The sequence below is a fragment of the Budorcas taxicolor genome, chromosome 18 (genome assembly GCF_023091745.1).
Source record: "Budorcas taxicolor isolate Tak-1 chromosome 18, Takin1.1, whole genome shotgun sequence".
NCBI classification, from domain to species: domain Eukaryota; kingdom Metazoa; phylum Chordata; class Mammalia; order Artiodactyla; family Bovidae; genus Budorcas; species Budorcas taxicolor.
This window is the reverse complement of record NC_068927.1, coordinates 67,478,426-67,547,747: the sequence shown is the minus strand read 5'-3', so window position 1 is coordinate 67,547,747 and position 69,322 is coordinate 67,478,426. Positions and strand designations below refer to the sequence as shown.

At 44.1% G+C, this 69,322-nt stretch overlaps 3 protein-coding genes and 1 pseudogene across 3 annotated transcripts in view; all 4 read right to left on the bottom strand.

Annotated features, from left to right (window-relative positions):
* LOC128064117 (zinc finger protein 239-like) overlaps positions 1-1,416 on the bottom strand; it is a 1,551-nt gene extending 135 nt beyond the window's left edge. Inside the window, exons 1-3 of the mRNA XM_052656913.1 lie at positions 1,241-1,416; positions 461-838; positions 1-376 (exon numbers count right to left, since the gene is read on the bottom strand). The exon at positions 1-376 is cut by the window's left edge and continues 135 nt beyond it. Coding sequence (XP_052512873.1) covers positions 1-376; positions 461-838; positions 1,241-1,416 — 930 coding nt within the window. The remainder of the gene's footprint in view (positions 377-460; positions 839-1,240) is intronic.
* An 8,624-nt stretch (positions 1,417-10,040) lies between these two features.
* LOC128064116 (zinc finger protein 418-like) lies at positions 10,041-28,439 on the bottom strand. Its single transcript, XM_052656912.1, is given in 4 exon segments — positions 10,041-10,291; positions 18,485-18,653; positions 18,655-19,460; positions 28,427-28,439. Coding segments are annotated over 4 exon segments (1,239 nt in total).
* Positions 28,440-31,066: 2,627 nt separating this feature from the next.
* On the bottom strand, positions 31,067-45,446 carry LOC128064115 (oocyte zinc finger protein XlCOF6-like). The gene is made up of 5 exons (XM_052656911.1): positions 45,307-45,446; positions 45,075-45,117; positions 41,520-41,633; positions 32,406-33,694; positions 31,067-32,072 (listed from the first exon to the last, which is right to left on the bottom strand). The coding sequence occupies exons 1-5, from the start codon at positions 45,444-45,446 to the stop codon at positions 31,067-31,069; spliced, it is 2,592 nt and encodes an 863-aa protein (XP_052512871.1).
* Positions 45,447-64,233: 18,787 nt separating this feature from the next.
* LOC128064114 (zinc finger protein 671-like) lies at positions 64,234-65,170 on the bottom strand (annotated as a pseudogene).
* Positions 65,171-69,322: the final 4,152 nt, after the last annotated feature.

The following is a 69,322-nucleotide window of genomic DNA, read 5'->3' as shown; positions in this document are numbered from 1 at the left end:
ACAAGTAAAAGATTTACCACATTCACTGCACTCATAAGGCCTTTCTCCTGTGTGAATTCTCTGGTGTATTATGAGGTTATTTCTTTGGATAAAGGATTTCCCACATTCACTACACTCATAAGGCCTTTCTCCAGAATGAACTCTTTGATGATAATGGAGGTCAGACCTCGAGATAAAAGATTTCCCACATTCACTGCACTCATAGGGTCTTTCTCCAGTGTGAGCTCTCTGATGATAACGAAGGCTGGAGCTGAAGGTAAATGATTTCCCGCATTCATTGCACACATAAGGCCTTTCTCCTGTGTGAATTCTCTGGTGTAAGATGAGGTTATTTCTTCGATTAAAGGACTTCCCACATTCACTGCACTCAAAAGGCCTTTCTCCGGTGTGGACTCTCCAGTGTTGAATGAGTGTCCACCTATTGTTAAAAGACTTCCCACATTCAGTGCACTTAAAAGGCTTTTCACCAGTGTGAGCTTTCTGGTGTTGATTCAATTGGGATCCATACTTAAACAATTTCCCACACTCAGTACACTCATAAGGCCTTTCTCCTGTGTGAACTCTCTGATGTTGAATGAGAACCCACCTATTGTTAAAAGACTTTCCACATTCACTACATTCATAAGGCCTTTCTCCAGTGTGAACTCTTTGATGATAATGGAGGTTAGAGCTAGTGGTAAAAGTCTTCCCACACTGACTGCACGCATAAGGTCGTTCTCCTGTGTGAGATCTCTGATGATACCTGAGGGCAGGCCTAGAGACAAAAGATTTCTCACAGTCACTACACTCATAAGGCCTTTCTCCTGTGTGAGATCTCTGATGGTAAGTGAGGGCTGAGCTAGAGGTAAAAGATTTTGAACATTCACCACACACATAACTGTTTTCTCCACTGTGCCACGTGTGGGGAGAAATGAGGACAGATTTGTGGCTTAAGAATTTCCCACATTTGCTGCAATTGTATTGCATTGCCCCAGTCTGAATGCTTTGATGTTGACAGAGAGTTGAGCTTTGCCTGAAGGATTTTCCAGATTCACCACACACATGAATCCATTCTCCAGCGTGGGCTCTCTGGTGTACAACAAATGAGGATTTGTACCTGAATGCTTTCCCACATTCACTGCACACAAAACAAGGTCTTCCAGTGTGGACACCCTGGTCCTGAACAAGTGTATGTGGGGGACTAAGGGCTTTCTTGCATTCTTCCCATGTGTGATGAGTTTTCCTGCCATGTGAGGTTGACTTGCACTGGGTGACTGTGTTTGGCTTCTTCAGAGCCTGTTGCTGCAGGTGAACCATGATGGTCAGGAAGTCCTTTTCAAAATCCCTGCAGGTAAATGGCTTCTGTGACACATGGAAGCTGCAGCTCTTCACAAACGAGGCCTTGTCCACACGGCTTCTGAGGGTTTTCTCTCCCATGTGCTGCTCCAGGTGCTGCTGAAAGTTTGCACTAAAACAGAATTGTTTCACACATGCTGCACACCTCACCAGTTTCTGGATGTGTTGTGTTTCATGGTGCACAGCCAAGCGGAAAACGTTTCTCAAGACTGGACCACAAATCTCACAAGGGTTCATCTTTTGAGTAGACAAAGCTGCCTTTGGAGTCCTAGCCTGTGACACTCCTAGAGAAGTGATCTGTTGAGAAGGTGCCTCTGGATTCTCTGTTCCGCAGCAGCAACCTGAACAGAAAGAAATGCAGGTCAAGTACATATTGACTATAGGGAAGGGTCAAGCTCATCACAAATTTGCATCTGCATCAACAACAAAACAGCCAGAAAACAATAAACAGTGGCTACGATTTCCCTGGAGATCCAGTGGTTAAAACTTCACCTTCCAATACAGGGAGTGTGGGTTCAATCCCTGGTTGGGGAGCTAATATCCCATATGCCTCTGTCAAAAAACCAAAACAGAAAACAGAAACAATACTGTAACAAATTCAATAAACAGTTTAAAAATAGTCCACATCAAAATCTTAAAACAAAAACAGCAACCAAATTAGACTGAATCTTATGTTGTCAAAAAGAGACTCACACATCAGTGCTAAGGACACACAGAGCTCAAAATGAAGGCAACATAAAGATACTCCGTGCAAATGGAAAACTGGAAGTCAGCATAAGTACTGTATAGCTTCAGACAAAACAAATATTAAGTGAAAAACTGCCACAAAAGACAAAGAAGTTCATGATATAATGATAAAACAGTTAATCAAGGGACTATAACAATAGTTAGTGTATATGCATTGAACACTGTAGCATGAAAATGTATGCATCAAATGTTAACCAATCTGAAAGCAGATTTCATAGAACTTTCCTGGTGGTCTGGTGGTTAAGAATTTACCTTGCCATGCAGGGGACAGGGGTTCAATCCCTAGTAAGGTAATTAAGATCTCACATGCTGCAGAGCTACTAAACTGGCATGCTACAATTTCTGAGCCCATGAGTTCCAGAGCCAGCTCACCACGATGGAGGGCCTGTGTGCTGTAAATACTGAAGCCCATGCACCACAACTAGGGAGTCCATGTACCTCAACAAAAGATGCCAAATGGTGAAACAAAGAAGATCCCGTGTATTGCAACTAAGACCTGACACAGTCAAATAAATAAATAAAATCAGGAAAAAAACAAAAAGAGCTAGAGACTTCAATATTTTCCTTTAACAATAGGTAGATCAACCAGACAGAAATTCAGTAAGAAAACTTTGCACTTGAACATATACTTTAGATCAAATGGACATATACAAAATATAACATCCAACTGCAGCAGAATACACATTCTCCTCAACTGCATACAGAACACTGCCCAGAGCAGATCATATGCTATGGGTTATAAAACCAGGTCGAACAAATTTAAGGAGATTGAAATAATATAAAGTATCTTTGCTGACCAAAATGGATTGAAGCAAAAAATCAGTAACAAGGAGGAAACTGGGAAAATTCACAAATATGTGGAAATTAAACAACACAATCATGGAAAAATAATAGATCTCAGAAGAAATCAAAAAATACCTTACCAGTTCAAAGAGGGAAACTTAGAGCAATAAATGCTTACCACAGGCATATATAGGAAAATAAAAATCTTGGCTTCACAGGTGACTTCTACCAAACATTCAAAAAAAATTAAATACCTACCCTTTTCAAACTCTTTCAAAATATTGGAGAAAGGAATGCTTCCTAGCTCATTTTACAGTAGCAACATCACCAGATACCAAAACCAGATGAAGACAACACAGAAAATTATAGGATAGCATCTCTGATAAACACAGATGCAAAAATCCTGAACAAAATATTAACTCTGAATTAAGTGGGTAAAGAAGGAACATACCTGAACATAATAAAAGTCATAGAAGGCAAATCCTTCAGCTGACATCAAGCTCAATGGTGAAATGTCAAAAGCTATGCCTTTAAAATCAGGAATCAGAAAAAGATGTCCACTATCTCCACTCTTATTCGGTGTAATATTGAAAGTCCTAGCAAAGAGCAGTCAGGCAAGGGAAAAAAAAGAAAAAAACCACATCCAAAATGGAAAAGGCAGAAGTAAAACTTTCACTATTTGCAGATATCATGGTTTTACACATAGAAAACTCGAAGGACTCCACCAATAATCTATTAGAAATAACCAACAAAGTTGCAGGGTAAAAAATCAACATACAAAAAACAGTTCAATTTCTAAACTTGAACAGTGAGCTAGCAATCCCAACAAAAAGGATAAAATACCTAGGAATATTTAACCAAGAAGGATGAAGACCTATACATGAAAAACTCTTAAGACATTATTGAAAGATTGAAAAAGATACAAATGGAAAGCAATTACATGCTCACTGACTGGATGAATTAACATTATCAAATTTAAATTAAAAAAAAAAACTTGGAAAAAATAAATAAATAAAATGTCCATACTACCTAAAGCAATCTACAGATTGAATGCAATCTCAATCGAAATCCCAAGGACAATTTTTCACAGAAATAGAACAAAAAATCTGACAATTTATATATAAAACCACAAAACTTAGCAAATAGCCAAAGGATTATTATAAAATAAACAAAAAAACTCAAGAAAACAAAACTAGGGGAATTCCCTAGAGATCTGATGGTTAGGACTCAGCTCTTTTACTGCAATGACCCAGGTTCAATCCCTGGTCAAGGAACTAAGCTGACCTGCTTGCTGCAACTAGAGAAAGTCCAAATGCAGCAATGAAGACAGCACAGCCAAAAATAAACGAATCTTTAAAAAAATTAAAAAAGACATGACCCCCCCCCCCCCCCCCCCCCGCCAAGGGTGGTCCAGTGGTTAAGAATCCAACTGCCAATGCATGGGACACAAGTTTGATCCCTGGTGCAGAAAGATTCCATATGCTGAAGGGTAACTGAGCCCATGCGCCACAACTAGTAAAGCCCACTTGCCCTAGAGCCTGTGCTCCACAACAGAAGATGCTGCAATAAGAAGCCTATGCATCTCTGAATCAGTTCTAATGAGGTGGATGAAAGTGGAGCCTATTATACAGTGAAGTAAGTCAGAAAGAAAAACACCAATGTAGTATATTAACACATATATATGGAATTTAGAAAGATGGTAAAGATGACCCTATATGCGAGACAGCAAAAGAGACACAGATGTAAAGAACAGACTGTTGGACGCTATGGGAGAAGGCAAGGGTGGGATGATTTGAGAGACTAGCATTGAAACATGTATATTATATGTGAAACAGATCGCCAGTCCAGGTTCGATGCATGAGACAGTGTACTCAGGGCTGGTGCACTGGGATGACACTGAGGGATGGGATGGGGAGGGAGGTGGGAGGGGGTTCAGGATGGGGAACACATGTACACCCATGGCTGATTCATGTCAATGTATGGCAAAACCCACTACAATATTGTAAAGTAATTGGCCTCCAATTAAAAAAAAAAAAGCCCATGCACCACAACTAGAGTAGTCGCCACTGATCTCAACTAGAGAAACCTCACACATAGCAACAAAAACTCAGTGCAGCCAAAAGTAAGTTTTTTTTAAAATGAGGGGTAACATGCTAGCAAGGATACACAGAAAAGGGAACCATTGCACATGGTTGCAAAGAATGTAAATTAACGTAGTCATGGAAAATACCACAAATATTCATCAAAATATTGAAAGTAGAACTACCATATGATCAAACACACCAACTTCTGGGTATATATCCCAAGGAACAAAACCAGTTTCATGAAACAGGTGCATGTGCATGTTCACTGCAGCATTATTCAAAAGAGCCAAGATACAGAAACATTTTAAAGTGTTCATTACTGGATGAAGTGATAAAATACGGTACACACACACACGCACCAACTTTCCCATGATTACGTGTGCAGGAATATTCAGACAAGAAAAAGGAAAAAATGCCACTTGCAACAATCATGAGCCTAGAGGACATCATGCTACATGAAATAAGCCACAAAGAGAAGAACAAATAGTTTATTAAATATACAATCTTTAAAAAAGTCAAACTTAGAGAAGCATAAAGTAGAACGCCAAATATTGAGAGCTATAAAAATGGGGAGATGGTCAAAAACACTTCGTTATGAGTAAGTTCTAAGAACCAAACGTGCAGAATAGTGACTATAGTCATTAATATTGTATTGTACACTCGAAATTTGCTAACAAATCCTAAGTATTCTCACACACACGAAAGAAAAATAAGTTACGTCTGGTGATAGGTGTGTTAATAAATTTCATGGTGATAACTGTTTCATAATATATATATAGCAAATCATTACATTATATATACTAAGTACATAACATTTTATCAGTTATACCTCAATAAAGTCGGGACGACAGGATGAAATGGAAACAAGAGGCCTGAACACCATAAAAAGAGCTATATAGGAGAGAGGTGAAGAGTAGGCAATGCTCATGTAAGTAGTCCCCATGACAATGGCTGCAGTTCCATAAACAGGCAGAAACAGAAGTGCCAGCTAAAGGACGGGCCACAGAAACTGCATGGATCTGGACACACTGACCCATTCAGGCAAAGGGCGAGCAAGCTGCACCCAAAGGCCTTACTGCAAGAAGGTATGAACCACAAACCCTTCCCTGTGACTATTCAGTATAACCGGTATTAGGGATGTAGGGGAGAAAAAGGGCAGTGCAAACGCCCCAGCCCGATTACCCACAACTACCCAGGACACTGGGGAAGCAAGCAGTGCCTACCCCATGTGAGGACAGAGCACCTTCTGGGGCGTGAGGCAGGATACAGACAGAGGCCAGCCCAGGTCAGTAGGGAGGCTGAAGGTCTTACCCAGTGAGGATATAAGTGCATAGTTCTCCAGCATCACATCCAGATACAGGCGTCTCTGAGCCTCATCAAGGAGCCTCCATTCCTCCCAGGAGAAGTACACAGCAACATCTGGAAAGGTCACACTACCCTGTGGTGAAGGGGACAAATGAAACCTTGAACATTCTCTAAGAATCCACAACACATCTCTCCAAACACCTATGCCATTCCCATCTTCCACTGGTGCCAGTGATGCCTTCTCTCTCTTCACCTGCTTTACTCACTGTGTTCAGCCCTCAGCAGTAACTGGGCGGGGGGCGGGGGGCGGTACTACAAGGCTTCTCCAGAATTTTGTGCACACAGATGCCATCTAAACTCTGGGTTTGGCCTGCAATGTCCTGTCCCTCCAACCAAGCAATTCCCCTAGAGTCTCCCAAATTATGGGAATCCAGACACAGCCAAAGATAAGAACATGCTTCACTTGTAAATACTCAACATTAGGAACCTGAGGCCATCAGTTCACACTTCCTCTCAATGGGCATATCATTCTGTAGGCAGCACTTCTCTCACAGTTTCAGACTCTACAGTTGCACTTCCACAGCACTGCCATCTCCCTGCACCACACCATAGAATTCTTCCTGAACATACATGTACACTGGTGCTTGGCATCCAGAGAATGCTTGAGAAATTAAAGAAGATTCACTACAACCCCAGTCCTCTGATGGATCTGACACCGGGCTAAGCCACACATGCTGCTTAGAAGATCTTGCCACATGCTGCCAGTCCTTCCTTCAATATTCCCCACCCTAAAACCACACATGATTTTCACATTCCCATAACTCTCTTCAACTTCTTTACTGCCAGCTTTGCCCTTTCAACAACCACAACGTGCTTCTCTCCACTCAATCTTTGTAAAAAAAAATCCAGCCCTAAAAATTTCTCCTCCAGTCATAGTGACTCACAAACGACATCTGCTCCAGACCTTATCCACTAGCAAGACTAAGACATCCCAGACCCTGTCAAAGTTCATTGCAACATTCTGGAGAACTCATATAGTACTAAATGAGAAGCAGCCCCAGCCTTATTGCCTTCTTGTCTCAATTACTCCTGGGTCTCCTCAGCCATATTTCAGACTCCATTCATCCCACTGAAGTTGGCTGCCTGCCAAGCTGACCTCTCTTACACGGGTCCCACTGCCACTTCTCTACTTCACTTGGGTTTGCAATGCCCTACAAACCCTGAGCAAAAGTACTACTCCTTAGCACACACCCTAGTCTTTCTGACCTACTAATATCATGGCCACTATAACCTGCATTCCCCTCCTAAATGTGATCCACAGCTCCACACAATGGTCATCACTTTTGAAAATTTCCATTCTTGAACATGTTCCCCAGTTTTCCAGACCTGCCTAGTCAACTGCCCATGTTGCCTACACTCAGTCTTCTCTGAAACGTTTCAGACTCTTGAGAGAGCCAAACAAACTCATAATATTTCCAAGGAAAATTAACCTGCTGCTAAGGCCCCCATCCAGTTGATGGGGCTTCCACCCCTTTGTCTACTAGGGCCAAAACCCAAGGGTCAGCCCTTACAATTGCCCTTCTCTTGTCATCAACAACACCCATAATTTTATTTGTCCCTTTGTATGAGAGCAGGGTAAGAAAAACCTTTAGCAGGCAGCCATGGCTATGCCTCATTACTCTGTAACTAAACAATAAGTCTTTCTCAGCCACTGGTCAGTGCCTCCGAGGACCCTCCCCACAAGCAACCAAATGTCAATGAGTGCCCTTTAGGGAAGTGATTCAGTCAAGGGTCAGTGGTGTGGTGATTATCAGGTAGAGAGGGAGCTAGGACAGATTCAGGCCTTCTTCTGGAGGCCCTCCAGGGGAACCAGGCTTGGGCCAGAGGGTCACCTGGGGAGTCCAGGAAACAGGCTGGGGATTACGTCCTGCAGGGCTTCAGCACCCTCATAAAGCCCTCTACTAGCTGTGGCCCAGGCCGTGAGGCAGTAGTGAACCTCTCTCCCATTCTTGTCTCTGCGATGTTAACAGCAGTGGCCGTCAGCATGGTCTGCAGTCTGTGAGAACTGGTTCCCCACTTTGGACAGCCTGAGGAGCCTGAGTTGGATTATAAAGAAAGCTGAGCACTGAAGAGTTGATGCTTTTGTACTGTGGTGTTGGGAGAAGATTCTTGAGAGTCCCTTAGATAGCAAGAAGATCAAACCAGTCAATCCTAAAGGAAATCAGTCCTGAATATTCATTGGAAGGACTGATGCTGAAGCTGAAACTCCAGTACTTTGGCCACCTGATGTGAAGAACTGACTCATTGGAAAAGACCCTGAACACAGGAGGGGAAGGGGACAATAGAGGATGAGATGGCATCACCAGCTAAAAGGACATGAATCTGAGTAAGCTCTGGGAGTTGGTGATGGACAGAGAAGCGTGGCATGCTGCAATCCATGCGGTCGCAAAGAGTCAGATACGACTGAGTAACTGAACTGAACTGAGGAGACTGAGGGCCAGTTGGGTTGGGTGCCTGGCTCCCTCAGGGATGACAGCTGGGCAAGTCTGGGGACCTGGCCTTGAAGGAGCTGCCAACTGCAATCTGCCTCCTCTTAGGTAGGGCTGGGACATTGGAGGGTGAAAGTTGTGCCTTGGGACTTTGCCCTTTCTTGTCAGAACAGAGAGTAACATTCATCTGGTACAGACTTATAGGAACATCCTTACCTGACCAGGAACTAATCCCAAGAACAAAGGATCTGACAGGAGAAATCTACAACTAACCACGCCCACACCTCACCTTTTGCTTTTAAAGGGCCATGCTGAAAGTTTCCAGTAACTTTGGGGCTCTTAGGGCATGAGCCACCCATCTCCTTGTACAAATCTGTAACAAACCTCTGTTCCAAACTCTGTTTTAATATTGATGGACCTGACTGTGTGGGGCACAGTTCAGTTCAGTTCAGTCACTCAGTCGTGTCTGACTCTTTGCGACCCCATGAATCGCAGCACGCCAGGCCTCCCTGTCCATCACCATCTCCAGGAGTTCACTCAGACTCACGTCCATCGGGTCAGTGATGCCATCCAGCCATCTCATCCTCTGTCGTCCCCTTCTCCTCCTGCCCCCAATCCCTCCCAGCATCAGAGTCTTTTCCAATGAGTCAACTCTTCACATGAGGTGCCCAAAGTACTGGAGCTTCAGCTTTAGCATCATTCCTTCCAAAGAAATCCCAGGGTTGATCTCCTTCAGAATGGACTGGTTGGATCTCCGTGTGGGGCACAAGGACTTGCGATTTCGGTAACACCTTCTCAAAAAATTGATCCAGAATTCAACCACTTTTCACACATCCAAGGTAGTCACTCTGGTCCATCAATACACACCTAGGCTATTACAATTAATACCTCTGTGCTTCCTATCTCCTTCCTCCCTCTCCTTCTTTTCTTGGCAGTCAGAGGGAGCCTATTTTGGTATGCATGCAATCACTTCCCGCTTGCTATTCCAACCCTCTATTACCTATGAGATTAATGATCTTTTCTTTTTTTCTGGCCGCACGGTGGGACTCGTGAGATCTTAGTTCCCTAACCAGGGGCTGAACCGGAGCCCTCGGCCAAGAGAGGCAGAATCCTAACCACTGGGCTGCCAGGAAATTTCCATAAATGGCCAGCCTTTCTCGCAGCAACACTGCAACCTTGACTGGCCCAGCTGCAACCAGAATTGCTAGACCTTAGTCCCTGGTCAGTACCACCGCCAAATCTCTGCGCCTGCAGGTTCCTCCGCCCGTCACCCTCTCCCAGGCGCATTCCCAGTCTGTCAGACATAGAGCCCCACCCAAGCGGCCTCGCCCGCCTGGATCCCGGGGACTGGGCTGCGGGCACGTGAGCAGGCGCCCCCCACCCCCTCGACGCTCGGGGCTTTAGTGTCCGGTGGGGTGAGGGCGGTGAAGGCCCAGGGGGACCAGCGTTTACCTGAGCCGGGTCCCTTGGTGCCGCCGCCATCGGACTCCGTGGGCGGAGCGGGGCCGGGAGCAGCGGGAGTCCCGCGCCCGGCGGGCCCCTCCCGGTCTTGGCGCGGCGCACCCTGGGCGGCGTCACCGAGCCTCACACCCGCCTCTCTGCCGCGGGTCCCTTCTCAGTCTCATCCCCCTTCCCCGCGAGTAACCGAAGCGCTTGAATTAGGAAAAACCTCTAGCACTTTCAAAACGACGCTCATAGCGTCGCGGCCGGAAGTCCCGCCCAGACAGTATTGCCTCACAGGAAAATGCGGCTTCTCTTTGTCTTAATTGGCTGATCGTCAGCAGCCCCCCCCATCGCACAGCCGCCTGGGTAATGTATTTTCCCACGGATACAGGGGCCAAGGTCCAGTTTTGAGTTATCCCTGGCGTCCAGGAGAAACGGCGAAGCTACACTGTGAGATTTGCTAAAATAACAACCTAAGTCCAGAGACTGAGGTGGGGCGTTCCTTCTTAAAGAGAATGCACTCAGATGTTTGAGGATTACTCTCTGTAACTGATCACCCAAGTGTTTGGAGACATTTTCTTTCAAATTCTTCGAAGCTCAGCGTGTTCCTAGAGTCTAAGAGCACCTTTCCAGATGCTCTCAAATCCACCAATCCAAATGCATCCCGGAACTACCCAGGCGGTCCAGTGATTAAGATTCCTCCCTTCCAAGGAAGGAGGCATGGTTCAATCCCTGATGAGGGAACTAAGATCCCACAAGCATCCCAGCACGGCCAAACAAACAAAAAAACCCAAATGACCTATGCAGAGTCACTTAGACACAGAATGGAGACACTGAAAACTGAAGCTAATAAACAATAGTGCACTGTTCATCTGTGTTTGGTATAGACAAATACACAAAAGTGTAGATAAGGAAAAGGATGCTGCGCCACCTTGAGGAAGGAATACAAAGACAGGTCTCTGACAATGATTCCCAAGACAACAGAAACCCTGCCTTTACAGTTGCTGGGAGAAATATCAATAACCTCAGATACGCAGATGACACCACCCTTATGGCAGAAAGCGAAGAACTAAAGAGCCTCTTGATGAAAGAGGAGAGTGAAAAAGTTGGCTTAAAGCTCAACATTCAGAAAACTAAGATCATGGCATCTGCTCCCATCACTTCATGGCAAACAGATGGGGAAACAGTGGAAACAGAGGCAGACTTTATTTGGGGGAGGGGCCTCCAAAATCACTGCAGATGATGACTGCAGCTATGAAATTAAAAGACGCTTACTCCTTGGAAGAAAAGTTATGACCAACCTAGACAGCATATTAAAAAGCAGAGACATTATTTTGCCAACAAAGGTCCATCTAGTCAAGGCTATGGTTTTTCCAGTAGTCATGTATGGATGTGAGAGTTGAACTATAAAGAAAGCTGAGCGCTGAAGAATTGATGCTTTTGAACTGTGCTGTTGGAGAAGATTCTTGAGAGTCCCTTGGACTGCAAGGTGATCCAACCAGTCCATCCTAAAGGAGATCAGTCGTGAATATTCACTGGAAGGACTGATGTTGAAGCTGAAGTGCCAATACTTTGGCCCCCTGACGTGAACAGCTGACTCATTTGAAAAGACCCTGATGCTGGGAAAGACTGAAGGCAGGAGGAGAAGGAGACGACAGAAGATGAGATGGTTGGATGGCAACACTGACTCAATGGACATGAGTTTGGGTAAACTCCTGGAGTTGGTGATGGACAGGGAAGCCTGGTGTGCTGCAGTTCATGGGGTCACAAAGAGTCAGACACAACTGAGTGACTGAACTGAACTGACTCTGTCCAATTCATTGAGCAATACTTTCATCTATTTAATATATATTACTTCATATCCTCACATATATTCAATTCCTTTCTGAATCTGGTGTCAATCTCAAAAAGAGAAGAACAAAACAAATGCCATTTTGACATGTGGCAATGGCTGCAGTGTTTTGCGATATTCCAGCACTATTTGCTATTTCATGGTTGGTCTTGTTTCATCTACCCCACGCACCTTAGTATATTATTTCACCTGTAAAGGGAATGACAGAGAATGAGATGGTTGGATGGCATCACCGACTCAATGGACATGAGTTTGGGTAAACTCCAGGAGTTGGTGATGGACAGGGAGGCCTGGCGTGCTGCGGTTCATGGGGTCACAAAGAATCAGACACGACTGAGTGACTGAACTGAATCCCAGACAGCATGTATTTTAATGTATAAACTCTTCAGATTGTTTTTAAAATGTAAGGGTTTGGGGGACTTCCCTGGTGGAGCAGTGGTTAAGAATCTACCTACCAATACAGGAGACCCAGCTTCGATCCCTGGTCTGGGAAGATTCCACGTGCCCCGGCGCAGCTAAACTTGTGGCCACAACTACTGAGCTCACATTCTGCAACTACTGCATAATGTCGTTGTACCTCAAGATCTAAGTTGTTGTTGTTTAGTCAGAAAGTTGTGTCCGACTCTTTTGATACCTCGTGGACTGTAGCCCACCAGGGTCCTCTGTCCATGGGATTTCCCAGGCAAGAATAGTGGAATGGGTTGCTATTTCCTTCTCCAGGGGATCTTCCCAGCCCATGTCTCTTGCATCACATTAGGATCCTTTCTCACCGAGCCACCAGGGAAGCCCAAGATGTAAAGTTCTGTTGTTGTTGCTGTTTAGTCACTAAGCCAGATTCCTCTGTCCGTGGGACTTTTTCTGGCAAGAAAACAGAAATAATGACAGATGCCATTCATCATAAGCACAAACTAGGTGTAACACATCGGATGAACTGTGGTCCATTTTGTTTCTCTGGGAAGAAAGCATTGTCCTTACACCCCTTACATAGCTCAGGACAAGGAGAAACAGCCACACCACCACTCCAGTGAATTTTACCTAAAGTCTCTGGGAAAATTCTCTGAAGATATTTTTTTTAATGTTTGCAATGATTATTTTTTGGTGATTTACTAAATGTAGAGTGTTGGGAAGAATACTCCAGAGAAAGAAAAGTACATATGACGGACAAGTATGTAAAGGGGTGTGAGCATTCAAGAAGCTGACATAAAGGGTGGCAAGAGAATGAAGGGTACTTCGTATTAAGATGTTGAACTGAGCAGATACAATTATTTGTGGAAATATTAACAAGTTAGCTGACCCATAGACCCAGTGGAGTATATTCATAAATTCCAAATCTTTAGATACTAAATTTTAGTCTTCTATAAACTACAATAATGTGATAATACTTTTCCATGGCAGAAAATGTAGTTTGTTTTAAAATTAAAATTATGAAGTGTTATTTGTTCAAAAAGTCATCCTGGTACGGCTACTGTAGAAACTTTCAAAAATATAATTTACAAATATCTATATACATTAATCAAATGATTAAAGACACTTCAAATTATGCAAAAGCTCTGAGAGTCTCCTGTTTCTTCTCACCTGGTAACCTATAAGTGGAAAACATTAAAAATTATATTTTTTAAACTTTTCTTTGAGAAAACAACTTTGAGCAAGATTGTGTTTACTAATGTGAAGTGCTGACTCCATCCAAACCATTAGAAGCCTAATGTTTCTTTCCTTTATTAGCTTAGTATAATTTCTTACATTTTCTAGTGTCCTTTAAAAAAACTTTATAAAAGGGGGGGTTGTATTATTTTTAACCTTTTAAGTCTACAAGATTCATTAATCTTCAAATCCATTGCAGGAAAGGTCTAAGAGATTTTTCAACCAATGTTGCTTTTCTTGTCTCAGTCAGAAGTTGCCTGGACTGTGTGCACACAGAAGAGAAATGAATGTTCTAATAAACTTTCTTTTCCAACCTGGGATTTAGGAAGTCTTTGACAATGCCAGAGATTTGAACACAACCATGCTGAATGTACATGGAGGTTTTCCTCTATGTGGAAATTGCCAATTCAGGGGACACTGAGTGGCATTTCCCTGGTGGTCCAGTGGTTAAGACTGTGCTTCCACTGCAGGGGGCACAGGTTTGATCCCTGGTCAAGGAACTACGATCTGGCAAGCCACATGGTTCAGCAGACACACACACACACAAAGGACACCAAGCTACTTCCACCTAAATCCTGCCCCTTTAAGTAACACAAAAGGCGCAGGATTTAGGTGGTTTCACCAGTGAGAAAGCTCTAACTTATTCATAAATTATCTATAGCTAAGTCCCCCAGATGTTCAAACTGGTTTTAGAAAAGGCAGAGAAACCAGACATCAAATAGCCAACATCCAGCTGGATCATCAAAAAAGCAAAACAGTTCCAGAAAAAGCATCTATTTCTGCTTTATTGACTATGCCAAAGCCTTTGACTGTGTGGATCACAATAAACTGTGGAAAATTCTGAAAGAGATAGAAATACCAGACCACCTGACCTGCCTCTTGAGAAACTTATATGCAGGTCAGGAAACAACAGTTAGAACTGGACATGGATCAACAGACTGGGTCCAAATATGAAAAGGAGTATGTCAAGGCTGTATATTGTCACCCTGCTTATTTAACTTATATGCAGAGTACATCATGAGAAACACTGGGCTGGAAGAAGCACAAGCTGGAATCAAGATTGTCGGGAAAAATATCAATAACTGCAGATATGCAGATGACACCACCTTTATGGCAGAAAGTGAAGAGGAACTAAAAAGCCTCTTGATGACAGTGAAAGAGGAGACTGAAAAAGTTGGCTTATAGCTCAACATTCAGAAAATGAAAATCTTGGCATCTGGTCCCATCACTTCATGGGAAATAGATGGGGAAACAATGGAAACAGTGTCCGACTTTATTTTGGGGGGCTCCAAAATCACTGCAGATGGTGACTGCAGCCATGGAATTAAAAGACGCTTACCCCTTGGAAGGAAAGTTATGACCAACCTAGAGAGCATATTCAAAAGCAGAGCCATTACTTTGCCAACAAAGGTCCGTCTAGTCAAGTCTATGCCCTTTCCAGTGATCATGTATGAATGTGAGAGTTGGACTGTGAAGAAGGCTGAGCGCCAAAGAATTGATGCTTTTGAACTGTGGTGTTGGAGAAGACTCTTGAGACTCCCTTGGACAGCAGAGATCCAACCAGTCCATTTTAAAGGAGATCAGTCCTAGGTGTTCTTCGGAAGGAATGACGCTCAAGCTGAAACTCCAGTACTTTGGCCACCTCATGCGAAGAGTTGACTCATTGGAAAAGAGACTGATGCTAGGAGGGATTGGGGGCAGCAGAAGGGGACGACAGAGGATGAGATGGCTGGATGGCGTCACCGACTCGATGGACGTGAGTTTGAGTGAACTCCTGGAGTTGGTGATGGACAGGGAGGACTGGTGTGCTGCGATTCATGTGGTTGCAAAGAGTCTGACACTGAACTTATCTGAACTGAAGTCGGATTGAGTGACTGAACTGAACTGAACTGAAGTCCCCCTAAGTGGATCCTACAGTATTGTTTACTCACAAGCAAAAGAAAATTCTGATTAACCAATGGACCATGTATAACCACATAATCAAAAACTATTTCAAATCGATTTATAACATAGAATTTTGACTACATTTACTTAGATTTGTGGAAATAAATATGGCCAACCAAATGAGAACACTCAAAGCCTATGTATTCAGAGCTGCCAATCGTGGCTTGAAAATGTTGAGTTTCTAGATTTAAGAATTAATCAAGAAACAAGGTCAGGGAACTATATTGAAAACTGTGTGATAAATCATAGTGGAAAAGAATATTTTAAAAAAAGAATGTCTATATGCATATAAGTGAGTCACTGTGCTGTACAGCATAGATTGGCACATACTATAATAAAAATTTTTAAGTGATCAAGAATATTAATGATTAAACTTTAAAAGTATGTGCTGCACATGGCTATTGCATTGTGTACAGTACACAAAGTGTTTATGAAATACTCCCACATTAAAAAAACAATTAGTTTTATACCAGAGAGGTCACATCACTGAAAAAATAAATAAAATTCCAACATAGGTTTGTGCTGTTTCACTATCTTTTTTGTTAGGGAAAAAACAGAAACTTCAAAAAATAATTTAATATTTAATTTTTTTTGGTTGCAGCTTGTAGCAGAGACTGAACCTGAGCCCTCAGCAGTGAAAGTGCCAAGCCCTAACTACTGAACTGCTAGGAAATCTTCCCCCCCAAATTCAACAGGAATGCAGGGTTTACATTGCATTCAGTGGGGACAGCACATCCTCACTATCTTCATTTTCCTGCACAGCAACACATCTGAAGTGAAATCACATAGATACTACAAAACCACTGATAATTTTTTCATCTCACAACAGCTTCCCTATACAAGATACATAGTTCTGGATGCCATGACGATTGCTGCACTGGCTCATCCTTCACAGGTAGTACCTGGAATATTGTGGAGACCCCTTCAATACAGACACATTTCCACACACTTGTGGTAGCCTTTCCCCCTCCCTACAAATCCAGTGTTCCTGTAACAGATGATTCCGCCTGCCTATACGAGTGTATAATCTAACCTATGCCGCCACTATCTGGAATTCTATGTATGTGGATACATGGCCCCACTGCAGGACCTAGGGAACAGACTTCTCTTACTAAGTGGACACAATCCATGATCCCCGTGAACAGGAAAATTTTCTTGATTTAGGAAGCAGCAAAGGTATCACAACTGCCCATCTAAAGACTGACATCTGAACCAACAAAATACCAATGCATCCAGGCTGCAAATAAGAGCCACAAATCCCTGCAGTCTTTCCTTGGAGGCCCTGGGCAGCAATGGCAACTAGGACAAACCTAGAGAGAGGTACTGTCACAGCATAGCGTTCCCTCTGAGGTAGAGTGTGCAATTCCACAAAAAAACCTTTCAACCCTGATTGCTGCTAGAACCCAGCTGTTTTCAAGTCACCGCAGTGAATAAAATCCCAAGATTGAAGAGGAAGGTCTTGCTTTCTCCTCCTCTGCTGTTGAGGTGCTTGGGTCTTCCGAGGAAGCTAAGGCCATTTTGGGATGAGGCCCTCACTTCATCCGGTGACTAGCACCGCACCTGGCAGCCCCCACCTAGCATTTGCCCTCACCGTGGCCTCAATCTCAGAGCTCACCTGCATCTCCTCTGCCCTCATTCTGTATGGTCACGGAGGATAAAATCAGTGCCGTCATTAAAAGCAGCCAGGGTAAATGTTGAGCCGTTCTGGCCAGGCTTGTTTGCAAAGGCTTTGGCCAATGTCAACGTCAGGAGCCTCATCTGCAATGTGGGGGCTGGTGGACCTGCCCCAGCAGCTGGTGCTGCGCCAGCAGGAGGTCTTGCCCCATCCATCACTGCTGCCCCAGCTGAGAAGGAAGGAGAAGCAAAGAAAGAAGAATCTGAAGAATCTGATGATGACATGGGCTTTGGTCTTTTTGACTAAACCTCTTTAGTAACATATTCAATAAAAAGCTGAGCTGTTAAAAAAGAAAAAAAAAAAAAGAGTAAGGTCTTCATTTTTCACACAAACCAGTACAATGGGACGCAGACTATTCCTGGGCTTGAGGCATGAAGGGGAGGAAAATCTCATCACAGGAGTCACAACAGACACTGAGAAAAGTAGGCTCAGTTTGCAAGTCACCAGCAGAGTAGTCTAAGACAAAAACTGGTCAACTCAGAGATGTAACCCATCAAAGGAATTAGAAAGGAATGAGAGCTCAGATTTATTACAAAGGCTCCCATAAGTGGGACAACATCAAAATGTTCTTCCTTGGACTCAGGGTGGTTCAAAAGTGTACATCATGAACACCTGCCACACAACAGTGGTGAAATGGCTTTTGCTATGGAACTGGCAATGACATGAGTCTGGTAAGGGCTCTGAGCAGCTTAAGAAATGCACTGAAGCTCCCATCAACCTGGAATATTAGTGGTTCATCGCATGTATGAGGTCAACAGAGGCAGACAACACCCTCATAAGGGATCTCCCTAGTGCTACACTGACCAAAAATTCATCCCTGCACAACACTTTTTTCTGAACTTTGTGGTATTCAATGACATAAAAGTGAAGACTGTGAACTCCCCAGTATGTAATGAGGCTAGAGTTTTGGCTAAAAAAAAATTTCCCACATTAGTCACATCCACAAGGCTATTATCCAGTGTGAACATTACAGTGTTCTATGAGACTAGAGTTGTAGGTAAAGGAATTCAAACAATTCCTACAATATAATGTCTTTCTGCAGTATGAACACACCTGTGTTTAATGAACCTGAAGCTTTTTGCAAAATATTTCTGACATTCATGGCACTTACATGGCTTTGATCCAATGTGAGTTCTCTGATTTTGAAAAACAGCTTGGGCTAACCAGCTTCTCAAATTTCCTTTACTTGTAAGATTTTTTTTCCAGTGAACTCTCTGATGTCGAAGGAGTGAAGAACTTTGGGAAAATGCTTTTCCACATTTGCTGCACTCATAAGGCCTTTCTCCAGTGTGAATTCTCCTGTGTTTAATGAAGGTGGAATTATCAGCAAAGGATTTCCCACAATCAGTGCACTTACAAAGGCCTTGAACCAGTGTGAAGTCTCTCATGCTGATGAAGAACAAAACATTGATTAAAAGTTTTTCCACATTCACTGCACTCATAAGGTCTTTCTCCAGTGTGGATTCTCTGGTGTTGAAGGAGCGTAGAGTTTTGACTAAATGATTTCCCGGATTCATTGCATTTATATGGCCTTTCCCCGGTGTGAACTCTCTGGTGTATAATGAGGTGGGACTTCTTGCTAAAGAATTTCTTACATTCCCCACACTCATATGGCCTTTCTCTAGTGTGAACTCTTTGGAGGTCAATGAAATGGGACTTGTTGCTAAATAATTTCCCACACTTATAAGGTCTTTCTCTAGTGTGACTTCTCCAATGTTGTATAAGGTTGGGCTTTTGCCTAAATGATTTTCCACACTCTCCACATTCATAAGGCCTTTCTCCAGCGTGAACTCTCCAATGTCGAAGGAGTGAAGACCTTTGGGAAAACGCTTTCCCACATTTACTGCAATCATAAGGCCTTTCTCCAGTGTGAATTCTCCTGTGTTTAATGAAGGTGGAATTATCGGCAAAGGATTTCCCACAATCAGTGCACTTATAAGGCCTTGAACCAGTGTGACGTCTCTGATGCTAACGAAGGGCAGAACGTTGATTAAAAGTTTTCCCGCATTCACTGCACTCATAAGGTCTTTCTCCAGTGTGGATTTTCTGATGTTGAAAGAGCACAGAGTTTCGGCTAAATGACTTCCCACATTCACTGCATTTATATGGCCTTTCCCTGGTGTGAACTCTCTGGTGTACAATGAGATGTGACTTCTTGCTAACTTCTCCCCAGTTAGGATAAGTTTTTCCCCTCTGAAAGGCTGTCTCACACTCAGTTCTGTTTGACCTCTTCCAGGTGTTAGTAGCCCATTGCTGGAGAAATTGAGACCTGGTCAAGAAGTCCTTCTCAACCACCCTGAAGACTAATGACTTTCCTGACACATGGAATTTGCAGTTCTTCACAAATGAAGTTCTATCCACATCTCTTCTGAAGAGTTTCTCCCCGATGCATTGCTTGTGATGCTGATGAAGTTTTGTGCTGACATACAACTGTTTCCTAGACATATATAATTTCAGCTTTGAATGTATTGCTTGACATTCATCCAAGTGCAGAAAGTCTGTCAATATTTGGACACATAGTTCACAGGGGTGGGCCGTTTTGGAGGATAGATCTGCCTTGGGAGTCCTGACATTCTTTGAAAAGAAACATTTTGCTCAAAAGAAGTCTTGTTCTCCACTTCATGGCAGCAACCTAAAAGCAAGAAATGTTGGTGAAGCACATGTTGACTTTAGTGGGGCAGGGGGGAGCCCACACACCAGTGTGTGTCTGACAAACTCATGAATGAGTCCGTGTGATTATTTACAAGAACAGGGAGTTGGCTTCTTGATGACATTATCATGAGCAATACTGGGCTATAAAGGCCACAGGATGGGGGAAGACCACATGAGAAAAAAGATAACCATGTGATGTGTCAAGAGAAGAAAAGCAGGGTGAAAAATTACTTAACTGATGACAGTTAAAAAATCAGTTACAGGGACTTCCCTGGTGGTCAAGTGGTAAATAATCTGCGTTCCAACGCAGAGGACATGGGTTTGATCCCTAGTTGGGAAACTAAGATCCCACAAGCCACAGGCAACCAAGCACATGAGCTGCAACCTAGAGAAGCCCATGTCTCACAATGAAGACCCAGCGCAGCCATTAACCAAAGAAAAAAAAAAAGGAAAAAAATTAGTTACAAACAACTGTCAGCAGGACTGTATCTGCTGGTAACACATGACTGCAATGTAGATGAGTATTTCCAGGTCTGAGAAAAAAGGACTGCAAAAGTAGATTTTGGTCAGGAACATTTTAAGAATGGGTATATATTTGATTATAGAAAATATATGGGCCAATGTTACAAAATGAACAGATAAAGCAGGGAGGAAAATGGGTGATACAGGGAATTCACAGATATAAGGATTAGATACAGGTTGGACTACAAGTAGAAGAACCACAATGCAGAATTAAGTCAGCACTATTAAGAATGGAGGGAAAAAGTTGTGGTCACTGGAAATAGCCATCAGAATTCAAGTCAAACGGAACAAATTCCTGGTATCACTTGAACTAGCATCATGTACTCCCATAGGGTGCTACTGTACAGCAGCCCTTTGAGCCTACTTGGTTGAGTTGGAATTCATATCCAGCTTGTGGACAAATAAGAGCTCCCCACTCCACTTCCAAAATGAACAAGTGTATGGGACCTGGATGATGCAAATACAAAGGGAAAGACATCACATAGGAGCAGTTGACCCATACTCATCACATCATAAACCAGAGGAAAACATTTAAATACTATTAAGAGAACTTTGGAAAGGTTCTTGCAAGAAGTGCATGGTCTACACCAGAGAATTAATTCCCAGCAAAGGCAGTTACAAGGAAATGTTTATGAGAAGAAAGAAGTAGAACCCGAGGAGCACAGATTACTTGCATCTGGATGTCACCCAGTAAGAAGAGGGAAGTATGGTGGGATATATTAGGCTGAATGGAAGATTCCTGACCCTGGATCCTTCCAGGGGAGGCTGCAGGGTAGCAGATGTGGGGACTCTTCAAGGAAAATGGATGGCAGTGCAAATACCTCAGCCCAACCAACCACAGCACCAACCTAGAGTACTGGGGAAAAAAAGCAGTGACCGTGGTCCTGACACAAGAAGGACAAGCTTGTCTCTGGGGAAAAGGAAAGTGCAGAGACTAGCTCAGGTCAAGAGGAAAGGTTTGAAGTTCTTACCCAGGGAGGTTATAAGTGCCAAGTTCTCCAGCATCACATCACGGTACACGCATTTTGAGTCTCATCAGGGAGACCCCATTCCTCCCAGGAAAAGGTCACAGCTACATCTTCAACTCAAACCATACTCACAGAAAACTAGTCAATCTAATCACACTAGGATCACAGCCTTGTCTAACTCAATGAAACCAAGCCATGCCTACAGGGCAACAGAAGATGGGCGGGTCATGGTGGACAGGCCTGAATGAATGTGGTCCACTGGAGAAGGGGATGGCAAGCCACTTCAGTATTCTTGCCTTGGAACCCCATGAACAGTATGAAAAGGCAAAATGATAGGATACTGAAAGAGGAACTCCCCAGGTCATTAGGTGCCCAATATGCTACTGGAGATCAGTGGAGAAATAACTCCAGAAAGAATGAAGGGATGGAGCCAAAGCAAAAACAATACCCAGTTGTGGATGTGACTGGTGATAGAAGCAAGATCCGATGCTGTAAAGAGCAATATTGCATAGGAACCTGGAATGTCAGGTCCATGAATCAAGGCAAATTGGAAGTGGTCAAACAAGAGATGGCAAGAGTGAACGTCGACATTCTAGGAATCAGCAAACTAAAACGGACTGGAATGGGTGAATTTAACCCAGATGACCATTATATCTACTACTGCGGGCAGGAATCCCTCAGAAGAAATGGAGTAGCCATCATGGTCAACAAAAGAGTCCAAAATGCAGTACTTGGATGCAATCTCAAAAACGACAGAATGATCTCTGTTCGTCTCCAAGGCAAACCATTCAATATCACAGTTATCTAAGTCTATGCCCCAGCCAGTAACGCTGAAGAAGCTGAAGTTGAACGGTTTTATGAAGACCTACAAGATCTTTTAGAACTAACACCCCAAAAAGATGTCCTTTTCATTCTAGGGGACAGGAATGCAAAAGTAGGAAGTCAAGAAACACCTGGAGTAACAGGCAAATTTGGCCTTGGAATGCAGCATGTAGCAGGGCAAAGACTAATAGAGTTTTGCCAAGAAAATGCACTGGTCATAGCAAACAGCCTCTTCCAACAACACAAGAGAAGACTCTACACATGGACATCACCAGATGGTCAACACTGAAATCAGATTGATTATATTCTTTGCAGCCAAAGATGGAGAAGCTCTATATAGTCAACAAAAACAAGACCGAGGGCTGACTGGGGCTCAGATCATGAACTCCTTATTGCCAAATTCAGACTTAAATTGAAGAAAGTAGGGAAAACCACTAGACCATTCAGGTATGACCTAAATCAAATCCCTTATGATTATACAGTGGAAGTCAGAAATAGATTTAAGGGTCTAGATCTGATAGACAGAGTGCCTGATGAACTAAGGAATGAGGTTCATGACATTGTACAGGAGACAGGCATCAAGACCATCCCCATGGAAAAGAAATGCAAAAAAGCAAAATGGCTGTCTAGGGAGGCCTTACAAATAGCTGTGAAAAGAAGAGAGGCAAAAAGCAAAGGAGAAAAGGAAAGATAAAAGCATCTGAATGCAGAGTTCCAAAGAATAGCAAGGAGAGATAAGAAAGCCTTCTTCAGCGATCAGTACAAAGAAATAGAGGAAAACAACAGAATGGGAAAGACTAGAGATCTCTTCAAGAAAATTAGAGATACCAAGGGAACATTTCATGCAAAGATGGGCTCGATAAAGGACAGAAATGGTATGGACCTAACAGAAGCAGAAGATATTAAGAACAGGTGGCAAGAATACACGGAAGAACTGTACAAAAAAGATCTTCACGACCCAGATAATCACGATGATGTGATCACTCATCTAGAGCCAGACATCTTGGAATGTGAAGTCAGGTGGGCCTTAGAAAGCATCACTCGAACAAAGCTAGTGGAGTTGATGGAATTCCAGTGGAGCTGTTTCAAATCCCGAAAGATGATGCTGTGAAAGTGCTGCACTCAATATGCCAGCACATTTGGAAAACTCAGCAGTGGCCACAGGACTGGAAAAGATCAGTTTTCATTCCAATCCCAAAGAAAGGCAATGCCAAAGGATGCTCAAACTACCGCACAATTGCACTCATCTCACATTCTAGTAAAGTAATGCTCAAAATTCTCCAAGCCAGACTTCAGCAATATGTGAACTGTGAACTCCCTGATGTTCAAGGTGGTTTTCGAAAAGGCAGAGGAACCAGAGATCAAATTGCCAACATCCGCTGGATCATGGAAAAAGCAAAAGAGTTCCAGAAAAACATCTATTTCTGCTCTATTGAGTATGCCAAAGCCTTTGACTGTGTGGATCACAATAAACTGTGGAAAATTCTGAAAGAGATGGGAATATCAGGCCACCTAACCTGCCTCTTGAGAAATCTGTATGCAGGTGAGAGAGCAACTGTTAGAAGTGGACATGGAACAACAGACTGGTTCCAAATAGGAAAAGGAGTACGTCAAGGCTGTATATTGTCACCCTGCTTATTTCACTTCTATGCAGAGTACATCACGAGAAACGCTGGACTGGAAGAAACACAAGCTGGAATCAAGATTGCCGGGAGAAATATCAATAACCTCAGATATGCAGATGACACCACCCTTATGGCAGAAAGTGAAGAGGAGCTAAAAAGCCTCTTGATGACAGTGAAAGAGGAGAGTGAAAAAGTTGGCTTATAGCTCAACTTTCAGAAAACAAAGATCATAGCATCTGTTCCCATCATTTAATGGGAAATAGATGGAGAAACAGTAGAAACAGTGTCAGACTTTATTTTTTTAGGCTCTAAAATCACTGCAGATGGTGATTGCAGCCATGAAATTAAAAGGCGCTTACTCCTTGGAAGAAAAGTTATGACCAACCTAGATAGCATATTCAAAAGCAGAGACACCACTTTGCTGACTAAGGTCCATCTAGTCAAGGCTACGGTTTTTCCTGCGGTTATGTATGAATGTGAGAGTTGGACTGTGAAGAAGGCTGAGCGCCGAAGAATTGATGTGTTTGAACTGTGGTGTTGGAGAAGACTCTTGAGAGTCCCTTAGAGCTGACTCATTGGAAAAGACTCTGATGCTGGGAGGGATTGGGGGCAGGAGAAGGGGACGACAGAGGATGAGATGGCTGGATGGCATCACGGACTCAATGGACGTGAGTCTGAGTGAACTCCAGGAGTTGGTGATGGACAGGGAGGCATGGCATGCTGCGATTCGTGGGGTTGCAAAGAGTCAGACACGACTGAGTGACTGAACTGAACTGAACTGAACTGAGTGGCAAGCAGAGGCTACTTTCTGGTTGCAGTGAGTGGACTTCTCACTGAAGTGGCTTCTCTTGCTGTGGTGCACAGGCTCTAGGTTGCACAGGCTTAAGTAGTTGAAGTGCATAGGGTCAGTAGTTGTGGTTCCCGGGCTCTACAGCACAGGCTCAAGAGTTGTGGCACACAGGTTAGTTGCTCTGTGGCATGCGGGATCCTCCTGGACCCGTGATCTCCAGCATTGGCAGACAGATTCTTTACCACTGAGCTACCAAGAAGTCCCTTTATTCCAATTTTTGTTTTCTACGCTTTTCCTGCTTTTGTAGTTTTCATTATTTTATGATTCCATTCTATCTTGTTAGCATATCAGGTTATACTTCTTTGTACTAGTGATAAAGAACCTGCCTGCCAATTCAGGAGATATAAAAGACATGAGTTTGACCCCTGGGTCAGGAAGATCCCCTGGAGGAGGGCATGGCAATACATTCCAGTCTTCTTGCCTGAGAAATCCCATGGACAGAGGAGCCTGGTGGGCCTGCTCTGGTGGGCCTCCTCTGTCCATAGGGTTGCAAAGTCAGACACGACTGAAGCATCTTAGCACATGGACACTAGAGTTTGAAGTAAACCAAGTCCACTTTCAAATAATATTCTCCATTTCACAGATAGTGTACCTCATAACACAACAATCCCAGTTCTTCCCTCTAGTCCCTTGAATTATTAATGTCATTTATTCTACTTATAATCAAATCCTTTGTGATTATACAGTGTAAGTGACAAATAGATTGAAGGGATTAGATCTGATAGAGTGCCTGAAGAACTATGGAGGGAGGTTTGTAACACTGTATAGGAGGCAGTGATCAAAACCATACCCAAGAAAAAGAAATGCAAAAAGGCAAAATGGTTGTCTGAGGAGGCCTTAAAAATAGCTGAGAAAAGAAGAGATGTGAAAGGCAAACGAGTAAAGGAAAGATATACCCATCTGAATGCAGAGTTCCAAAGAATAGCAAGGAGAGATAAGAAAATCTTAAGTGAACGATGCAAAGAAATAGAGGAAAACAACAGAATGGGAAAGAATAGAGAGCTACCAGGGGAAAATTTCATGCAGAGATGGGCACAATAATGGACAGAAATGGTATGGACCTAACAGAAGAAGATATTAAGAAGAGGTAGCAAGAATACACCGAAGAACCATACAAAAAAGATCTTAATGACCCAGATAACCATGATGGTGTGATCACTAACCTAGAGCAAGAGATCTTGGAATGTGAAGTCAAGGAGGCCTTACCAAGAATCACTACGAACAAAGCTAGTGGAGATGAAGGAATTCCAGCTGAGCTATTTCAAGTCCTTAAACATGATGCTGTGAAAGTGCTGCACTCAATATGCCAATAAATATGGAAAACTCACCAGTGGCCACAGGGCTGGAAAAGGTCAGTTTTTATCCCCACTCCCAGAGAAAGACAGTGCCAAAGAATGTTCAACTACTGAACAATTGTATTCATTTCTCATGCTAGCAAAGTAATGATGAAAATTCTCCAAGCCAGGCTTCAACACTGTGTGAACCAAGAACTTCCAGATGTTCAAGCTGGATTTAGAAAAGGCAGAGGAACCAGAGATCAAATTGCCAACATCCGTTGGATCATAGAAAAAGCAAGAGAATTCCAGAAAAACATCTACTTCTGCTTCATTGACTACACGAAAGGCTTTGGCAGTATGGATCACAACAAATTGTGGAAAATTCTTAAAGAGATGGGAATACTAGACCACCTTACCTGCCTCCTGAGAAATCTGTATGCAGGTCAAGAAGCAACAGTTAGAACCAGACATGGAACAGACTGGTTCAAAATCGGGAAAGGAGCACATCAAGGCTGAATATTGTCACCCTGCTTATTTAATTTCCATGCAGAGTACATCATGGAAAATGCTGGGCTGGATTGAAGCACAAGCTGGAATCAAGATTGCAAGGAGAAATATCAATAACCTCAGCTATGCAGATGACACCACCCTTATGGCAGAAAGCAAAGAGGAACTAAAGAGCTTTTTAACATAGGTGAAAGTTCAGTTCAATTCAGTCGCTCAGTCGTGTCCGACTCTCTGCGACCCCATGAACTGCAGCACACCAGGCCTCCCTGTTCATCACCATCTCCCGGAGTTCACTCAGACTCACGTCCATCGAGTCTGGAAAGAGGAGATTGAAAAAGCTGGCCTAAAACTCAACATTCAAAAAACAAAGATCATGGCATCAGGTCCCATCACTTCATGGCAAATAGATGGGGAAACAATGGAAACAGTGACAGATTTTATTTTCTTGGACTCCACAAAGTCACTGTAGATGGTGACTGCAGCTGTGAAATTAAATGCTTACTCCTTAGAAGAAGATATGACCAACCTAGACAGCATATTAAAAAGCAGAGACATTACTTTGCCAAGAAAGGTCCATCTAGTCAAAGCAATGGTTTTTCCAGTAGTCATGTATGGATGTCAGAGTTGGAGTATAAGGAAAGCCTAGTGCCAAAGAATGGATGCTTTTGAACTGTGGTGTTGGAGAACTCTTGAGAGCCCCTTGGACGGCAGAGATCCAACCAGTCCACCCGAAAGGAAATCAGTCCTGAATATTCACTGGAAGGACTGGTGCTGAAGCTGAAACTCCAATAGTTTGGCCACCTGATACAGAAAGCTGACTCATTAGAAAAGACCCTGATGATAGAAAAGATTGATAGCAGGAGGAGAAAGGGACGACAGAGGATGAGATGATTGGATAGCATCACCAACTCAATGGACAAGTTTGAGCAAGCTCTGGTGAACATGGTAAAGGACAGGGAAGCTTGGCGTATTGCAGTCCGACCAGTGAGTCGGACACAGTGAGCGACTACACAATTCTACTTACATAGAAGCATACATATACAGGATATGCATACACATAAGCATACATAATAGAATGTGTTGTTGGTATTACTATTTCAAATTGTTATCAGATCAATTAAGAACGAGAAAAATAACTTTACCTGTATTCCTTCCTCAGTGCTCTTCTTTAATTGTACTTTTTGACCTATAGAATTTTGCTCATCTCTAATGAAATTTACACATTTCTTGCAAGGCAGATGCTATGGTCTGAATGTTTGAGTTTTTCCTCCAAAAGTGGTGTGTTGAAAGAACAGTCCCAAAGGTGCTAGTATTAGGAGTGGGGTCTTTAAGAGATGTTTCAGTTATAGGGTGATGGAGTCCTCGGAAGTGGTATTAATGCCTTTATAAGAAGCTCCAGAGAGACCCCTAACTCTTTCTATCGCATGTGGACACAGCAAGAAAGCACCAACTAAGATCCAGGAAGTGGGTTACCATCAGAAAACTCATCCATTCTGGTATGTTGATCTGGTACTTCACAGCCTCCAACTTAATGAGAAAGAAATGTTCATTAAAAAAAAAAAATAAGGCTGTGGTATTTTGTTGTAACACCCCAAATGAACCAAGATGGTAGTCTTACTGGAAAAAAAAATTCCCTTAGTTTTTATTTCTCTTTATTTTTGTAAACTCTTTATTTTACATTGGAGTATAGTTGATTGTCTTTAAAAGGCTTTACTTTCCCTGAACAATTTTTGAAGATTATTTTTTATTGGTTACAGTTACTGTACAGAGGCTTTCTCTAGTTAAAGCCAGTCGAGGCTACTCTCTAGTTGCTGCGGGAGGGGTTCTCATTATGGCAGCTTCTTGTGTTGCAGAGCACAAGCTCTAAAGCGTTCAGGCTTCAGTAGTTGTGGCCCGTGGACTTACCTGCCCCTGGCATGTGTAATCTTCCCGGACCAGGGATAGAACCCATGTCCCCTGCATTGACAGGCAGATTCCCAAACACTGGACCACCAGGGAAGTCCCCCTGAACTTTTTTTTTGAGGTGGTGGCTGCGGTGACGGTCTTTGTTGCTTCGTGCTTTCTCTAAGTTGCAGCAAGCAGGGACTGATCTCTACTTGTGGTGAGAGAACTTCTCATTAGTTTCTCTTGTTCTGGAAAACAGGCTTAGTCGCCCCGTGGCATATGGGATCTTCCAGGACCAGGGAATCCACCCCATGCCACCTGCATTGTAAGACCAATTTCACCCAATCTGAAATTGGTGAATTGTTAACCACTGTACCACATCAGGTTCCATTGGGGAACTTCCTGGGCTCTAGTTTTCCTGAGAAGTCTCACCAGGGATGGAGAGACCCACAGTGGCCCCATCTGGAGTCTCTGAAAAAGCACCCCAAGTGGTGGTGAACTTCACAGAGGGGAAATACCTGATGCCATGAGTCAATAATTACAAACAGAGAAAGATGACAAGAACCTTGAAGAAAGCGTTCAGAACGTAAGAAGCCCGTATCAGGAGATGGTGAGACAGGGAAGCCTAGCGTGCTGCACTTCATGGGGTTTCAGAGTCAGACACGACTGAGTGACTGAACAACGTAAGGAACTGGATGCTAAGTTTAGTTTTCCACTGAACACCCAGAGGACCCAAGCAGAATTTATCAGTTCCTTCCCTGAGTACATCCCACTTTCACAACCTGAGAATTTTAAAAATTGTGAAAGCTACAAAGCAGGGCTAGGTTTATTGTTTCGCTGAATGCCTAGACTTCAGTGATGGGAACAGGGGTGATGCATATTTTAAAAGGCAAATGATATGATCAGCAATTATACAGAAGATATACAGCTGGTAAACAGCACATTAAAAATGCTCAAAGATCATGAATCTCTAGGGAAATGTAGTAAAACCAATTGAAAGCTCAGAGACAGCTCAACTCACTTATTAAAAGGACTGATATTAATGATTGGTACAGATGTTGAGAAACTGGAACTCCTACAATGCAGATGGAAACGCAAAGGGGAACAGTCATTTTAAATGAGTTTCTTAGTTTCATCAGGTGTTAAAATTCATCTACCAAAGTGACTCAGACACACCCCTGAGTTATCAATAAAAGGAACATACATCCACATAAAGAAATAACACAAATGTTTACAGCAGTTTTATTTTCAAGAATGAAAACCTAGAAATAACCTAAACGCTCAGAAAAAGATGAACGGATAAACAGTTGTACATCTAAATATAAGAATGCTACTCATCAAAAACTAAAGAGATGAGATACTTGTATATATCATGGATGAATCTGAAAGAATTATGAAACAAAGGAAAACAAAAATAGTAAGCCATTTATGACTCCAATCAGATAAATTCAAGAAAATGCACATGTTATCTATTCTAAGGGAAAGTACATCAATGGTTATTGGAGAGGTGGGAAGGGCAAGGAGAGGTAAACATACCATTAATAGATATCAGCATTATCAGGACTCAAGAGGTTCATACCTAGGTGAAAACTTGCTTCAGCATCAGTCCTTCCAGTGAATATTCAAGGTTGGATCTCCTTGCTGTGAAAAGGACTTTCAGGAGTCTTCTCTAGCACCACATTTTGAAGTCATCAATTCCTTGCCATTCTGCCTTCTTTATGGTCCAGCTCTCACAACCGTAAGTGACCACTGGGGACACCATAGCCTTGGCCACACACATCTTTGTGGGCAGAGTAATGTCTCTGCTTTTCAGGACACCGTTTAGATTTGTCATTGGTTTCCCGCCAAGAAGCAGTGGTCTGACTTCATGGCTGCAGTTTGGTGAATGTAAATTATACTTTGATATAGCTTTAAAGATTGGCTCAAAATGAAAAAAAAAAAAAAAAACACAAAACACCTGTATGTCCTACTCTTTTTGGAAAAAAAGGTTCTGCAACTGTATGCTGAACCCACCAACACACTCCTCATGTCCTCTGGAGATACTCTTCTATCAGTGGTAGCGAAGACGGGGACAATGAAGTACATTTCTGCCTGAGTCAGCAGGAATGCTGCCTAGATCGCAAGAGTCACATCCCCTTTTCCTTTCCTGCCTCTGCAGTAAGGTCCTTGAGTGAAATTCACTAGAATCAGCACATAAACTGATACTGTAAAGTCAATGTCATATAAACATTAGGGTGCACTTTTAGGAGAGGCACATTCCATCAAGTTGCCTGCAATTTCCCCCACTCCCTATTAAACCAGAGTTTCTGTACCAATTGTGGTTTCCCTTGGAGCCAGTGGTCATACAAATAATGAGATTAGCTCAAAGATTTGTGGACATCAGGAAACACGGTTCTTTTAGGCTTGGAGAATACATACCTTTCAACAGTGCCTCAATACCCTATAATCACTAATCTGAATAAGGAATAAAGATTCATGCTGCTCTCAGAAACACTTGAAATGAGATTCAATTCAGACCAATGGCCCCTCAATTTCCTCCAGTGTCCCCATACTCAACAAGGAAATTGCACATTCCCTGTACATTTATGCCTTCCTCTAGGGTAAACTCTCAAATGTTCAAAGTGATTTGTTCATAAAAGATTTCCTATAGTTAGTGCATTCCTAAGGCCTTTCTCCAGTGTGAGCTTTCTTATGAGAGTGCAGTTTAGTGGTGTTAATAAAAGATTTCCCACATTCACTACATTTAAAAGGCCTTTCTCCACGGTGAACTCTCTGATGATAATAGAGGCTGCTGCCATGAGTGAAAGATTTCCCACATTCAGTGCACTCATAAGGCCTTTCTCCAGTGTGAGCTCTCTGGTGTATAATGAGATGATATCTCTGGACAAAGGTTTTCCCACAGTCACCACACTCATAAGGCCTTTCTCCAGTGTGAGCACTCTGATGATAATGAAGGCCAGATTTGCTGCTAAAGGATCTTCCACATTCACTGCACTCATAAGGCTTTTCTCCAGTGTGACTTCTCAGATGTATACGGAGCTGGTAACCAGTGGTAAAAGATTTCCCACATTTGGTGCATTTGTAAGGCCTTTCCCCAGTATGAATTCTAAGATGACAACGAAGGTGGTAACTAAGGGTATAAGATTTCCCACATTCACTGCACTCAAAAGGCTTTTCTCCAGTGTGGGCTCTCTGATGTATACGGAGGAGGTAATTAGTAATAAAAGATTTTCCACATTCAATGCATTTGTAAGGCTTTTCTCCAGTGTGAGTTTTCTTATGATAGTACAAGGCAGAGTTAAAGTTAAAAGATTTTCCACATTCCCTGCATTCATAACGCCTTTCACCTTTGTGAATACTCTGGTGTTCAATAAGCCTATACTTACTAATGTAAGATTTCCCACACTCAGTACACATGTAAGCACTTTCCCCTGTGTGAACTCTCTGGTGTTTAATTAAGGTACTTCTAAAGATAAAGGATTTCCCACATTCACTACACTCAAAAGGCCTTTCACTTGCATGTGATTTCTGATGACGCTTGAGGGCTGACCTAGACATGAAAGATTTCCCACATTCACTGCACTCATGAGGTCTTTCTCCAGAATGAACTCTCTGATGATTACGGAGAGAACTGATAGTAGTAAAGGTTTTCTTGCATTCATTGCACCTTACATAAAACCTGTCTCCAGAATGAATCCCCTGATGATAACGAAAGTTGAATTTCGAGGTAAAAGATTTCCCACACTCACTGCACCTATACGGCCATTCACTAGAATGAATTTTTTGATGGCAATGAAAAACAGCAGGAGTAATAAAAGATTTCCCACACTCACCACATGCATAAGGCCTTTCTTCAGTGTGAATTCTCTGATGACGATGGAGATGGGAACTAGTAATAAAAGATTTCCCACATTCATTGCACTTATAAGGCCTTTGGTGAGATCTCTGATGATATCTGAGGGAAGGCCTAGAGATAAAAGATCTCTCACATTCACTGCACTCATAAGGTCTTTCTCCTGTGTGAGTTCTATTATGACAAATAAATGAGGATCTAGACATAAAAGATTTCCCACATTCACTGCATTTGTAAGGCCTTTCTCCAGTGTGAGATCTCTGATGATATTGGAGAGCGCTGGTAGAGGTGAAAGATTTCCCACATTCACTGCATTTATAAGGCTTTTCTCCTGTGTGAGATATCCGATGATACTGGAAACCATTGTTAGAGGTATAAGATTTCCCACATTCATAGCATTTATAAGGCTTTTCTCCTGTGTGAGATCTCTGATGATTACGGAGGTTCAAGTTAGAGGTGAAGCATTTTCCACATTCACTGCATTTGTAAGGCTTTTCTCCAGTGTGAGATCTCTGATGATATTGGAGAGCGCTGGTAGAGGTGAAAGATTTCCCACATTCACTGCATTTATAAGGCTTTTCTCCTGTGTGAGATATCCGATGATATTGGAAACCATTGCTAGAGGTATAAGATTTCCCACATTCATAGCATTTATAAGGCTTTTCTCCTGTGTGAGATCTCTGATGATCATGGAGGTTGAAGTTAGAGGTGAAGCATTTTCCACATTCACTGCATTTATAAGGCTTTTCTTCAGTGTGAGATATCTGATGATACTGGAAAGCATTGATAGAGGTAAAAGATTTCTCACATTCATAGCATTTATAAGGCTTTTCTTCAGTGTGAGATATCTGATGATCATGGAGGTTGAAGTTAGAGGTGAAGCATTTTCCACATTCACTGCATTTATAAGGCTTTTCTTCAGTGTGAGATATCTGATGATACTGGAAAGCATTGATAGAGGTAAAAGATTTCTCACATTCATAGCATTTATAAGGCTTTTCTTCAGTGTGAGATATCTGATGATACTGGAAAGCATTGATAGAGGTAAAAGATTTCTCACATTCATAGCATTTATAAGGCTTTTCTCCTGTGTGAGATCTCTGATGATTATGGAGGTTGAAGTTAGAGGTGAAGCATTTTCCACATTCACTGCATTTATAAGGCTTTTCTCCAGTGTGAGATCTCTGATGAGATCGGAGGATGCAGTTAGTGGTAAAGGATTTCCCACATTCACTGCACTCATAAGGCCTTTCTCCTGTGTGAGAGCTCGTATGATAAATGAGGGCAGATCTACATGTAAAAGATTTCACACAGTCACTACACCTATAAGGACGCTCTCCAGAAAATACTCTCTTATGTCCAATGAACACAAAGCTGTGGTAAAAAGACTCTGCACAGTCACTGCACACAGAACTATTCTCTCCATTGTGCAATCTCTGGGGAGAAACGAGGACTGATTTGTGGCTTAAGGATTTTCCACATCTGCTACACTTCTCTGATCCTGAATGAGTATAAATTTTTTTATCCTGATTGACAGTTGAGTTTTGTCTAAAAGATTTGCCACTTTTGATAAACAAATGAAGTCTTTCCCCAGGATGAACTCTCTGGTGCATAATAAACGTTGATTTGTACCTGAATGTTTTCCCACATTCCCTGCACACAAAACATGGCCTTTCAGTGTAGACACTCCAGTCCTGAACAAGTGTATGTTTAGGGCTGAAGACTTTCTCGCACTTTCCGGAGGTATGATGACTTCTGCTTGGTGAAGTTGATCTGCACTGGGTGGCTGTATTCAGCTTCTCCACAGTATAAGTGGCCTGCAGATGTCCCATGCTGGCCAGGATTTTCCCAGAAGTAAGAGGCTTCCCTGACACATGGACTCTGGGGCTCTTAAAAGATAAAGCCTCATGTACACAGCTTCTCAAAGGCATATAAAATTTTTTTGCACACGCCCCACACCTCAACAGTTTTTGGCTGCATTGTGTTCCCTGCTGCTCCACCAAGTGGAAAACGTATCTCAAGACTGTACTACACTTCTCACAGGGATGGGTCTTCTGAGAAAATGGAGCTGCTGTGGGAGATCCAGTCCATGACACTCCTACAGGAACAGTTTTTTCACAGGGTGTCTTCTCACCTTCTGCTCCACAGCAGCAACCTGAATGCAAAGAAACACTAGTGAAGTGCACGTTGACTTCATAGGGAGGGAGCTAGTTCACCATAAATGTATGGCCATTTCATGTAAGAATGACCTTCAAAGAAATGGGATACTTTTTAAGACTAGGGAGTTGGAAATCAGTTTAAGCAGCAGCTGCTGTGCATTACTGGGTCTGAAACTGGTGGAGAGCTCAGCAAGAAAAGGACACAAAAGTAGAGTGTGACACAAGGAAAAGCAGCGGGTCTAGTGCTTGTTTCTCTGTCCACAGCTTCCTGTAGGACCTTTTCTACGACTGATGTGAAGCTCAGTAGAAGGGTGTGATCACGGCCACAAAAACACAATCACAAACCATTTGCTTTTCAAGGTCAATTTAAGCATATATTCACACCTCACAGCATGATGCATGATGGGCAAAGTTCAGAGAGTAACAGAGAAAGCGTGGTAGGAGAAACAGGTAAGATGTTGAGTCCAGAGAGGTGGAGATGATCCCTCTGCTGGAAGTCATAGCAGAAATGACAAAGTAACAGAAATGACAGGTCAGCAAAAAGTCAACAGTGGAGGAGTAAAGGTAGAAATGGGGTGTGGTCACTGGCAATAGTACCAAAGTTTTCACTGAACAAAGACAGTTTCCTGGTATATTTTAAACAATGCCCTGATGTCACAGTCTCCCCGGCTATAATTCAGCAGGACCAGGCCCACTGAGCTCACCGTGCCATGGCTAGAGTCATGTCCATCCCATTATGCACAAAGGATTCCTTTCCCTAAGAAAGCCATAACCGCAATTACTGGGTACATGGAGCACTGAAGGAAAAAAAAAGAAAAAGGGAAAGACTGGTGGTGTTCCAGAGCAACTCAGCACTACAGCAGACCCAGGAAAGAGCACAAGTAGAGTGACATCAATAAAATAGTAGAATAGGGGATACCACCCTTCACCACCAGTGAAAAATAAACAGCTGTCCATGAAGGACATTAATCAGCCTTGGAAGACACAAGAGTCCAGTTAAGAACTGACTATTATATTCATGTATGGAAGTGAGAGTTGAGCCATAAAGAAGGCTGAGTGCCAAAGAACTGATGCTTTTGAATTGTGTTGGAGAATACTCTTGAGAATACTGTGGACTGCAAGAAGACCCAACTAGTCAACCCTAAAGGAAATCAACCCTAGATACTCATTGGAAGGACTGATGCTAAAGCTGAAGTTCTAATACTCTGGCCACCTGATACGAAGAGCCAACTCACTGGAAAAGACCCTGATGATGGGGAAAATTGAAGGCAAAAGGAGAAAGGGGCAGCAGAAGATAAGATGGTTAGAAAGCATCACTGGCTCAATGGACATGAATCTGAGCAAACTCCAGAAGACAGTGAAAGACACGAGCTTGCAGTGCTGCAGTCCACAACCTAACTGTTGAACACCACCACCACCGCCACCACAGTGAAACATAATAAAAGGAAGAAGCACACAGAATGGATCACTGGAAAGTGTCTTAAAAGCGACATCTGGAAATGACTAGGAAATGAGGGCTGGGCTGCCACTGGGCTATTTCTCTCAGCTACAGGTCAGGGGCCACTGCAGTCCCAGTGGCCTCCGCTGCAGAAGACACGGCTGCCTGCTCTAGAGGACACTGGGACTTTTGCCACTGAGTTATCTGACACTCATGGTCACAGTGGATGCCCTGGTGAGTATGAAGGAACTGGGCAACACCCTCAGCAGGAGCTGTTGTGCTGACCCAGAAGCAGGGCTGCCACACCTCCTAAACCTGTGCCAGCATTCCAGACCCTGACTCCATCACTACACCATGTACTCCTGTGTCTCAGGCACTAGAAAAAACTTTGCTATAGACATGCCACTTTGACAGAACCACAGCCACTGTCTACATGTGCAGCCAGGCAGATTCCATGGCTGCTCCCTGCACAGCCACATATCTCAAACCAAAGCCAAGGTTGCTGTGGCTATCCAATCACCCAGACCCCAGAACTACTGTCCCTCCAAAAGTGCCTGTATACAACACCCCAGGTCTGTGGATCCTCAACAGATGCACACACCTCAGACACCAGTGCTACTACAACCAATCAGGTACCCAACAGTCGATAGTGCACCAAGAAGGATCCCCTTGGTGACAAAGTCCTCTAGGAGAAAAAGAGATCAGGAGTTCCCTAGCAGCCCTCTCCACTTCAGACACACGCAACCTTGCTGATTGAGGAATCTTGATTATCTTTATTGACACTGACTTCAGGTGAAGAAGCTGCACAGAAAACAACATAGCTGGGCCTTCCACAGAGCCAGAATGGCCACAGCCCAAACTTGAACCCACCACAGATTGAGATCTTCCCACATCAAAAACTGTAATGCGAAGCCTAGAAGAAATGACTACACCATCAAATAAGCATAAAGAAATGCAAGGCTACAGGAAACACGCAAAAAATCAAAGAAACATGAAACCAATGCAGAAATATACCATAATTTATCAGAAACCACACCCAAGGAAATGGAGACCTACAAAGGGTCAAAGAGTTCAAAATAATTGTTTGACCACAGTTCAGTGAAGCAACAACAAAGCAACAATTCAACAAACTAAGGTAAACAATACATAAACAAAACAAGTTGTTTAACAAAGAGACAAAAATGAAAAGACGGGTCTTCCCTGGTGGCTCGGTCAGTAAAGATTCTGCCTCCAATGTGAGACACCTGGGTTCAGTGCCTGGGTTGGGAAGACCCCATGGAGAAGGAAACAGCAACCCACTCCAGTATTCTTGCCTGGAGAATTCCATGGACAGAGGAGCTTGGTGGGCTACAGTTCATGGGATCGTAAAGAATCGGACATGACTAAGTGACTAACGATACCAGCACTCACTGAACTCGTGAAGGTTGGCTGACAGGAACAGGACGGAAGAATCACCCCACACTTTCAACCAGTGATACTGGAGGTTCTGGTATGCCCACTCTCCAAAAAGGCACTCAGATGTGAAGAATCAATTGATAAATGAACATGTCGGAAATCCCTATCACATCACTGATGGGATTCTTAATACGATATAACAGGGAGCTAAGAAGACATATTAAAATAAGAAATGGAACAATACAAGATCATTACACATATTTATAATCAAACACTTTCATGCAGACACAGAACAACTATATCCTCTTAATATCAGTAGAGTGTCAGCTAATACATGGGAAAGGCTGTTTCTACATTGACTGTCTTTATTGCACTGATCTTTTAGCAGAATTATTCTACTTGGTCTCCAAAAGAAGACATTCTACTACGCTGAAATAGCACAAACAACTTACGCTTTTAACAGTCTGCTCTTACCTATTACCAGAACAGTTTATGTATTCTTACACCTGTGGACTTCTATGGGTATTAAAAACTTGAATAACGAAAGTTATGAGAACCAAGGTGGTATATATATGAAGTATACACCTTCAGTTCAGTTCAGTTCAGCTCAGTCACTCAGTCGTGTCTGACTCTGTGACCCCATAGGCTGCAGCATGTCAGGCTTCCCTGTCCATCATGAACTCCGGAGCCTGTTCAAACTCGTGTCTATTGAGTCGGTGATGCCATCCAACTATCCCATCCTCTGTCATCCCCTTCTCCTCCTGCCTTCAAACTTTTCCAGAATCAGGGTCTTTTCCAGTGAGTCAGTTCTTTGCACCAGGTGGCCAAAGTATTGGAGCTTCAGCTTCAGCATCAGTCCTTCCAACGAATATTCAGGACTGATTTCCCTTAGGATTGACTGGTTTGATCCCCTTGCAGCCCAAGGGACTCTCAAGAGTCTTCTTCAAAACCACAGTTTAAAAGCATCCATTCTTCAGTGCTCAGCTTTTCTTATGGTCCAACTCTCACATCCACACGTGACTACTGGAAAAGCCATAGCTTTGACTAGATGCACTTTTGTTGGCAAAGTAAGGTCTCTGCTTTTTAATATGCTGTCTAGGCTGGTCACAGCTTTGCAAGCGTCTTTTAATTTCATGGCTGCAGTTACCATCTGCAGTGATTTTGGAGCCCCCCAAAATAAACTCTGTCACTGTTTCTAGTTTCCCCATTTATTTACCATAAAGTGATGGGACCTGATGCTATGATCTTTGTTTTTTGAATGCTGAGTTTTAAGCCAGCCTTTTCACTTTCCTCTTTACTTTTATAAAGAGGCTCCTCAGTTCCTCTTCGCTTTCTGCCATAATGGTGGTATCATCTGCATATCTGAAGTTACTGATATTTCTCCTGGCAATCTTGATTCCAGCTTGTATTTCATCCATCCTGGCCTTTTGCATGATGTACTCTGCATAGAAGTTAAATAAGCAGAGTGACAGAATACAGCCTTGATGTGCTCCTTTTCCAATTTGGAATCAGTCTGTTGTTCCATGTCCAGTTTTAACTGTTGCTTCTTGACCTGCGTACAGATTTCTCAGGAGGCAGGTAACGTGGTCTGGGTTCCCATCTCTTGAAGAATTTTCCAGTTTGTTGTGATCCACACAGTTAAAGGCTTTGGCATAGTCAATAAAGCAAAAGTAGATGTTTTTTCTGGAATTCTCTAGCTTTTTCTAAGATCCAACAGATGTTGGCAATTTGATCTATGGTTCCTCTGCCTTTCCTAAGTCCAGCTTGAACATCTGGAAGTCCATCTACTGCTGAAGCCTTGCTTGGAGAATTTTGAGCATTACTTTGCTAGCCTGTGACGTGAGTGCAATTGTGCAGTAATTTGAACATTCTTGGCATTGCCTTTCTTTGGGATTGGAATGAAAACGGACTTTCCAGTCCTGTGGCCATTGCTGTTTTCCAGATTTGTTGGCATATTGAATGCAGCACTTTCACAGCATCATCTTTCAAGATTTGAAATAGCTGAACTGGAATTCCATTACCTCCATTAGCTTTGTTCATAGTGATGCTTCCTAAGGCCTACTGGACTTCACATTCCAGGATGTCTGGCTCTAGGTGAGTGATCACACCATCGTGGTTATCTGGGTCATGAAGATCTTTCTTGTATAGTTCTTCCGTGTATTCTTGCCACCTGTTCTTAATATCTTCTGCTTCTGTTAGGTCCGTATCATTTCTGTCCTTTATTGAGCCCATCTTTGCATGAAATATTCCCTTAATTTTCCTGAAGAGATCTCTAGTCTTTCCCATTCTATTGTTTTCCTCTGTTTCTTTGCAATGAATATCCCTTAGACATCTATTTTTAACTAATGAAAACTAGATGGAAATATGGGAGACCCAGGTGATTTGCAGGAAAGATACTTAAGTTTCTGTCAAAAAATTATGACTATGGGCTTAAGCTTTTATTGTTTTTTTGTGCTGTCTTTGTGTTTTGAATGTCTGTTGAAAAAGGATAGTATCAATAATCTGATGATATTATCAGTCTTTTTGGGGGGAATAATTGTTTCACAATGTTGTGTTAATTTCTGCTGTACAACAAAGTAAATTAGCCATATGTATACAAATATCCCCTCCCTGTTGAGCCTCCATATTTCTTACCTCATTTAACTAAAAATCAGTCACTTGGAATTCTGTTTAGATTGAAAGTCCTTGGTACATTCTTATGTTATGGCTATTGAAAATCATTCCAAAGCAGTTACACTGGAATATACATAAGAAATGGTCTGATTAGTCTGAGAAAACCATACAATAAAAATGGAAATTTCATGTACTTGCAAAAATTCCGAGTTGGTAAAATTACCTTCATCTGTTGGGCGTAATGTTTACCTTAGTAATACAATGATGACACTCATTTAAAACAAACAAGAGCTTCCCTGGTGGTCCAGTCTTTTAAGAGTCCACCTGTCAAAGATCCCTGGTCCAGGAAGATTCTACATGGCCCGTAGCAACTGAGCCCCTGCACAACTACTGAGCCCATGCTCCTAGAGTCTGTGCTCCACAAGAAAAGAAACCACTGCAATGAGAAACCTACATACCACAAGGAAGAGCAGCCGCTCACTGCAACAAAGACCCACAGAGCCAAAACTAACCAAATAAAAATGTGTTTTAAAAAAGAAAGCAAATGAACAAATGGACCCAAACAGAAATTCTGCTGAAGAATACAATGAAATACAGCACAATGAGGACAGTATCAACAGGCAAATTTTATTAAGCAAAAGTAAAAATCTAGGAACTTGAAAACAGGTGTTTTAATTATCCAGTGAGGAGAAAAAAGAGAAAGATGAAGTGAAGAAAGCATACATGGATTATGAAACATAAAGCAAAACATTACTTGTATTTTCAGAGTCCTGGAAAGAGCAGACAGAGAGAAAGGGGTAGCAAGCACATTTAAAGAAACAATGATTGAAAATTTTCTAACTAGAGAAAAAAAGAGTACACATCCAGATACACGAGGCTCACAGGTTCAATCAAAAACTTCATTGAAGCATATTATAATAAAATGATCAAAAAGTAATTACAGCCAATTCCCTGGAGGTCCAGTAGTTAGGACTGGGCACTTTCACTGCTGGGGCCTAAGTTCAATCCCTGGTCACGGAACTAAGATCCCGAAGCCTCAAGGTGTGAGGTGTGTCTGGGAGTGGGGTGGGGGAGAGTGGGGGGTGGGGGGGTGAGGATTACATACTAGTCATGAAAAGAATGAAATAATGCTATTTGCAGCAACATGGATGAACCTAGAAGTTATCAAACTAAGTGAAGTAAGTCAGAGAAAAACATATATATGCGATATCACTTATATGAAGAATCTAAAAAAAACAGTACGAATGAACTTTATATACAAAATAGACACAGACTCAGATAAAACAAACTCATAGTTACCAAAGCAGAAGTGAGGGAGGGATAAACTGGGAGTATGGGATTAACAGATGCACACTACCATGTACACAATAAACAATGATTTACTGTATAGCACAGGGAACATTCAATAAACTTATAGTAAATGATTTAATGGAAAAGAACTGAAAACACATGGATGTATACATACATATGTATAACCAAATCGCTTGCCCTATTAGAGTTCAGTACAGCAAGGATTGGGGTTGGAGAGAAAAGAGGGCAGTGCCAACACCTATACCACGTGAGGACAGAGCACCTCCTTCAGAAAGGTGAGATGAGGCAGGATACAGAGCTCAGCCCAGGTCACTGGGGAGGCTCAGTCTTACCCAGTGAGGATACAAGTGTGTAGTTCTCCAGCATCACGTCCAGATACAGGCGTCTCTGAGTCTCATCAAGCAGCCTCCATTCCCTCTGGGAGAAGCGCACAGCAACATCTGGGAAGGTCACACCGCCCTGTCATGAAGGGGACAGATGAAAGCTTGAACATTATCCCTCTGAGAACCCACAATCCATGTCCATACAAATCCATTTCAGATATTCGCCACCAGAGCTCCCAACATGAGAGAAGATGCCAGGCCCTGGTGCAACAGATGCCACTGTCTCCTCACAGCCCATTAACCAATGTGTTCAGCCCTCAGCAGCCACTAGGTGGAAGGGGTGGTGGTGCACACAAACGCCATCTAAACTTTGGGCTTGGCCTGCAATCTTGCCACCTGTCACCAGTCCTTCCTTCCATATTTGCCACCCTAAAACCAGACATGAATTTCACATTCCCACAACTCTCTTCAACTTCTTTACTGCCAGCTTTGCCTTTCAACCACAACACTTGTCTCTCCACTCAACCTTTGTAAAAACCCCAGCCCTAAAAATCTCCCCACAAGACATCACTTCAGTTCAGTCCAGTCGTTCAGTCGTGTCCAGCTCTTCACGACCTCATGGACTACAGCACGCCAGGCTTTACTGTCCATCACCAACTCCCAGAGTGGACTCAAACTCCTGTCCTTTGAGTTGGTGATGCCATTCAACCATCTCATCCTGTCATCCCCTTCTCCTCCCACCTTCAATCTTTTCCAGCATCAGGGTCTTTTCCAGTCAGTCAGTTCTTCGCATCAGGTGGCCAAAGTATTGGAATTTCAGTATCAGTCCTTCCAATGAATAGTCAGGACTGATTTATTTCAGGATTGACTGGTTTGATCTCCTTGCAGTCCAGGGGACTCTCAAGAGTCTTCTCCAACACCACAGTTCAAAAGCATCAGTTCATCACTGCTCAGCTTTCTTTATAGTCCAACTCTCACATCCATACATGACTACTGGAAAAACCATAGGCTTGACTAGATTGACCTTTGTTGGCGAAGTAATGGCTCTGCTTTTTAATATGCTGTCTAGGTAGGTCATAGCTCTTCTTCCAAGGAGCAAGCATCTTTTAATTTCATGGCGGCAGTCACCATCTGCAGTGATTTTGGAGTCCAAGAAAATAAAGTCTGTCACTGTTTCCATCGTTTCCCCATCTATTTGGCATGAAGTGATGGGACTGGATGCCATGATCTTAGTTTTCTGAATGTTGAGTTTTAAGCCAGACATAGTGACTCATAAATGACATCTGCCCCAGACCTTATCCACTAGCAAGACTAAAACATCCCAGATCTCATAAAAATTCATCACAAAATCCTGAAGAAGCCATATAGTACTAAACAAGCAGTAGCCCCAGCCTCACTGCCTTCTTGTCTCAATTACTCCTGGGTCTCCTCAGCCATTTTTCCTCCATTCATCTCACACAAGCCTTGGCCACCTGCCAGGTTGACCTCTCTTACACGGTTCCCACTGCCACTTCTCTACCTCACTTGGGTTTGCAATCCCCACAAACATATCCAGGCCCTGAGCAAAAGAATCACTCCTCAGGGCACACACATCTTTCTGACCTACTAATATGCCTACTATAACCTGCATTCCCCTCCTAACTGTGATCCACGGCTCCACGCTGCTCCACACAACAGTCATCACTTTTGAAGATTTCCATTCCTGAACACCTTCCCAGTTTTCCAGACCTGCTCAGTCAATTGCCCACTCGTTGCCTACACTTAGTCTTCTCTGAAACATCTCAGACTCTTAACAGAGCAAAAACAAACATAATATTTCCAAGGAAAATTAATCTGCTCCTAAGGTCCCCATCCAGTTGACGGGCCTTCTTCCATCCCTTCATCTACTAGGGCCAAAACCCTAAGGGTCATCACTCGCTACTTCCTTTCTGTCACTGAGACCCACAATTTGGCTTGGCCCATCTCCAAAAATGGATCCAGAATTCCTGAGACATCGAGCGCAGTCCCTCTGGTCCACGAATAATCAATTAGGCTACCACAATTAATCATCCCATGCCTCCTGCTGCCCCTCCCCCCGTTTACTTCTATTAGTCTGTTCTCTTCTCTGCAACTAGTTGGAGCGTCTTTAGATTTCGGTAAAACTACCTCCTACCTGCGATTCAAACATCTCATTACTTGTATAACAAATTGCCAACAAATTTAGTCCTGCTGCCAACTTCTCAGGCAGCCACATTGCAGGCCTGACTCTGGACCCACCGCATCTGGCTTCTAAAGGAAAACAGAGAAGTTGTACCGGGGTTCCGGCTAGTCCAACCTACAAGCCTCTGCATTTCACGGTCCCTCCGTCTGTCATGCTCTCCCACTCTCCACCACGCGGTCAGAAACGACCTGACGACCGCCTCACCATCCTGAATCCCGGGGCCTGAGCTGCGGGCAAGTGAGCATGGGCCCCTGACTTAAGTGTCTGGTGCAGCGTGGGCTTCCCAAGGTGGCGACAGTGGTAAAGAATCCCCCTGCTCAGGGCTGGTGCACTGGGATGACCTGAGGGATAGGATGGGGAGGGAGGTGGGTGGGGGGTACACCCTGGCTGATTCATGTGAATGTATGGCAAAAACCGTTACAATATTATAAAGTAATTAGCCTCCGATTAAAATAAATAAATAAAATTAAATGTGTTATAATTCAGAAAGCCTTTTCTATGTCTGAAGCTTGGAACTGAAAAAAAAATGTATTAAATATAGCCTCTTGCTTTCGTTCCTTAGAGCATCATGGAGTAAGAGTCAAACTGCTTGAGATTAAATTCTAGGGTACTGTACACCAGCTATGAGTCTCTACAACGTGCTTAATACCTCTGTGCTAGTTTCCTTCTCTATAAAAGAATTCTCACCTACTTCACATGATTACTATTAAGATTAAATAACATGTACCGAGGGTTTCAAACAGTTCTTGGTAGGCACTGTGTGTTTACTGTTATTTTTGTGACCGTTATTACTATCATTGCTGTTTACATATTCTAGTCCCTCTGCTCAGGACGTATTTTCTCTCTTACTTCACTCGGCAAAACACTTCTTATTTTTCAAAACCTGACTCAAAACAACTGCCCTGAACTTTTAAAACAATGTCCTTTTTCAGTGCTATCATAACAATCTTTATATCTGTAGTTATTAACAAAATTACCCTGAAATTATCTATTTGAATGGCATACGCCTGTACACACTTGCCTCCTTCCCCCCCCACTAAATTCCTGAAGAACAAGTGTCCCTTCTCCATTTGTTCCCTAGAACTGATGCACGACTTATGTATCAGGGAACCACCACCCCACTTCCCCCCCCCACCCCCCAAAAAAGAACCTGCCTGCCAGTGCAAGAGACACAGGAGACGCGGGTTCGATCCCTGAGTCGGGTCCCGAGAGTAGGGGCATGACAACCCCCTCCAGTAGTACTGCTTGGAGAATCCCGTGGACCGAGGACATGGACGGCTACGGTCCATATGGTCGCAAAGAGTCGGACACGACTGAAGAGACTTAGCACGCACGCACGGGGCGAGGGCGGTGAGGGCCGGGAGGACGAGCGTTTACCTGAGGTGGGTCCCGCAGCACCGCCGCAGCCATCGGATTCTGCCTGCAGAGGGACGCGAGTGTCGGTACTTATCCCGGGTCTGGCGAGTGCAGCGGGGACAGAGCCTCCTCTTGGACCCTTCCGTCGCCGACCAGCGAGCCAACAGGAGAGACGCCAAAAAAAAGGGGGGCAACCAGGCTGGCGAGGCGGGTGTCCCCTTCTCGCCTCACCATTCCATGAGGACCACCATACCCGACGGAGCACAGCGTTTCCCGGGTAGCGTACTCTGCTCCAACGGACGCGCTAAGCAAATGGAGCGCTAGGCGATGAGACCGGAAATCCCTCCCCTGGCGCACACTCACTGGGGGAAAGTCTTCATCCTCATCCCTCATTGGCTCAACGCTGGTGTCGCTCTGCCTAGGCGCTTCCAGGTAGTGTGGTCGGGGTGCTCCGGAGACCCCATGAAAGGGTGTTTGCCATCCTTAACTTCCAGAGCATTTCCTGTCAGCTAGCCGGAAGAATGCGAGGAAATGGTTCTCCTCCCCAGAGGGAGGAGCTTTACTCCTTAAAGACGTGAGTAGACAGTAATTTAGACTCCTCCCAAGCTCATCCTGCTCTCAGAGGACAAGTCTATTATTTTAGACTTTTCCAAACTGTTACTGTGGGCAGACAACGTTGCCCACATTCCTGATCCCATCCCAGTTCTAAAAGAAACAAAGCCGCAGCCACTGCTGCTGTTCCCCAAAGGTGTTCCCGGAGGGGAAATCAGGATGCAGACAGGCAGGAAGCATCCTGTGCCTGGGACAATGACCCTTAATAGTTAAGATGCATATCTAAGGACTACTGTTAAGAAGCCCAGATTCTTGCATCCTCTCAAACACTGAAGAAAAGCACTAAAATCATCAACTTGAGTTGCCTGTTCTTTGTGATTATCAGTGATCCTTTAATGGTCAACTGCCTGTTTTTTCCAGCAAAAAAAAAAAAAAAACACCGCCTTCTCTGTATCCCAGCTTTTCCCTTAACTCTATGGAGCAGTTCCTCAAAGCTGTGTGAGAGATTGTTACTAGAGTTAAAATTCTGAGTAACATCCCTGAGTAGAACAACTTGCAACTTTTAGGTTGTGTCTTCTGCTTCAATCCACAACTGAGGTATGAGGGACATGATTCAATAGAGCCATTCAGGCATAAATGAGTCTATGGGTTGCTAGAAAATTGGTTATTGCTCTCAAATGTTTGTAGCCTGAAGCATTAGAGTCACTTTTGTGAGTTTCAGTGTGAATCACTAGGAACAATAGAAAAGATCCCTTTCAGGTCCCAACTGGCAAGAAAAAGAAAAAAAATCAACTGGATAAATTTAAAAAGTTTAATTGTCTTTATTGATTGATTCACAAATTAAGCATCAACCCTTCTAGCGAGCAACGGGGAATTCTGAAGGCTACAGAGAGGAAAAAGTTTTTTAAAGTAGGAAAAGGAATTCGTTAATAAATAGGATGCTTTCAGGCTTAGATAACCTACCTATGGAGAATGGAAGTGGTCTAGGGAGGGGGATGGAGAGGGCCTCATGTGACATACTACCTCATTGGTAACAACCAGAAAATTATTTCTTTTTGCAAACTTTAAACTTTTTATTTTGTTTTAGGGTGTAACTGATTAACAATGTTGTGGTAGTTTCAGGTGAACAGTGAAGGGACTCAGCCATACATATGTCAGGGGAAGCACACTGATCGAAACCGCCCACCCTGGCCAGGCACCATAGTAACCATGTGCATGAGTTGTTTTATGACTGGAGACCCTGATAAGGAATACGGAACTAATAAGCCACCACCAACCGGAAGAGTTCGGGAAAGGTCTAAAGGAGACACCGTGTGTCTGTCCACTTCCCAGAATCCCTCTCGCTAGCATCCATCTTGGCTGAGCAATGCGTGCACCACCAGGAGAGACTCTGAATTAGGGTGATTGGCCAAAGACCACCCGGAAACGAATCCCATCACCATAAAACCTGAGACTGCAAGCCACGCGGCAGAGCAGTTCTCCTGGGTTCCCTTATCCTACTGCTCTCCACCCGGGTGCCCCTTCCCAATAAAATCTCTTGCTTTGTCAGCACATGTGTCTCCTCGGACAATTCATTTCTGAATGTTAGACAAGAGCCCAGTTTCGGGCCCTGGAAGGGGTCCGCCTTCCTGCAACAAATGGTGACCCTGGCGGGGATTCTTTTTCGCTGAGACTGACATCCTAACTACTTGGGGCACTCGGGGGCCAACTTGCCTGTCAATGGACCAGACCCAGTGGCCGCAACTGGGACCCTTTAGTCTTTGGTCTCCTCCTGATATGGACAACTGGCCAGAGTGCCCTGACAGGTAAAGAACAAGAGACTTTATTGACCTCCCTCCCCTTCCCTCTCTCTTTCCTCTCCTTAACCCTTCCTATCCTTCCCCATTTTTCTAGTCTCCTGGTCCTGGACACAGGAATCTGGTTGAAGGGCCCTTAGCCTGAGCTGAGGATTGGAGACTGATCACCTCCTCTTGGCAGAGAACTCGAATTCTGGTTCTGGTCTGGTCTGATTTCTGGTAGGGCCAAGTTCCAGTCCTCCCTTCTCTGGAGGCCCAGGGTAAAGTCCCATAATGCCTGGGTATCTGTAGGGGGCAGGAGACATCTGTAAGGCCACCCCTTTTGCCCCTGTCTCCCGCCTCCTCCCCCTTCTTCTTTCATCCTGGTTTCCTTTCCTCCCTTTGAAATCTTTGATGTTAGTACTTGGATCTGAAGTTCTGTGTCTCTATAGGAGTTTTTCTGAGAGACTGTATTCTTGTATGTAAGGGAGTGTCTGATGAGGACTGCCAGGTTTATGTGTGTGTCTTTTAACTCTGTGTTCTGTGTTGTGATTTTTGATGGCCATTTTGCTTTGTCTGGCCACCATGTGGTTTAGACCTGCCACCATTTTGTTAGAACTTGATTTTCTTTCCCTGTGCCTTGAGACCAGGGCTCTCAGGAACCCTTATCTAGACCATCTCTAACTCCTGAGCCTGAGGGAAAAGGGGAAAAAGACTTTAAATTTTTTATTTATTTCAACTTTTTAAAAATAAACTAGTACATTTTATATTGTAATATCTAATTCATGACTAAACTTAGAAAATGAAGCTAGATCTTGCACTGTGTGTGTCTAAATATGTCTTGGTATGTCTTTGTCTCTGGGTAATATTCTTGAGGTTAATTTGTAAATGAGCTCTATTTATGTGGCTTAAAAAAAGGTAAGCGCTTACAAATAAAATAATTCTAAATTAAACAATAAATTCCAGGTTCATGTGAACTGGGAAATAGTCAGTATTAAATACCTGATATTAATGTTTGTTTGTTGACCTATCTAATATAGACATGTCTTAGAGTAATTAACATTAAGTAGAATATTTTCATTGTACCTAGGTTTCAGTTCAGTTCAGTTCAGTTCAGTCGCTCAGTCGTGTCCGACTCTTTGCAACCCCATGAATCACAGCACGCCAGGCCTCCCTGTCCATCACCATCTCCCAGAGTTCACTCAGACTCACATCCATCGAGTCCGTGATGCCATCCAGCCATATTATATTATATCTGTTACAAGTTTGTCAACAAGGAAATTACCTCGAGTGAAGAAACTTCTAAAAAATGTTAATGAGTTATGAGCTTTTATATAAACTCTATTAAGAATAATTATTCTTTAGAAATACCTGTCTAAAATAGTCTCTCCAGATTGGTGTAACTTAAATTTCTAAGGGTTGTGCCAAGTGTGCAAAGTGTTGGAAGTCTATTGAATAGTTAGGTCATTTCCAAATAAAATAAGATTTTGAAACATTTACTACTAAACACTAATTTCCTTTTACAGTGAAACTAAAGAGATTTGGGACTATACATGAATAATGTTTGGTGCCTTCCTAAAATATTCTAAGAAAGCAAGGGTTTTAGAAATTATCGCTGGTATTTATGCTCACCCATCTATAAAATGCTAATATAAAAGTTAGTTCCTGGTTGCTAAAGGAAAGTAGGAAGTGTGTTTTCAGCAAAAAAAAAAAAAAAAAAAAAAAAGAAAGAAAGAAAGAAAGAAAAAGGTATGAAAAAATACTAAAAAGAGTTATGCGTGATCAGGATTTTCTAAAATTGGATTACAATTAGTTAGATAAATGGATTTTGTTAGAAATGATACAGCCATAAGAAAACTGGTTAGAGCCAACTAGGTCCAAGACGGTGGAGCTGACTTTCACTAGACCTTCAGCCTTGGTATTCAGGCCTATTGTGACATATCAACAGGCTAAGTGATACACCCATCAACATTGACTAAATGTGACCAAATGTTCTAAACCCTTTTAATTGATCATTTTGATAAAACTTCCTAAATAGAATTCTTTTGAAGTTTTTTTGACCTCTAGCTAACTTTTGGGTGCTTCAGAGGACCCCTGAAACATCCCAAAGAGAGATATTAAACTGTGTTTATTTGGTTGGTTAAATTACATGGAAAAGATTATCAAATGAGTAATACATCCGCTCATGTTATAATGTATGGTAAAATTACTAATACAGATATCCTAGAAATTATATGGAGTTCTTAACATTCTGATATGTCCTGGTATTCTAATGGAAAACCTGACTTCACAGAAGTTAACAGAAGGACTCAATGAACCAGCGAATAAGCTTACAACTTTTATGGTTTCTATCTGAAAAATTATGGGTTTGAATCTTATGTTTTCAGGGAGTAGGGAAAACCTTCCTCTCAAACTAATTATGGCAATACTTTGGTAAAATTAAACGTTATAAACAAAACAATTATATTTTCTCTCTGACTCCTCCAAAAATTGGAAATTCTTAGGTTTCTAGTAAGTTTATCAAATGAGTTAGGAAGGTTATCTCACAGGTACAAAAATCTCAAGAAATGTTTGAGACCTTAAAAAGGGAAGAATTCACCTAGATTTGTTAGGCAAAATCTGTGATAAGCCTTTGGTGTGAGTTTCCCAGCCCTGGTTTATTTTAAAAGTTCAGTGAGACTCTATAAATGTTTCAACAAAATAAAAATTCTATAATCAGTCATGGTTATATAAATCATCAGACCAAAATAAGTGAGAACAGACTTATTTTGCGAACAAACTAGCCTTAATATGGTTACATTTGATAAAAATGAGGGTAACTTTAGGGAGAAAAAGATATTTCAAAAAATGTTAAATCCTAATTTGTTAATGGAGGTCTGCATCTAGTAAGACTCATCTCTTAGATATGTGATATTAATGTAAAATTTAATTGAATTCTTAAAGTTTGTTTCTGAAGCTTATCTCAGTAATCTATCTTTGGATGAAGATCAGATGCCTCATGACCTGCAACCAGGACTAGAATAAGACATAATTTAAGGGACTGCCTCCAACCTGGATGGAAGGACTTTTTTATCAGGTACTCTTAACTAGCTCATGCACAATGAAACTGAAGGGAAATTAACTCTTAGATTAATTCCCACTTCCAAAGGCCCCTACACTGGATTGGTCTATAGAGAAGACAGCTGACCCGATCTCACCTTAAAATAATGCTCAAGCAGGAGAAACTACACTACACCAGGATGAGAAGATGACGACATCGGAGGGAGACAGCTTGCCCAAGATGCTGGGCCTGATTTGTATGATCATTTATGTTTTCTTGACTTCTTAGACCTTTGCATATAAATCAAATGCTTTTCTATCATAGGCCTGATTCTATGCTAGTTTTAGAAATCAATTCAGTTGTTGGGTTTGTGGCCAATTACCTGTGTCTAGTTCTGGGTTACTTTGGTAAATTTCTCTACTACAAGACTCTAACTGGTTGGCCCTGAGAAAATTTACTTAAAAAAAAAAAAAGATATATATATAGTCATATTCAGGTCACTGTGATATTACTAGATGGGATCCCCTCATCGGGCCAATTAATAATGCCTGCTCTGACTCTGGCCATAAATTCGAGCTTTTTTCTATTACTCAAGCTCAATCAGAGCAAAAAGAAAGGTTTCAGCAAAAGAGGAAAAAATCTCCCACAATTATGGGATGGATTTATATAGATAACACCAGGCTATGGGAATTTAGGTTTAAAGTCTCCTCTGTGTTGGAAACAATTAAATCATACTAAGAACAATCAGTCTAGTAACATTAGAAAACTGGGCTATGTGCCTTATAGACGGTGCCAATATATAATTTCCCTGGAAGATAAAGATTCTATAGAGCCGACTAAGTCAGATGACCTGAGATATACTGGGCTACATCTAATGGAAGCTCTTAACTGAAGTCTTACTTGTGACTTTGCCAATACTGCTAGCTATGTTATTTGTATTTCACCTGTTTTACAAAATTCCTGTTTCTTACACTGTCAAATGTGTGTGTGAGGCCTCTAATAGAATAATATATAGTCCCATATGAGATCGATGATGGTAACAGTGTAACTCTAGATATGGGAAGAAGCAACAAGAGGGAATGTTTTCCTGGACCAAGAGGCTGGTAAGACAGGTGGTCCAGAGAATTTTGGATGCTGTTTTATGGCCTAGTCCAGTAACAGCACATTGAGTGGCCTGTCAACAAAATCTTTGCCAAACCTGAGAATGGACATTCTCAGCACCATGGGATAAAATGGTCATGAAATGCCCTCCTCAAAATCATGGTCAAGTTTATGAGCAAAAAAGGGCTCTGCCAACTGAAGACTGACACTTGCCATCTACATCTACATAGATTAAATCATGGCCACTGCAACTGCTGACTTTCAGCGCCCCTGAAAGGAGTTCAGGGTGAAAATCAGGAATAAGGCACTCTGTGCTCCGGGAAAAACTGGCAGAATAGGCCTTCAGATAGATCTTTTCAGGAGAAGGTTCAATTAAAAGTCAAAATGGAGTAGCTATGGTTCAGACATCCTGGGAAATAACTAGGTGATACTATGGGTGTAATTTCAAATTAGACGTTGTATTGCTAAACACTTGAGTTTTCTGAGTTGTGTCAGGCTTAAATGCCACCATTCTCAAAACAATGTCTGCTGGAAGCTAGTAACTGCAACCTTACTTTTTATAAAACTAGGTAACTGGCTACCTGGCTACGAGTCTCCCCAGAGTGCCAGGTCCAGACTGGGTTTCAGGCCTATTCTTCTAAAAAGAAATGAGATTTATTTTGTCTACTAAATTCCAGTTATCACTCCTCCAACTACTTCTAATTGGGTCTGTTACACCAAAATGGCAGACCAAGGGATTGAGATTTTAATCCTACAAGACTCAGATCTAGAACTTGGAACTCAGAGATACTTCCAATTCAGTGTCTATACTCCAAGCTGGGGCAGTCCTATGCTCCATTTTGACAGGAAGTTATGACAGTCATAGTTGCTGGTTCCCTAAATTAAAACTGAGTAGAACTCAGTTGGAGAAGGCAATGGCACCCCACTCCAGTACTCTTGCCTGGAAAATCCCATGGACGGAGGAGCCTGGTTGGCTGCAGTCCATGGGGTCGCTAAGAGTCAAACACGACTGAGCGACTTCACTTTCACTTTCATGCATTGGAGAAGGAAATGGCAACCCACTCCAGTGTTCTTGCCTGGAGAATCCCAGGGACGGAGGAGCCTGGTGGGCTGCCGTCTATGGGGTCGCACAGAGTCGGACAGGACTGAAGCGACTTAGCAGCAGCAGCAGCAGCAGAACTCTGTGGGACTCTGGAGTAGAGATCTGTTCTGTGTTCTCCACTGCTTATCTGTAGGATATAGGCTTCATTCAGCATCCTTGACCTTCCCTGAGTTCCAAAGTTGTAGATTCAAACAATTGCTAATCAGGGAAGGGAGGGGATACAGAAACAGGAGAAACAATCAAAGGTTGGTTCGGCCTCCTGGTTCCAACTCAAAAAAATATGCATAACAATGTCTTTGAGCCCCCACCCGTGTGGAGGATGGTAACTTCAGACTGAACACAAGATTCCTGGAGCAGAGCTCTGTTGCCTCACCACCAACCAATCAAAAAGGGTCACAAACCCTGCAACCCTCACCCCAAATGTTGCCTTCTGATTCCAGGGACCAGAGACGACCATCCTGTTAGGTCTCCTGTTTGGCCCCTGTCTATTCCATCTCTGAGAGGAGCCCACAGTTTCAAACTAAATTGCTGTTATTACAAGGGTGAATGCTGGTTTCAGGCAAAACAAAACAAAACAAAACCTTGACTTAGATCTTGTAGAGAGAGACTTCTGCTCTGCTAGGCAGGTGTACACCCATGCACAGCAGCAAGAAATTACCGAAGAAAGAGACCTCCACCCCAATTCCCAAGAAGTATCTTGAGTATGAAGTCTCTCAGGGAGGAGTTGTTAGGGGAAGCACACTGATTGAAACCTCCCACCCTGGCCAGGCACCTTAGTAACCATTTGCATGAGTTGTTTTATAACAGGAGATCCTGATCAGGAATACGGAACTAATAAGCCACCACCAATCGGAAGAGTTCAGGAAAGGGCTAAAGGAGACACCGCGTGTCCGTCCACTTCCCAGAATCCCTCTCGCTAGCGTCCATCTTGGCTGAGCGATAAGTGCACCGCCAGGAAAGACTCTGAATTATAATGATTGGCCAAAGACTACCCGGAAACGAATGCCATCACCATAAAACCCGAGACTGCGAGCCACGCAGCAGAGCAGTTCTCCTGGGTTCCCTTACCCTACTGCTCTCCACCCGGGTGCCCTATCCCAATAAAATCTCTTGCTTGGTCAGCACGTGTCTCCTCGGACAATTCTTTTCCGAGTGTTAGGCAAGAGCCCGCTCTTGGGGCCCTGTAGGGGGGCCTCCTCCTTCCTACAACTCCGTTCTCATGCTGTTTCCTGTGGCCAGGGTGCCTGAGCTTGCTGTCAGTAGCGTGAATCCACTCTGTACTTACTCCCTCAGTCTTGTCCGACTCTGCAACCCTTTGGACTGTAGCCTGCCAGCTCCCTCTGTCCATGGGGTTTTTCAAGCAAGAATACTGGAGTGAGTTACCATTTCCTCTTCCAAGGGATCTTCTCCACCACGGATCGAACCTGGGTCTTCTGGGTCTTTTGCATTGCAGGTATATTTTTTAACCGCTGAGCCATCAGGGAAGCGCAAACCTCTTCTATAGCTGCAGAATTTTAGAACTGTGGTTGCAAAAGTTTATTAGTGCACATTTGTTATCTTAATTTAAAAAGCTTAATTTGAAGAAAAAATGGAAGGACCTTGAACTTACCTCCTCTCAGGAACACACCAAAATCACAACTAACTGCTGAACAACTATGGATTAAAAGAACTGCAACCCACCGAAAAAGATCTAGAGCTAAAGGCATACAGAAGAAACCACAATGAGATGTCATTATATTCCAATTAAAATTTAAAACTTAACGTGTAGCGATTTCCCTGGCAGTGGTTAAGACTCTGTGCTTTCATTCCCAGGAGACAAGAGGTTGATCGCTGGCTGGGAACCTAGGATCCTGAATGCCCAGCTGCACAATTAAAAAAATAAAATAAAATGTAGAATGTCGAGTTTGGATTATTACTCCTTTATAACCATAGAAAGTGAAAAACCTCTAATCATTATACTTGGTACAGGAAAACAATGTTTGCAAAAAATATCTTTTGTCCTGCACTAAAGGCAGAGGAACCAGAGATCCACGGGATCATGGAAAAAGCAAGAGAGTTCCAGAAAAACATCTACTTCTGCTTTATTGACTATGCCAAAGCCTTTGACTGTGTGGATCACAACAAACTGTGGAAAATTCTGAAAGAGATGGGAATACCAGACCACCTGACCTGCCTCTTGAGAAACCTGTCTGCAGATCAGGAAGCAACAGTTAGAACTGGACATGGAACAACAGACTGGTTCCAATAGGAAAAGGAGTACGTCAAGGCTGTATATTGTCACCCTGCTTATTTAACTTATATGCAGAGTACATCATGAGAAACGCTGGGCTGGAAGAAGCACAAGCTGGAATCAAGATTGTCAGGAGAAATATCAATCACCTCAGATATGCAGATGACACCACCCTTATGGCAGAAAGTGAAGAGGAACTGAAAAGTCTCTTGATGAAAGTGAAAGAGGAGAGTGAAAAAGTTGGCTTAAAGCTCAACATTCAGAAAACGAAGATCATGGCATCTGGTCCCATCACTTCATGGGAATTAGATGGGGAAACAGCGGTAACAGTGTTAGACTTTATTTTTTTTTTGGCTCCAAAATCACTGCAGATGGTGATTGCAGCCATGAAATTAAGACGCTTACTCCTTGGTAGGAAAGCTATGACCAACCTAGGCAGCATATTCGAAAGCAGAGACATTTCTTTGCCAACGAAGGTCCGTCTAGTCAAGGCTATGGTTTTTCCTGTGGTCATGTATGGATGTGAGAGTTGGACTGTGAAGAAAGCTGAGCGCCGAAGAATTGATGCTTTTGAACTGTGGTGTTGGAGAAGACTCGAGAGTCCCTTGGACTGCAAGGAGATCCAATCAGTCCATCCTAAAGATCAGTCTTGAGTGTTCATTGGAAGGACTGATGTTGAAGCTGAAACTCCAATGCTTTGACCACCTGATGCGGAGAACTGACTCATTTGAAAAGACTCTATTTATGCTGGGAAAGATTGAAGGCAGGAGGAGAAGGGGACGACAGAGGATGAGATGGTTGAATGGCATCACCGACTCAATGGACATGGGTCTGGGTGGACTCTGGGAGTTAGTGATGGACAGGGAGGCCTGGCGTGCTGCAATTCATGGGGTCCTAAAGAGTCGGACATGACTGAGCGACTGAACTGAACTGAACTGAATGGCTGTATGTGTGTCTGTGTGTTCAACCTGTCCCTACACACAGTATTTTTCTTAGTACAGGAAAGTCATTCGTTACCCAACTGCACTGTAATTTTCTCCATTAACCATGAATCATGGATTACCCACTTGCGGCGGCGCTTGGCCCTGACTTGCAGAGACCGCAGCCTAGAGGCGCCCAAGCTGGGAGCGACGTGGGCTGGTCCAGAGTTCTTGGCGCGCGGGTGGGCGGAGGGCGGAGGAGGAGTCAGCAGACGGCGAGGACGGGGCTGAGACTCTCGAGGGAGTCCCCAGACAAGAGTGAGCCCGAACTCTGGGCAGGGCATTGCCTTTGTGCTGTGCTGTAGAAAATTCGACCCAGAAGAAGGGAGAACTTAGCTTGGAAGGTCCTACCTATTAATAATCACCTTGGCAGTGCCCGGACCCTCCTGTGTGTCGCCCGGGTCCCCACGCCACCCCTGTTCTCCCACCCAGCAAAAGACTCAACCTGACTCTGCGCGCCGCCTGCCTAGCCCCTTCCTCCTGCATATCCCCTCTGAGACGCGATCTCCAGTCAGATGTGGTCCAGGGGCTGGGAGCAGGAGGGCCTCAGAGGAAAAGCCCTCATCACGTTCCCCTGGGAACCTTCTCCTTGGGCTCCTGCAGGACCTTCCACCGGGTGTCTCTGGGTGCCGGCCCTCCTGAGAAACCTCACCATGGACCAGGAGGCCCACAGGGACCCCGCCCAGCAATTGGGTTGTCTGGGAAAGCAGCCCCAAATGGTGGTGAGGTCCATGGAGGGTAGCTACCTGTTAGAGACCATCAGTCAGTAATTACAGAAAGGGGTAGATGAAAAGAACGCTGAAGAAAGCTGTTCAGAGGGTGAGAAGCCCTTACAATGAACCTGGTAAATGCAGGGACTGTGGCTGTGTTGGAGGGGTCTTTGCAGCCCTCCAGTCTCTCCCGACCCTCTTCCCACTGTCCCTTTGGGGAGGTTGCATATGTGTTCCAGCAACAGATGGCTGCTAATGTGAGGCCGCTCTGGGTTTCTGCTGATCCTCAAACCTGTTCAGGGAGGGCTCTCGCCTCTGGCTGGTCAGGATTTTCTTTCCAGCTGGTGAGGCTTCTGGAACCTCCAAACAGCTCGCAGCCCCAGATGCTATCTGCCCAGCCTTGTAAAGTCTCCTCCTGCACATGCTAAACTTAGTTTTCTAAACATCCACGGGACCCCAAATAGAATTTTTCAGCTCCTTCTTTGAACACAGCCCATTTTTCTGGTGAGAGAAATTATACCTTGGAAACGTGCTAGATTTATGGTATTACTGAATACTTGGATGGAAGATGGTGATGGTTAATAATGCAGACTGAACGTTCACATGTAACCTTCTCTGGTGGCTCAGTGGTAAAGAATCTGCTTGCCAATGCAGGAGAGCCGGGTTTGATCCCTGGGGTAGGAAGACCCCCTGGAGAAAGAAACGACCCATTCATGTATCCTTGCCTAGGAAATCTCATGGACAGAGGAACCTGACGGGCTGCAGTCCATGGGGTTGCAAAGAGTTCGACACGACTGAGCATGCACGCGTATCCAGAAAATGAAACAGTTCTCAGCAATAAAAAAATGAACTGCTGCTGCTGCTAAGTCGCTTCAGTCGTGTCCGACTCTGTGCAACCCCACAGATGGCAGCCCACTGGGCTCCGCTGTCCCTAGGAGTCTCCAGGCAAGAACACTGGAGTGGGTTGCCATTTCCTTCTCGAATGTATGAAAGTGAAAAGTGAAAGTGAAGTCGCTCAGTCGAGTCCGACTCTTAGTGACTCCATGGACTGCAGCCTACCAGGCTCCTCCGTCCATGGGAGTTTCCAGGCAAGAGTACTGGAGTGGGGTGCCATTGCCTTCTCCAAGTGAACTACTAGTATAAGGCTTATTGATGACTCTCAAAACAAGACAGCATCATGATGAACTCACGGGAAAAAAGAGGAAACACTTTATGATTCCAATCAAATAAAAATCTAGAAAATGCAAGCTAATCTGCTGTAGAGAAAGTAAGTTGATGGTTGCTGGGAGGGTCAGAAAATGCAGGGAGAGAGGTTATAAAAGTCCATGAGGTAGGGCTTCCCTGGTGGTTCAAGGGTCAAGAACCTGCCTCCCAATGCAGGGGACACAGGTTTGATCTCTGGTCTGCGAAGACACCACATGCTGTAGCACAACTAAGCCCGTGCACCACAACTACCGAAGCCCACATGCCTAGATGCTGGGCTCCCCAATAAGAAACACTCCTGCAATGAGAAGTCTGTGCACAACTAGAGAGTAGCCCCCACTCTCTGAAACTGAAGAAGGCCCTCCTGTGGCAACAGGGATCCAGCACAGCCGAAAGTAAAATAAGTCTTTCTTAAAAAGTGCATGAGGTAAACGCGCAAGCGACAGGCATTATGATCACAGTTCTACGGGTTCGTAAGTGTGGTAAAACTTCTCAAACTGGACACTTTAGACATGCACACTTTCATTCCTATCAATTATATTTTAACAGTCCTTTAAAAGTAGTTCAAAATAGAAACCTAAGTCTCCCACTCTTTTCAGAAAATGAGCTTTGGTAACCCAAGATTGACTCTATATAACCTCTCCTCCTAGCCAGGTCAGTCTCATGTCCTTTGCTGGAAGCAATGAAGGGTGCTTTCACTTGTATCAACACGAATGCCGGCTGGACTGGGCCACGGACTCCACACACCTGGACCATGAGATCTCCCTTCTCTTTATTCTTGTTTTCCTGCCTGCACAGCAAGAGCCTAACGGAAATCCAGAAGTTTTTAGATTATTTTATCTCAGAGGGACTTCTGTCACACTTTCCATGGATCTGAAGGTTGAAGAATTTCTGTGCACAATCATCTTGCACAGCCATAGTCACCAGAACATCTGTGGACGCGTTTTAATCTTTTTAAATTTATTTTAAAGTGGTACTTATTTTCAGCTGTGCTGGGCCTTCAGGGCTGTGTGGTCTCCGCTCTGTTTCGGTGTGCATGTGCCGGTTTCTCACTGCAGTGGCTTCCCTTGTCGTGGACCGAGGGCTCTAAGGTGTGGGGTCAGTAGCTGCAGCTCCTGGGCTCGAGAACAGAGGCTCAGTAGTCGTCGCACCTGGACTTAATTGCTCCAAGGCACGTGAGATCTTCCCAGACCAGGGATCAAACCTATGTCTCCTGCACTGGGGGCAGATTCTTTACCACTGAGCCACCAGGGACGCCCTGTGGACACATTTTTAGAAGCGGTACACTCCATTTGGATGGCTGAAGCCTCCTCTACTCTCTATTAATCCAGCCTTCTGGATTACTAATTATGGTCCCCCCACCCGTTAGTGTTACCAGTGAATTCTGTATTTCAGGGCAGGTGATTCCTTTGCAGGATCAGGGGGAGATTCCACTCAGTAGCCTGAGCACGATGTGATGTCAACAGAACAAGCAAAACATTCATGGTGCTTCCGAAAGCATTGGAGGTTGTGGCAACTGCTCCCTCTTCTGCGTGATTTTTAAAGTAACTTATTCATTTTTGGCTGGGCCAGGTCTTCCTGGATGCTTGGGCGTTTCTCCAGTTGTAGAGAGCAGAGGCTACTCTCTAGCTGCTGTGTGTGAGCTTCTTATTACAGTGGCCTCTCTTGTTGCGGAGCACGGGCTCTAGAGCCCAGGCTCAGTAGCTGTGGCACAGGGTTTAGCTGCTCTGAGGAGGGTGGGATCTTCCTGGATCAGGAATCGAACCCGCATTTCCTGCACTGGCCACGGGTTCTTTACCATTGAGCCACCAGTGAAGTCACAGGGTGACTTCTGAACCCACAAAATATTCTGGTACTGAGACCACAAATTAGGACCATGAAGCCCAGACATGTGTCCTACTGGTTGTATTTATCTGCAAGAGCAGCTATAACAAAGCACCATAGACTGGGTGGCTTCAACAAAAGAAATTTCTTTTCCCACAAATTTAGAGTCAAGAAATCTGAACTTGTTTCAGCTTCAGTTCCTTCTGAGCCTTTTCTCTTTGGCTGGTAGACAGTGGTCTTCTCCTTAGCTTGATTCTGTGCACATCTGTATCGAGATTTTCAATAACTTTCAGATCATGCCACTGAACTTGGTAAGAAATTAAATTCTAGTGGAAGCCCTAAAGGCTTTATAAAACTGTTACCAAAAGGTCAAGAATTAGTTACATGAGACCCAGTGAACTGATGAATACAGATATAATCTTATGGGTTTGTCTGAAGTATTACTGGCTTTTAATCTGTATTTCCCAGATAAAAGGAAATGTTTACCTTTAAGCTAACAGTGATTTAAAGCAACTTGATAAATCTTTTCCCTCTAGCTGATCCCGCCAGAATTTGGAAACTCTTAGTGAATCTTCTTATTCTCGTGGCATTATGGTTACTGCCTTGGTGGGTCAGATGCTGAAGAATCCACCTGCAATGCAGAAGACTCAGGTTCAATCCCTGGGTTAGGAAGATCCCCTGGAGATGGGAATGGCTACCCACTCTACTATTCTTGCCTGGGAAATCCCATGGACTGAGGAGCCTGGCGGGCTACAGTCCATACAAAGAGACATGACTTAGCGACAGAGCACACGCCTATGCACGCGGCCTACAGGATTCACAGGTAAGTGTCGCCACCTTCTAGCAAGTTCAGGAATCACATGATATTGGTTACCTTGACAAGAGAGGAGTTCCCCCTTCGTGAGTCACAGCCTTGTTGCGGTGAAGGGCTTGCATAACTCAACGAAGCTCAAGCCATGTAGTGCAGGGTCACCCAAGACAGAGGGGTCATAGTGAAGAGTTCTGACAAAATCTGGTCAACTGGAGGAGGAAGATTAACGCCCCCCACCCCCGGCCAGGTTGGAAAGTGTCCAATATGCTACTGGGGAAGAGTGGAGGGTAATTACTAATAGCTCCAGAAAGAATCAAGTGGCTGGGCCAAAGGGGAAAGGATGCTCAGCTGTGGATGTGACTGGTGGTGAAAGTAGAGTCCAATGCTGTAAAGACAGCATCACCGACAACGCACATGAGTTTTAGCAAACCTGGGGAGATAGGGAAGGACATGGGAGCCTGGCGTGCTGCAGCCCATGGGGTCACAACGAGTGGGACACAACTTAGCATCTGAACAACAAACAGAGGGATTCATCCAGCTGTTCAGGTAGATATCTGACTTCAGTCCCTTTCGGCTTCCCTTGCCTTGAGAGGCCTCTTAGAAGTTCTATCTGAGGGACTTCCCAGGCGATCCAGCAATTAAAGCGACTCTGGGCTTCCGCTGCAGCTGTGTGGGTTCAATGACTGATGTGAGAACTAAGATTCTGCATGCCCTTTGGCATGGCCAAAGAATAAAAAAAGAGCACAGCGTATGATATAAAAAGACAAAGAAAATGCAGAATTACATTGGGGGTCAGAGACCTCCAGGCAGTTTCCCAGACTGTTATCCACACAGTGTTGTGATGCACTTCCGGATTAAGCCATGGATATCTGGGTGGTGACTCCTGGCTTTCGGAAGGCTCAAGTCAGAAGATATCAGCAGGGACTTTTATGCCTTTCTGGTAACAGTCAAACCAGACTGCCTAACCGTTACCATCAGTAATCAAATGGACCTTAGCGTTGTCACAGGATTTTAGGCCACACTGTGTGGCATGTGGGGCCTTAGTTCCCCAACCAGGCATCAAACCTGTGACCTCCAAATTGAAAGCGTTGAGTCTTAACCACTGGACTGCCAGGGAAGTCACTGTCACAGGATTTTTTAACATTAGTTAAGTCGTTCAGTCGTGTCCAACTCTTTGCGACCCTATGGACTGTAGCCCACCAGGCTCCTCCGTCCATGAGATTCTCCAGGCAAGAATACTGGAGTGGGTTGCCATTTCCTTCTCCAGGGGATCTTCCCAACCCAGGGATTGAACCCAGGTCTCCCTTATTAGAAGCAGACGCTTTAACCTCTGAGCCACCAGGGAAGCCCTGGTGTTTTTAACATTAAACAACACATAATAAATCCTGTTATTCTTATCTTAGCAAAATGTCAAAGCCAGATATTTAGAAGTCCCTAGAGACAAAGCTAGAACTGTTTTGGTTCCGTTTTAAAACAAATTTTATCTTAGATGAAACAAATGCTCAATACAGCAAAATTTCTGGGATGCTGAAATATAGTCACTCCAGTCATTTTCGCCTGAGAATTCCATGGACAAAGGAGCCTGGTAGGTGACAGTCCATGAGGTCAAAAACTGTTGGACATGACTGAGTGATTACTTAAAGAAGAAGTGACTACATTAGGTGTGAGTTCTTGAATAAATGACACTACCCACCTTAAGAAAACAGAAAGGACAAACTAAATCCTATGTTTGGCAGCTGTATGATTATTCCACCATCTCCTCATACCCTGGGAATCAGGGCAGCGAACTGACAACTGATTAAACCTCTTTCAACAGGAGTTACCAAAAACACTGGGTAAGTCACAAAACCCGTATCTCTGGAATCCTAGATTTTCATTCTCTCAGCCCCCATTTTCCTGCCTACACAGCAATGGACTTGACCTGATTCAGCAAGTCTAGGGACTTCCCTGGAGGTCCAGCAGTTAAGACACTGTGCTTCCACTTCAGGTGTGTGGGTTCAATCCCTGGTGAGAGAACTAAGGTCACACATGTTGCATGGTGTGATTTAAAAAGAAGTAAGGAAAAAAAACCTGATTCATCGAGTTTCAGCAAATTCACAGAAGGTTTATAGATTGTCATGCAGGTGAACTCGGCCATAGAAGAAACATAGCACTGGAGGTCTTGACAATTTCTATACCCTCTCATTCTGTATAGCCATAGTATGGGAATATCTGAGGAGGACCTGTAGCAAGTACACCCCTCTAGGGTGCTGTAGTCTCTCCAACTACCTAGTACGCATACTCAGTGTTTCTGAACCAGTATGGTTCCTGTAGGACATCCAGTTAGTGACCCCTGCCTCCCAAATTCTGGACTCAGGCTCCTTGGCAGATACCAGAGACCAATTGCTTCTTACTAATGCTTGAGAACATTCTATAGGAACAAGGGACCATCTGGCTTTCTTCATACTTACCAATAAAGCTAGCATTGAGGCCACATGTATCTGCTGGGGCCCTGCAGTCAGTTCTATAATGCCTTGATAGCAATGCAAACTGGGCCAAAAGTGAACAGCTATTCTTTGCCATCATCCTGGACTCTCTGAAGCACAGAAATCTGAGGGTTCTCATGAAATCTGTTTACCTTTTCACACTGATAGCACACAATTGTGTCCTTAACAGACTCCACACAGTGAAAAGAACCCTCAAGATTACAGGTAGCTCAGAGTAAGGACTTTATTACTGTACAAAAATGAGCAGGTGTGGGGCTCATGGTTCCAAGGCTGGGGGACTTGGAGACTGTATTTTACAATCCTAATGAGACCAAGACATCCCGAAGGTAAATCTCTGCAGGCTTTCTGGAGAACACATGTGCTGATCCTTTCCATACTGAACCCAGTAAAAGGGTGAAAATAAGGCCCCTGTGAGCCACTGAGGCCACTTCTGACTCCTCCCAGGGACTGGGGAGAGGTAGAGGTTGGCCTGCCTGAGCCTGTAACCGACACACATTGTGGGACTTCTCCCACATGCAGGATGCCCTTTACCACCGGCAGGCACTTAGTGTAGAATGTGTACCACAGCTCCTGAAAGCAACTCACACATGGGGCGCTCATCGGGAGCCTGCCTGTTGTGGCTGTCCATATGTATGAGGTGTCACTTCTGACTGATGGCTCCCTCACAAAGCCCATGCTCAGACCTTCACTCCGGGGAGCTGTCAGGGTGAACGAGGAGACAGCATATCCCCGCACTCTAAAGCCGTTGCCCGGCGTGGCCTTCCTGTGCTAATAAGGTCTGTTGTTGCACAGTCACTCAGTCTTTGAGAGCCCATGGACCGCAACACGCCGGGCTGCTCTGTCCTCCACTGTCTCCTAGAGTTTGCTCAGACTCGTGTCCACTGAGTTCCTGATGCCATCCAACCATCTCATCCTCTGCCACCCTCTTCTCTTGCTCTCAGTCTTTCCCAGAATCAGGATCTTTACCAATGAGTCAGCTCTTCACATCAGGTGGCCAAAGTATTGGAGTTTCAGCTTCAGTATGTGTTTTTCAATAAATGTTCAAGGTTGATTTCCTTTCAGATTGACTGGTTTGAGCTCCTTGCAGTCCGGACTTTCAAGAGTCTTCTCCAGCACCACAGTTTGAGAGCATCAGTTCTTTGGCACTCAGGAGTCTTTATGGTCCAACTTTGGTCTTTGGGAAAAGGCTTTCCTGCTTCCCTGGTGGCTCAGTGGTAAAGAATCTGCCTTCCAATGCAGTAGATATGGGTTTGATCCCTGGGTTGGGAAGATCCCCTGGAGGAGAATATAGCAACCCACTCCAATATTCTTGTCTGGGAAACTCCATGGTCCATGGGGTTGCTAAGAGTCAGACCCAACTTAGTGACTAGAGAACAACAAAGGCTTTCCTATGTCTGCTGTACTCACAGGCACTGCCAGGAAACCTCAAGTGCACAGTAAGTGGGGAGCATTGGCTAAGAGATCGCCCACGTTCCCTGCACTCTCACGCTTCTTCTCCAATGTGAGTCCTCTGGTGCAGAATCAGTGTGTATTTGCAGTTGAACACTTTCCCACATTCACTGCACATGTACGGCCTTGCTCCTGTGTGAACCTCCTGGTGTTGAATGAGGTTCGACTTGCTGCTAAGAATTTTCCACAGTTACTGCACTGAAAGAGCCTTTCTCCTGTGTGAACTCACCTGTGTTCAAGCAGGCCAGAGACCTGTCTGAAAATTTTCCTGCATTCATTGCACTTGTAAGGCCTTTCACCGGTGTGTATGGTCTGATGTTTCAAAAGGTCACAGCTTTGGCTGGAGAATTTCCCACATATGCTGCACTCATGAGGTCTCTCTCCAGTGTAGATTCTCTGGTGTCAAGCAAGCGTGTCTTTCTAGGTAAATGATTTCCCACATTCACTGCATTTGTTAATCTTCTGTTCAGTTCTAAGGGCTCCCCCACACCCAGTGCTCTTGTGGGGACTTCATTCTGTCATGAGAGACCCAGTGCTTTAGGTCAGAGGGGGCTGGCATGTGCATTCTGTCTTCACTATGTTCATAGATCTTCTCCATCACACAGATTCTGTAGCTTTTCAGAGTCCTTGGTCTCGTCCTTCCTGAAGAATTTCTCTCCACTGTGCTGTTTCTGGTGCTGATGGAGGTCTGCACTGAACCAGAACTGTCTCCCATAGGCCTCACACTTGTGTGGCTTCTGCCTGGCTTTCCCCTGCTGGTTGTTCAGTAGGATGAAAGATGTCTTTTGATGCTGGGCCAGACATGTCATATGGCTGAGTCTTCGAGCTGCCACAGGAGTCCTAAATGGTGACATTCCTTCTAAAGAAACAGTCTGCTCAGAGGAAGCAGCCTCAGCCTCCACTGCATGGCAATGGTCTGCAGCCAGCGGAGTGCCCAACGAGACACACGTTGACTTTCAGGAGGGGACAACCCCACCATAAACATGTCTGACACACCCAGGGTAAGTCCGTGGGACTATTCACAGAAGCGTGAGGTGGGACAGGCTGAGGAAGGGGTTGCTGTGCCGTGTGGGGCCTCTGAACATTGCAGAGTGGCGGAGGCCTCCTGACAGCAAGGACATGAGTACAGGGTTCAACAAACAGCTTCCAGGAGGAGGTTGGTCATTGGGGCAGGTGAGTGCTAGGAAGAAAGGCATGTCCAGGTCCAGAAAACTCCAGTTACAAGTGAGTAGCTGGTGTTCAAAGACGACTGAAGCATATGTGCACCTCTCATGTAGTGCAGGCCAATGCTGTAGACAAATGCAGACTGAGCAGTAAGGAGTAGTGGGTGCAAGGTAGATGCTAGGGTCTAGCAGTCAGACTAGAAGTCAGTCACAGTGCCCAGAACACGGGGAAGAATAGGTAGATTTGCTGTGTGGCCACATGCGTGCATGCTCAGTCACTTCAGTCATGTCCAACTCTTTGTGACCCCATGGACGACAGCCCCCCAGGCTCCTCTGTCCATGGAATGTCCCAGGCAAGAATACTGGAGTGGGTTGCCATGCCCCTCTCTTGGCAATCTTCCCAACCCAGGGATTAAACCTGTGTCTCCTGCAGTGCAAGTGGATTTTTTTAATGTGGAGCTACCCACATAGGACGTGTGCTGGCGACGGAATGAAACACCAACACTGCAGAGTGGTTTAAATCTTTATATTTTAACACTTGCTTCTTACAGCTACTTTATTTTATATCCCTAGCACAACAAGCTACAGGGCAAGCTGCCAAGCACTATGATTCAGAGACTATACAGTGCGCAGGCGCAGGGCGAGATAACCTTTACCTTGACTTATTTACTGCAGCTAAGACTGTGTTTTGGGGAACTTCCTTATCAACTTAGAATCCGTTTTGTCCCAGGGTCTGTTCCTTTTGAGGAATCAGAGAAACATCCTTGTGTGCAAGAAATGTTCTTTTCCCATGGGAACAAACAGGATTCTTAGCTGAACATCTCGTTTGCAAGAATGTTCAGCCCTGGTTGAGAGTCTCGTTTGCAAGCACTTCTCAACCTTCCTTAAACCTAGTTCCCTACACTGGGCAGAACATCTCGTTTGCAAGAATGTTCAGCCCTGGTTGAGAGTCTCGTTTGCAAGCACTTCTCAACCTTCTTTATACCTTGTTCCCTACAGACGTGAAATCAAACACTGGCAGGAACCGTTGATGTTTCTGTATTTGAACCCAACCCTGACATCCCGCTCCTCTCTGTGTCCACTCATCACGTCCCATATGAGGCTCTTTCTCTGTGGCTGGAGTCATCTCCATCTGGGCAGGCACCCAGGGCTCCTCCCTCTGCTCCAGCTACATGATGAAGTGTGATCTGGTGGGTATGATTCCTAAGGGAAACCCAGGACAGGTGAGTACAGGCTCAGAGCAACCCATCTTGTGACAGACTACCAGTTAAAAAATAATAATTATCACTGGGACTTCCCTGATGGTCCAGTGGTTAAGACTCTGAGCTTCCAATGCAGGGGCTTGGGTTTGACCCCTGGTGGGGGAACTAAGATCCCACGTGCTGCACTGCATGTCCAAAATAATAATAATTATTATTATGAAAAGAACCATGAAGGAACCATCCAAGAGTCTCCATTAAGTAGTGACTATATGAGTGCTTGAAACTCTGATAGGATGGAGCTTCAGAAAAATGTCACCTGGAGCAAGGGGCCAGAACCTCGGGCACAGAGGAGTCATAATTCTGGACAGATTCACCAGCCCAGAAAGCAACTATAATTAATGAGCTCCACTGGGCCAACCATGCCTTGTGATTCCTTAAACCTTGGCTTGTGTGGCTTTGGGGCTGCTCAGTAAGAAGTGAGGACATGCCACAGAGCTCAGCCCTGGCATGTCCTCCAGGAAACACAGCAAGAAAGCAGTGTGGGAAGGACAGGGTGGACCCTGGGGAAAAGGAAAAAGAAGATGGGGTTGGTGTGAGGGCCTTACCCAGGGAATCTAAAAGCGCCAAGATCTCCAGCATCACATTCCCATACAGGAGCCTCTGGGCCTCAGCAAGCAGCCTCCATTCTTCCAGGGAGAAGCACACAGACACATCCTCAGACAGGACACAGCCATACAAAGACGGGGACACAAGGTCCATGAGAATTATCTCCACTGAGCATCCTCGTGCTGCCTACCCATAGCAATGTCCTGCTCCCTCATGTCCCCAGGTTGCCAGGTCACAGGAAGTACCAGGCACTGGTACCGCTGGACCACGCTCTCTCCTGACCACCCCCAACGAGCACTGTATCAGCCCACAGCAACGAGTGGGTTGGGAGATAGATGCCATCTAAAGTCCATGCCTGGGCTTTCCTGGTGGCTCAATGGTGAAGGAGCCACCTGCCAATGCAAGAGACACAGATTCCACCCCAATCCAGGAAGAGCCCACATGCCATGGGGCAACTAAGCCCTGTGCCACAACGACTGAAGCCCTTGTGCCCAGAGTCAATGCTCTGCAATAAGAGAAGACAGTACAATGAGGAGCCCTCATGCCACAACTAGAGGAAGCCCAAGTGTCAGTGAAGACCCAACACAGCCAAACGAACTAATAAGTCAAATTAAAAAGGTAAGTCTGTGCGCCTGGCCCAGTGCCCCTTGGGAACCCTGTAACCTAGTTCCTGGACATAGTTCCTAAATCTGGGCTCACTCTTTTCACTTACGGCTCCAGTGACAGGGACCATCAGTTAACACTCCCTCCTCTCATGCACTTTGCTCTCCAGATTGTGTCTCCCTCACATCTTGAGCTACCTACCACCAGGCTTCTGTCCCACATCACAGATGTCACACTGGACTCCCCACAGGTCACCCTGCACACAGCATGGACAGAGCACTTGGCAATGCAAGCAGGCTGCCATCTTGTCACAAACCTCCAATGGCCCCCACTGCCAAAGCCCCGATTCCTGGTCTAAAGGTCCTGCAAGCTGGTCCTTTTTCTTTCTTCAAATCCCAGGTACCCAGAACCTCATGCACCCCTCAGTTACTCTCAGCCCTCTTCCATTTCTCAGCTGTACATTGTATTAGTTTCCCTGTCACTCCTGGAACAGGTCACTATGAGCTGGTGGCTTAAATCAACACAAGTTTATCATCTTACATCTGGAGGGTGTGAATCCAAAAATGGGAAAGGTTCCAGGAACTAGGAAATGGAGGTCATTGTGCTGTTTATCACACACATGTCCCCACACCGGTCACAATATTTCTACACCTGATTCTCTGAATATTAACTTGACAACAGACTTCCCCATTTCACTGGCTGGCATTTCCATCCTTTCAGCAGCTAAACTGAAAACTTTGGGTCCTCTCGCCTCGACTTCCCTCTGTCATCATCTACTTCAGAAAATAAACCCAGCTTTAATAAAATTACAGCTTGAATGCCATGGAGCAGCTAAGCCTGTGTGCCACACCTACTGAGCCTGCGCTTTAGAGCCCTAGCTCCGCAGCAAGAGAAGCCACCGCAGTGAGAAGCCCAGGCACCACCACTAGAGAGTAGCCCCACAGTCGCGAAGACCCCGCACAGGCAGAAATAAATAAAAGTCACAGCCTAGAATCACAACTTCCTGTGCCACTTTCTCAGCAGTCACTCCAGTGCAGCCCACCAACACTCATTTAGACGACTGCGATAGTCTCTGCCTCAATTTCCCTGTGGTGTGACCACATAGACAACTACAATTCTCAATGAGCTTATGGGTGCCAGGGGGCAAGGGAGAGTTAGGGAGTTTGGGGCGGACATGTACATACTGATACATCTTAAATGGATGACCTACAAAGACCTGTACTGCACAGGGAACTCTGCTCAATGTTATGTGGCAGCTGGGATGGGAGGGGAGCTGGGGGAGAATGTGTGCGTGTTTATGTATGGCCAGGTCCCTTTGCTGTTCACCGGAAACTATCACAACACTGTTAATTGGCTATGAAAAAGTGAAAGTGTCAGTCACTCAGCCGTGTCTGACTCTTCGTGACCCCATTGACTATAGCCTGCCAGGCTC

What these genes read in the sequence shown, in the direction of transcription:
- LOC128064115 (XM_052656911.1), bottom strand. Translation starts at nt 45,446, where the DNA reads ATGAGGGATGAGGATGAAGACTTTCCCCCAGTGAGTGTGCGCCAGGGG. An exon ending in TGCTGGAGAACTACACACTT is followed by an intron (nt 33,695 to 41,519) that starts GTATCCTCACTG and finishes GTTTCTCCCCAG; the next exon opens with AGATTGCACAATGGAGAGAA. An exon ending in ACAGGAGAAAGACCTTATGA is followed by an intron (nt 32,073 to 32,405) that starts GTGCAGTGAATG and finishes GTTTTATGTAAG; the next exon opens with GTGCAATGAATGCAAGAAAA.